Source organism: Chiloscyllium punctatum, chromosome 20, assembly GCF_047496795.1.
Source record: "Chiloscyllium punctatum isolate Juve2018m chromosome 20, sChiPun1.3, whole genome shotgun sequence".
Taxonomy (NCBI): domain Eukaryota; kingdom Metazoa; phylum Chordata; class Chondrichthyes; order Orectolobiformes; family Hemiscylliidae; genus Chiloscyllium; species Chiloscyllium punctatum.
The window spans coordinates 26,938,643-26,995,645 of NC_092758.1; the positions used below are offsets into that span (position 1 = coordinate 26,938,643).

Consider the following 57,003-nt stretch of genomic DNA (forward strand, 5'->3'; position numbering starts at 1 on the left):
GGCCTCCTACTGTATGAAAGAATCTGATTCCATTTCTTTAAACCAGCTTGCAATAGATTTACAAATTACAAGTGTTAAATGTTTCTGGGACAGTTATACCAGGGCTGCTACAATCAAACCAGGATATCTGATAACTGACTAGCTAATAATGGGAGAGAATTTATACAAAGGAAGGAGTGTTGCAATTTAAGTAGATGTTATGTCTGTTTTCACTGTATATAATTCTGAATTCTGTAATATGAGTAGATCCTCCACAGGATCTAGCTTGAATCTGGTTTGGGAGTGGCAGGGATCAGTTCAATTTTATTATCTAATTGTTCAGACCAATAATTGTCAAATATTCTACAAATTTATGACTTTTATACATGTAGTTCAGGTGTATTTTGTAAATTATGCTTCAGTTCTACTGCATCAATGAGGCCCATCAAATTTGAACTAAGGGCAGTTACATGCCGATGATTTACTGCCCAATTTATGTTTGCACCGAGGCTTCCTTCAGCTCTTATCCATATAGGTTTGACAGAAAATAGAGAAGACCCTAAGTGTGGAACTGTTATATATCATAATTGTAATCAAAGAATAGTAGATATAAAGTTGAAAGAATCTCGATCCCTGTGAGATAATCTCTCTGTCTCTGTATCTCTCAATCTCACATTGTTAATGTGAAATCCAATCACCTTGATGTGCAGTGAAAATTTCCCTTTCCAGGCAACATGTTCGGGTTTTGTATACATAGATCTACATGGAGTGTCAAACTCTGCGGTTCACCTCTGCTTCTGACAATGTCCAGCTCAAGGTTCATGGTGTTGGAGGCCATAGAGTCATAAGGCTTGACTTTCAATCGGAGGTCAGATATTTCCAGGTTCCAATCCTGTGTAACATCTGCTTTGTTCAGACAACACTGTTGGAATGCAGATGGCAAATGAGGATCGTGGCAAGTTCAGCTTCCAATGAGTGGCACTAAACACCACCAGAAGACTAGAGTTTTTTACAGAGCCAAATCATAAAAAGCAGATGATGAAGAAAGATGTATTGAGCTTGTACAAAATGAGTTAGCCCAGTGTTAAGTTTTAAATCCTTTTTACTCTATACCTCCCACTAAGTTATTTCACAGCTTCCCATTTAACCATTAATATTTAGCTCAAGCTCCCATATTCCTCCTGCCTCTTAATCGGTTCTGACCTTAATTCCAATCTCCAAGCATATTCTCACCTGTGTTTTAGGACAGGTGGGATGATGTACTTTCCATAGTGCTCCTTGGAAGAGGTCTTCAGCAGACTGCAGCTCCAGGCTCTGATGATAGTCAGAATGCAAGTGTTTCCAGTTTCATGAGCTTGAGCTTGGTCTGGCCTAAATGACATCATCGGTGTCTCTTGATCCATGGTACAAATTGTTCCTTAAGAAGCGGGAGGGTGGCTTCACATACTTCAAATGGAGAACCCTCCTTTATGTAAGTCAGTGTGCTTGGGATGTCAGGAAAAAGTGGGTCTCTTGAACTTGTAAAGAATTCAAATATGGGTCTTCTAGGTTTTCTTCAACAGAAATGAGAGCCCTTGGAAGCTTTTCTGTAATACAGTACCTTGATCTCCAGACATGATGGAATTTTCGATGCCCTACTCTTGACCAGGTCTGTCACTTCCTCCATAGTCTTAATCACATCGATCTGCATGTTTACTGTGAGATGCTTGAGGCCTAACCTCTGCATCCTCCTTTACATTATTCTACTTTCTTCCTCAAAAGATCATTGTCACCTCTGTAGTTGATTTCTTTATTTTAGAAAAGCAAGTCCTCATTACAGAGTCTTTACAGTAATGTCATCATTTGTGAATTGGATTTACCTCAACTAATAATTTGCACTGATCTTCAAGTTCTGAATATTTCAGTAACACAGACTTTCTCCCATCAGGCTACTTCTTTGATGTAAGAATTTTGGTTTTCTCTGCACAGGATTTGTGCCAATTTTCTGGACGCTTTTTTCCTTTTTTACATGCAACACTCCTACTTTTCTCTGAGCACTTCCTTGTGGATTGCTAACAACCCTGCAAACCATGAAGCAACGGTGTTGGTTCACAATCTATAACGTCACTGTTGTTTTGAACTTCTGCTATTTGGTGGCTGATGTTCAAGTGGAAAGGTTGGAGATCTTCATTTTAGCAATGTATAAACTAGGAGCAGGAGTAGGCCATTCAGCCCTTCAAGCCTGCTCCACCACTCGATATAATCACGGCTGGTCCTTGATCTCAATTGCCACATTCCTGCTTTCTCTCCACAGCCCATATCACTGTTAATATCTAAACAATGATCAATCTCTTTGTCAAATATATTCACTGACCCAGTCTTCATAGCCTTCTGTGGTAGAGAATTCCATAATTGACCACCCTCTGAGTGAAGAAACATTACTTCATCTCAGCCCTAAATGGCCGACCTCATTTCCGAAGACTGTAGCCCCTAGTTCTAGATTCGCAACCAGGAGAAACCACCATTCCATTCCATTAGAATGTTCAATTTTTCCAATTGGATCCCCTCTTATTCTTAATTCTAGTGAATGTTTCCTCATAGTACAGTCCTACCAACCTTGTTTTTTTTAAGATTACAGTGTGGAAACAGGCCCTTCGGCCCTTCCACACCGACCCGCCGAAGCGCAACCCACCCATACCCTTACATTTACCCCTTACCTAACACTAGGGCCAATTTAGCATGGCCAATTCACCTGACCTACACCTGCACATCTTTGGACTGTGGGAGGAAACTGGAGCACCCGGAGGAAACCTACGCAGACACGGGGAGAACGTGCAAACTCCACACAGTCAGTCGCCTGAGGCGGGAATTGAACCCGGTTCTCTGGCACTGTGAGGCAGCAGTGCTAACCACTGTGCCACCATGCCACTGTATCTACAACTGAGAAGGTAGCAAATGTAACCTCACCATTTTTAAAAAAAGGGAGAGAATACAGAATTACAGACAAGTTAGCCTAAATCAGTAGTAGGGGAAATATACGAATATTTATAAACAACCTGATCACAGAATATTTGGAAAGCATTAATGGCAATACACAAAGTCAGCATGAGTTTAATGAAAGAGAATTCATAATTAGTTAATCTGCTAGAGCTTTATTGTTTGGACTTACTGAAGCTATACAGAGCGTTAGTGAGACCAACCTGCCAATCTTTTCCAGCACCATACTCTAGTTTCTAATCTCCAGCATTTGCAGTCCTCACTTTTGCCTAGTTGATTTTAATCTTGGTATAAGCCTAATGAACCTCCACTGCACAGTCTCAATGGAAAATCTATCCTTACTTAGGTAGATAAACCAAAACTGCACACAATACTCAGATATGGTCTCACTAAAGCTCTGTATAACTACAGTAGGTCCAAACAAAAAACTCCAACAGATTTGCTAATTATTGATTCTCTTTCATAAACTCACATCTATTGCCATTAATGCTTTCCAAATGTTCTGTGATCAGGTCTTTTATAAGTATTCTATCATTTCTCCTATTACTGATGTTAGGCTAACTTGTTTGTAATTCTGTTTTCTCTCTCTCATGTTTTCTAAAAAAAAACATAGTGGGGTTATATTTGCCACCTTCTCAGTTGTAGAAACTGCTCCAGACTCTCAAATTTTGGCAGATGACCTCCCAAAGCATCAGATATTTTTGTTGCATTGTAACCTTATCAAGTTGTTGCTGCAACCATTTTATTTCTCCAAGAAACTGTTCCCTTTCAGTCAGAGGGTTGAGAGTGCTATGCTACTGTTAATAGGTGCGCTCATAGCATAGCAGTCTTTTGAGGTAAGTAGACCTCTCCACCTCTTATGGAGAAGACCCACTTGATTCCTGACTTTAAACTTTTCCTATGATACTCCTCAGCTGCAGGAGCTCATAGTTTGGCATCTGCTACTTTACTGAAAAAACGATGTGAGCCTTCATGGCTTGCAATTAGGACCCACTTGTAAACTTCAGCTGACTTTTTAATGCAAATTAATAATCTTTGAGCAGTCAATTTGTCTTAATCCAATTTGGATCTCCGTGTTCTCTTTTCCAAGGATAGCTATTTACCAGCTGTTTGCAGTTGTTAAAGCCTCCGAGCCCACCAACATTACTTTAAGTTTTTCTTGCACCATATGAAGACTTGGAACTATATCATCACTTTTGCTAGCTCAAAGTCCTGGAGCTCCCTTCCGAGCAGCACAGTCTACACTCCAAGGGCTATGATGTTCAAGGCAGTAGCCCATCACCATTTTCTCCAGGGCAATTAGGGATCCACAATAAATGCTGGTCTCATCCTTGACACCCACATCCTATGGATGAATTTTTTAAAAAGCCAAAATAAATATATCTGAAATGCTGTTTCTCAAAATATTAAATTTTATTTTCTTGCTTTCAATGAGCTTCCTCACACTTCTACAAATTAAACAGAAGAGTTCCACAGGGACAGTTCTGGGTTCAGCATCAGACAGGTGGTCTTCCAGTATCTTGCTCAGTATTTATATAACATTGAAAATACATATGAATAGCAAATAGAATATAGAGTGTTAAGTATTGTACCTCTAATGGTACTAGTGCAGAATGTTTTTTCAAGAGTACAAAATTATTGTTCTGCTTAATAGCACCAATAAAAAAATCACAGTATTTATAGCATGCTAAGCTTATTTTTTTAAACAAATAACTTTTGCCCCACCACAGTTAAAAATCTATATTTTCCAATTAAATGCCAGCTAAATTTGAGATTTTGCTTCACAATTCAGACAGGTTTTAAGACCAAATTCTCAGAGTAACCTACACAAGGATTATCCTTCTAAAAAGAAATACTAAGTTGCAACGAACTTGACATAACATTGTCTGTGGTGGGAATTTTTATTAGCTGCCTTTAAAACAAGTAAGTTACTTCTCTTCCACACACCCTGAATATTGCACACACCCCTCCCCATCACTAATCAAGCAACCAAACACACACCATAACAGATTTTAAAAGTTTAGCTGTTTGGGTTACATCAGGCTCTCAGATGTTGGATGATACACTGGGCAAATTAATTTTGTTGCGGTCTGTAGGGAATGCTTTTTCTTTAACTATGCAGTAATACATTGTGAAAGATTTCCCAAGTTGAATACTATAACAGATTTACTTTACTCAGATTTACTTTAACTAAAGGCCTCATAAAGCATTTGCAGCAGTTTTAGTAGGCGTCTAATTTAGATTTTAGTAAAAATTAAATACAGGTTGTTCTCCTATAACGCACGTTTCATTAACACAAATTTGCTATAACATGATTGATAATTTGGGGACATTGTTTCTAATGTTTGAGCTTTTAAAATATGTGTTGGCTGTAATGCAATTACATCGCCAACACTTTAGAAACAGTGCTTAAAGTGCAATTTTTCATTATGCGGTGTTGCAAAGAACACAACCATTGCATTATAGAAGAACTACCTATAGTTGATCTCTCATGTTACTCTGTAACAAATTGGACCCAAGTTTAGACTTCAGGTGAGCAAATGGACCAGGGCACATTATTCAATTGCTATTTTGAAGCCATATTTTTCCACATCTATTTTTAATCTTGCTTTTTAGTTAGACCCAAATAGAAAAATACATAGCAATTTCAGAAATTGAGTTTCTATTGGAGCACGGTCTGAGGATCTTAAAGTTTGTGTTTACCCAGGCATTTATAGACATCCCATTATGGGTATGCATATAGGAATGCCTAATGAGAAAATGGAGGTGTACACCAATATAGGATTTTACTATTTTGTATAAATGTTGATTCCTTGCTATATATTTTTATATAATATATATATATATGATGTGACTACTCAACTGTTACAGGAAATTGTTACAGGAGTAGGAGTACATTTTATAAAATAAATATCATAAAAATGCAGATTCTCCCAGACTGGTCACTAAACAAAAGTAGTATTTTAGTTTTTTTTAATAATAGAATGTGGCTCATTTGGTAACTTGAGCTCTGCTTTTCAGAATTCCGGGATAATTTAAAATGTTGGAGAAAAATCAACCAACCAACTGCAATGGTACAAATTGCATAAATTTTCAGTCTTTTTAAAATATTTTAATAAAAATCCTGTGAATGGAGATCATAACCAAATGTAAGTTTCAGGAGGTTCTAGACTGTTGATGCAATTTGATTAAATAATGACCTGGGACTTCCTCTCCTACTCTCATTACCACCTTTAGCTATTTCCCACTACAACTGAAATAAAGTGTAACATTGTATACTTGATCCAAAAAAATTGAAAGTTCACAGTTGTGATATAAATTAGATTTACTTCATTTTTAAAAAATCATTCAGATCATTTTAACACAGAAGCTAGCAGATTTAGGTTTGAACTTTTCCAAATAACTACCAAGTATTTCTGGGAACTCCCATACAATACAGAAACATTGTTGACCTAGGAATTATTTGCTACATAGTGGATTACAATGTATCTTTACAAATATGATGCATATATCAGGGAGACAAATTAGAAAGTATCTTACATCAGATGAATGGAATTGTTTCTGGTGTTAATGCTGTTAAAATAGCTGGGAAGAAGGTAAGAGAAACTTAAGGTTTAAGCAGGTCAACAATATGCTAGACTTTACAGCCAGGACAATAGAATACAGGTTAGAGGAAGTAATTATCAAATTGTGCGGTGCTCTGGTCAGACCACACCTTGAGTAAAATGTCTAGTTTGGGCAACAAACAGAAAAGTAACTAGTTAAGAACAGGTAGCACACAATCAAACTCATGGCTGGTCTGAGTGTCAGAGGATTCAGCTGTGAGGAAATTTGGAGAAATAAGGGATTTTCAGCTTTTTTTTTAAGATTAGATTACCTCGTGTGGAAACAGGCCCTTCGACCCAACAAGTCCACACCAACCCTCCGAAGAGCAACCCACCCAGACCCATTCCACTACGTTTACCCCTTACCTAACACTCTGGAGCACCCAGAGGAAACCCACGCAGACATGGGGAGAATGTGCAAATTCCACACAGACAGTTGCCAGAGGACGGGAATTGAACCCGGGTCCCTGGTGCTGTGAGTCAGCAGTACGTGCCACCGTACCGCCCCTTTGGAAGTTGCTTTACAGTTACATTATTTTTCCAAAGTTAACAGAGTGATTAGAGCAAAAAGAAAGTTTTATGCCACAATTTTAGGCCATACATTAAAAGTTCATCAAAAAAAACCCTGTGATTGATGAATGGAATGAGGCTTCCAATAGAAGACTGGGGGGGGAAAAACTAATGCAGACATTTAAGAATCATTTGGATGTTACAATATGGTTTTTTATAGATATTTCTGTATAGAACAGATAGAATGGTCAGTGCCCATCTTATGATGCTGCCGCAGGGGAAGAAAAAACCTTGCTATAATGCATAAAAAGGGAAGCATTTTGTCTGCACAGTGGTCAGCAATTTCCACTAGGTGGTGGTGTTTTTATCCCTTGCAATTCACCCATAATTTTCCAAGTAGTATAAAAGATCAAAATGAATTCTGAATGGAAGTTACTTTAAGCGAAAGGAGCTTCCAAGATCTTTTGCACTATTTAAAAACCATTGAGCTGCAAGCCAGCTCCACCCACTAAACTTGCTAGTTGTGAAGGTCAAGTTAATTACAATTCAGCATTTCCACTAATTACAGCATTTACAGACCTTCAAAATTCTGAATAATTCTTTACTGGGGCAAAGATTTCTGAATCTTTTATCTTGCTACTGAATGAATTCAACTACACCAAGTTGCTATGTCAATGAGTATTTTATCATGCAAATGTCTTTAAAAGCATTAGGTTCTAAAAATGTTGACCAACTGTACTAGTTCACTGAAGAATTTAGGCTCATATTTAAGTGGTTTTGAGCAGAAACTGGAAATAAAACAAATTCATTGCTCAAAACTAGTGCAACTTATGCCTGAATCACTGCATCCAAAATTTATTTACTTATGGGACATGGGCATCACTAGCTGGACAGCATATATTGCTCAGCCCTAGTGGCTTGCTAGGCCATTTCAGAGGGCAGTTGAAAGTCAACCCTATTATGTCTCTGGAGGCACATGTGGACCAGACCAGATAAGGATGGCAGATTTCCAACCCTAAAGGATATTGTTGGAAAAGTCCATCAGCTCATCAATCAGCAACGGATTCATGATTATCAGTCTATCTTTAATTCTAGATTTTTAAAATTAAATTGATTTCAAATTCTCTCTGGGTCCCCAGAGCATTTGCTGAGTTTCTGGATCAAGAGCCTAGTGATAATAGCCCGAGGAATTTGGAAACTCTCAATCATTATATTAAAGTACACACATTGAGTAATTGTGAAATGCAGAAACAAAATGATCGATCATGGCATACAAATAACATGTTCATGGACTTTAAGTACTGAGGCTGCAATAAAACCCACATGTTTCTTCCACGCTGGAGTATATCAATTAATGTAAAGAACTTGTGAACAAGACAAACACTTTGGCAACTTCTTTTTAAATCACTTTTATCCCAATCAAGAACTTCTAAAAGGAATGGGAACAATATGGCAGGGGCAGGAGAGGCTTCCTCAAAGAAAATCAGATAGAAGCTGACACTGTGCAAGCCTTCCCTGCAGATATATAATGGCATAGGTGATCCAAACTGGTCTTGGCCCTCCTTGGGAATGTTAGTCTGAATGGCTCTCATTCAGAGGCCCAGTGGTTAACACTGCTGCCTCACAGCACCAGAGATCCGGGTTCGATCCCAGCCTCAGAGCGACTGTCTGTGTGGTGTGCACATTCTCCCCATGTCTGCATGGGTTTCCTTCCACAATCAAAAGGTGTGCAGGTCAGGTAAATTGGCCATGCTAAATTGCCCATAATGTTCAGGAAAGTGTTAGTTAGGGGTAAATGTAATAGAGTAGGGGAATAGGTTTGGGTGGGATACTCTTCAGATGGTCATTGTGGATTGTTGGGCCTGTTTCCACACTGTAGGGATTCTATGATCAACTCTCTCACTCCTAACTGCACCAGAGCTTGGTAACAGATTTGTAAAATCTACAAATGCAGAAAGTAGATTACAGCTGCTCCTAAGAAGGTGCATTACCAGGATTTTAAGAGGTTTGAGGAGGAACATATGAACAGCTGGGTTCTGGTAGATAGGGGGCAAGAAAGGAAATGAAGTGTGGCCCTGATGCACAGAGGGAATGCCCTCAATTGAGGTTGCCTATCCTTCTTTTCCACTTTAATCAAAGGTAGACCAAAACAGACTGCCCACTCTTAGCCAACTGCTCAGGCCAACCAGATTTCAATGTGGACGGGCACATTAATTCAGATCAGTAGGCTTGCTAACAAATTGTTCGTTGACAGCTGCTAATTTCAGCACACTTGAACTTTATATTACAAATGTGAGCTCAGGATGAGTCAGTAGGTGCGGGCTAGCTATTCAAACTATTTTACACTCTCCTCTGAAAACACTACTGGACGGGGCAAGTAAAAATCAGTCAAATAATTTGACACAAATCACCATGTAGGGTTTCATGGTGGGCATGTCTTTAAAAGAAGCATGTATTAATGGTTGGCTGTATCCCTGCAAAAAGCTTTTCAGCATCAGTCACTGCCTGCAAACGTGCTCAGGGTAGGAAATACAAACTTTGCTGAGTGATTTTGGGAAGATGACAATGCAATTCCAATATTTTCATACTACAGGAAGTTGGTACTTTTGTAGACCCAGAGGTAATGAGAAAGATTTATTTCCACATTTGAGATGTAATGCTCCTTACTTAAGGGCTTCTTGATCACAGTATTCAATTTACACTTGCATTTAAACCTGAAATTATTGATTCAGATTTAAATGGGATCTTAATTACAGGTCATTCTGCTATAACGCACATTTCGTTAAAGCAAATTCACTAACACAATTGATGAATTGGGTCACTGTTGTTTCTAAAGCGCAAACTTTTAAAACGTGTGTTGGCTGTAATGAGATTACATTGCCAACACTAAGTATGTGCAATTCTTGAGAAGACTTGTAGCTAAGGTTATAAAAGTTTGCTCACTGAGCTGGCAGGTTTGTTTTCAGATGTTTCATCGCCATGCTACATCAGTGAACCTCTGGTGAAGCGCTGGTGTTCTTGTGTGTGTCTTGGTCTCTTAAGCTGGGTGATATCATTTACAGTTCTTTTTCTGAGGTTAGTAAATGGGTTCCAAATAGACGTGTTTATTGATGGAGTTCCAATTTGAATGCCAGGCCTCTAGGAATTGCGAGGTCTTGCACTTTGGCAAAAAGAATAAAAGCACAGACTACTTTCTAAACGGTGAGAAAATTCGTAAAGCCAAAGTACAAAGGGATCTGGGAGTGCTAGTCGAGGATTCTCTAAAGGTCAACATGCAGGTTGTGTCTGTGATTAAGAAAGCGAATGCGATGTTGTCACTTATCTCAAGAGGGTTGGAATATAAAAACACCATTGTGCTACTGAGACTTTATAAAACTCTGGTTAGGTCCCATTTGGAGTACTGTGTCCAGTTTTGGTCCCCACACCTCAGGAAGGACATACTGGCACTGGAACGTGTCCAGCGGAGATTCACACAGATGATCCCTGGAATGGTAGGCCTAACATATGAGGAACGGCTGAGGATCTTGGGATTGTATTCATTGGAGTTTAGAAGATTAAGGGGAGACTTAATAGAGACGTACAAGATAATACATGGCTTGGAAAGGGTGGATGCTAGGAAATTGTTTCCGTTAGGTGAGGAGACTAGGACCAGTGGACACAGCCTTAGAATTAGAGGGGGTAAATTCAGAACAGAAATGCGGAGACATTTCTTCAGCCAGAGAGTGATGGGCCTGTGGAATTCATTGCCGCAGAGTGCAGTGGAGGCTGGGATGCTAAATGCCTTCAAGGCAGAGATTGATAGATTCTTGTTGTCTCGGGGAATTCAGGGCTATGGGGAGAATGCGGGTAAGTGGAGTTGAAGAGCCCAGCAGCCATGATTGAATGGCGGAGTGGACTCGATGGGCCAAATGGCCTTACTTCCACTCCTATGTCTTATGGTCTTATGGTCTTAATTCCCGTGCATGTCTCTGTTCTAAGATGAATGTGTTGTCCCAGTCAAAATGGTGTCCTTCTTCATCTGTATGTAAGGATACTGGTGATAGTCAGTCATGACTTTTGATGGCTAGTTGCTGTTAATGTATTCTGATGGCTAGTTTTTTGCCTGTCTGTCCGACGTAGTGTTTATTACAGTCCTTGCATAGTATCTTTGCAAATGACATTTGTTTTGCTGCTTTAGGAAAGGACCCTGTACCAACAACCAGCAAAACGAATGTCATTTACAAAGATACCATGCAAGGACTGTAACAAACACTACATCGGACAGACAGGCAGAAAACTAGCCACGAGGATACACAAACAGCAACTAGCCATCAAAAGACACGACCCTCTATCACTAGTATCCTTGCCTACAGATGAAGGAGGACACCACTCCCACTGGTACGACACACCCATCCTAGGACAGAGACATGTACGGGAATTCCTAGAGGCTTGACATTCAAACCGGAACTCCATCAATAAACATCAATTTGGACCCCATTTACCAACCTCAGAAAAAGAACTGTAAGTGATATCACCCACCTTAAGAGACCAAGACACATAAATAGAAAGCGGGACAGAATACCAGCACTTCACCAAAGGCTCACTGATATTACCTAGCATGGTGACAAAATGTCTGAAAACAAACTTGCCAGCTCAGCGCGCAAACTTATTACCTGAACTTTAAGCACTGTTTCCAAAGCACGATTTTTCTATAACATGAGCTTGTACAAGAATGCAACCATTGTGTTATAGAACGACATTTTAACTTGATCATTTGTACCCCCTAGTTCTAATGCAACCCTTGCTTTTTAAATTTAAAATATGATTTGTTTAACTCCTCCTACTTTGAATTCTTCCACATCCTCAACTGGTTGTAATGGGGGGCAAGGAGAAAGGTTTTCTGCTAGCTGACCCGAATCAATAGCTTTGGCACTGATTTCCACTGCAACTGGCTCACTTGTTTTCACTGGAGCAACTCTGTTGCTCATTGTGGCTGTCCGACGTGACCACAACTCTCCTCTGGTGGGTGACTGAGTATATGGGTCATGCATCCCAGAATGAATGTAAAACATTCTTTGGTGCCTCACAAGGTCTGAATTTGCAGGATCAAAGATGTAAACCACATTGGAGGCAGAGACCACCGTTTCAGGAAATACATGATTTGCCACAATATTTTTACAGTAGACAAAGTCCATGTTGCGAATCTGAAAGAAATACAAGAGTAAAGAAATTTAAACCAACTTTTATACTTAGAAAAGTGAGCTATGTCTTGTGTCATAATACTTTGCTCTATTTTAGCTGAAGATTACAAATTTGTCATTCATAGTTAAGAAAAATATATACATTGGTCGTGCAATCTCACTGCTCATTATTTCAGGTGGTTTGAAAGGTCATCAACATTTATTATATAAAAAAGTCTTCAAATGCCAAGAAAGTTTGTCAAACACTAATGCAAAATGGAGCTTTCAATATTACTGTCAATAGTGTAGCGCTAGAAAAGCACAGCAGGTTAAGCAGCATCCAAGGAGCAGGAGAATCAACGTTTCAGGCGTAAGCTCTTCATCAGGCTTATGCCCGAAACGTCGATTCTCCAGCTCCTTGGATGCTGCCTGACCTGTTGTGCCTTTCCAGCACTACACACTCTGAACTAATCTCCAGCATCTGCAGCCCTTACTTTCTCCTAGTCCTTTCAATATTATTGCCAAAAACCACTAGATCTCCAGCTCAGCACAGGGTTAGTCTTAGAAACAGAAGGCTTTTTGTAATGACATGTAGGCCTCAATTTGAGCTGCTACAAAGATCTGTGCGCTCTTGGAACTCACGTAGGGGTTGAACATTGGAAGTGATTCAAAGTTCAAAGGAAGTGTACTTTGAAATGCTCTGCTGGAGCAGAACGGAAAATAAATGGGAAAACATGCGCCTCAAATCTTTTAGATGTCAAATTCAGTCAGAAGGTTTTTAAATCAATGAAGATTTCTACAGGCAGCTTTTATTAACATTGTATTGGAGAAGAAGGGGTGTTTAAACTGTCAACATTAATACAATTTTACTAATCAGTGTGTACAGCATTATCAGCATCATTGATAAACAAACATTTTGCTTTCACAATCAGAATTACATTGAGCCAACAGCCTAATAGGGGGTGTTTTCTTTAATTGCTCATGTAAAGCAAGAGTTAAGCTTTGTGCACACTCGGCCCTCAGTAATTCAACCTGTTTAGCAGAAAAATATGGATGTTAGAGTCAAATGGACCTTGCATAGCTTTATGGAAAACCAATAAAAAGTTTAATCACTGATCAAATAGAAATGGCTCAAGGCTAATGCACATAATGTAGAAAGCTAGATTTGCCTGAATTACTCCTACAATAGTTGTTTTTTGGTAAATACACGGACCATTAATGTTGAGGCTTGCTCCTACCTGTGCTTTCTTTAGCAGATCAGTTGTCACAATGAACCAATCGGGAATTAATCTTTCTACTTCCAAGCTGATGATCGCTAAGGCAAGTGTGGAACCTCTGAACTGTAATAACTGGTGGCAAGCCATGCAGTGCTGTAACTGCCTGGTCAAGAATGCGGCGTGGAGAGAGGGATTCATCTGAGGCCATCGGTCGAGGAGATGGGGCCGGCTGGACATCACCATGGCGTGGAACTGGACAATGGAAATAATGTTTAGGTTAGCCACTGGATGGAAACCAACAGCCCGAACCATCACCTTCCCCCAGCAACTGCAACACTAATCTAACCAGCTTGCTCCCAGATTACTCTGCTATGTGTCTAAGGACTTGACCGCGGCCATGGTGTCAAAAAAAAACCCGTTGAAATCTGGGAATTAAAAGATATGCTGGAACCTCCAATATCCATCAAAGCAAAGGAGATACCCCAATGAATAATGGGAGGTGAAGGATAATTAAAGAGCCCTCAAATTCTGGTTGAATATGAATGGTAGAGCAATAATCTACATATGGGAGTGAATAAAAGTACATAAAGAAATGCAAAAAAAAACTGATGTAGTTTTGCTTGTGAAGAGTGGGAGAGGAAATTGCAAATGAAGCAGCATATCATGCAAGGTTTTGTTCTGCGAAGATTTTGGCAGATAAATATTGCAGATAATAGGGATGCGGATAATGGAGGTTCCACTCTCTATAATATGATTCTAATCATTAAAAATGACCTAATGCATTATCCAAAACATGCTACATTCAAAATGAATATAATTGGCTTCAGCTTGTGAATAAAGTGAAAGATATTTCAATTTTTCATTTTGTTCACAACCTGACTTGGTTTTGGGGTCTGTAATCACTATTTGACATCGCCCAGTGCATGTGCAGAAGCAGTAATGCCCTGCCTCCCTCTACAGTGCCTCTTCAGTGTTAAAAACAGCAGCATGAACTGCAGCATTAAAATCAATTAATGACTTTCTCTTGTTGACAGTGAATTGTAACCATTCTTCTTGCTAATGGCCTGTTAGAAAACAATATCCACGTAGACAATGCTTTGCAGGTGTATGTGTCGACAATGCAAAAAAAAAACATTTTTTCTAAAAAGCCACACTAGTGAGCTAATCTCAATATCTACCAGTTTAAACGTGCTACTTCACAATCTGGAACTTGACTGTTGAATGCTTACTATGTTCACAAAGTCCGCAGGTGTGGCAGTGTAAAGATCCCACTGCAGCTTATCCAGTATGATTTTCTCCATCCTCAGAATCTCACCAGAGGAACAGCCACTATCACTCTTTGCTGCAAGGTCCTTTACCAGAAGTGTGACCTGTGAAATAATTAATAAATTATTGTGCTATGTCTGCACAGAATATCATTTTTGTATGTTTTCTTAGGTTCAGTAAATCATTTCAAAAGTTCAGTGGTTGTGTGATTCTTCTTTTTAATCCAATATTCTCATTCAAAATGGAGGAGATAACATTGCTTTATGTTGGAGAAAGGCTCAGGGTGGCACTATGTTCTGTTAGTTTGGCATGTTGCCACTCCATCACTTGGTCAATGGCATATTAATATGAAACTATTTGGGAAAAATTAATGCTTTATCATTTTTTCATCTTAATCCACACTCCCCACTTCTCAACTGGATCACTGGACAGTCACATCAGAACTCCACCCTAATGGTTTCTAGTAGGAAATTCCTTCTAGATGCTAGTCAATTATTAGCAAATTACATTTACTCACCAATTCCTTGTTCACCGATTGTCATTTCAGATTCTGACATTCATTATTACATCCTATTGTCCACATTTGGACAAGAGTTAATCTGCACGTTGTGGTAAAGGTGACTGTCCTGGCTATTTATCCTATATTTGACTGAATGTGAGACTAAAGGATCCCAGTCCACCCAAAATCATGGATTATTGGGGTAACCGCTCCAGTACTTGGAGCCATCTCTAACATTCAAAGTTACGGCTGTTGGAAATCAACCAGCATATTGCTGTATCCGGACAGCAACCTCAAATCAAACTTCTTTCTGTTATTTTATCAATGATCTTCCCTTAGTCGTAAGGTAGTGTTCATTAATAATGTGGAGGTGCCTGTGTTGGACTGGGGTGGACAAAAGTTAAAACTCAACAATAGGTTATAGTCCACCACGTTTATTTGGAAGTTCTAGCTTTCAGAGCGCTATTCCTTCATCCAGTAACTACTGGGGCAGGATCATAAGACACAGAATTTGTAGCACAGGAGCAGTGTCATGCAAATAAAATGATATATTGAACAAAGACTTAACAGCAATCTAGGTTTGTTCAATATAACGTTTTAATTGCACAATACTAATGATCTCTTGCTATAAGTTCTGTGTCTTATGATCCTGCCCCACTAGTTACCTGATAAAGGAGCAGCGCTCTGAAAGATAGTACTTCCAAATAAACTTATTGGACTATAACCTGGTATTATGAGATTTTTAACTGTGTTCACATTTGGATAGATTTCACAGTATTCAGTTCCATTCACAAGTGCTCAAAAGTGAAGCAATCTATGCTGACATGCAGCAAAACCTGGGCAACATCCAAAGCTCAGACTGATACTTTACACGTAACACACTAATACCAGACAATCACAATAACCATCCCTCATCATTTCCAATTGATAACTAGCCAGCTCTCCTGATGTTTAGTTGCATAACCATTGTCAAATGTAACTATCAGCATATAGTTTACCACTGAGCAGAAAACCAATTAGATCAGCCCAGTGACTTACCTCCTGCCTCTGAAAATTCTTTCTACTATCTAAAAAGGCATAAATTGGGATTTTAAGGAATACTATCACCTTGCCTGGATATCTGCAGCTGTACAAATAGTCAAGAAGCTGAAGGAACTCCACATTGGTTTGTTTGGTCATTCCACTACATTACTGACATTCACTGCCTCCATCACTGGAGTATCAAGGGTGCTTAGCTACATGATGCACTGCAACAATTTGTCAAGGTTTCTTCCAAAACACCCCAGAACCACCGACAAGGAACAGCAGCAAGTGCATGGGAACATTTTCTGAACTCCCCCCTCCAACGTATGCAACCTCTGTGCTCAGACTGTCAGACTTTGAGGCTAGATTAGAGAAAGCTAGTGTTGAGATTTTAGTTTTGCACCTGAATTTAGAAACACCCACCCTATTGACCAGCAACACATCTTAGATACTACAGTACGGGCTACAAGTGATTCACTTTACATTTATGCCACTTGAAGGGTGTTGGATTAATCCAATGAAAGGGAAAGTAACAAATGTAAATCAACAGCAGCATGCTGATCTGGATTAATTTTATTGAATGTTACTGGTATGCCGAACTAAGATATAAAACAGCACTATCAATTACTGCTATAGTAATATTAACAGAATAATAATTGGACAGTGCAGTTGTTTTAGGAGACATATTTACTATCACTGTCTGATAACCATGCACGCATTAATAAGATCTCACAACATTAGATAATGGCAAAAAATTGATAAAAAGCTCTTGAACCTTTCAAGCAGGTATCATTATTTTAGCTGGAGGCAATAATTGAGTTATGTTATAGAATGCTATAATGTGCAAAGATGTTACACAGGTTGGAAAACAAAAATAAAACTGAGCATCATATGAGTAATCATAATGAGTATCATACAAAGTAACAGGACTGTAATAGATTATGAGCAGAAATGCTGTTCCTGCTAAAAACAGAACAATTCTATACTGTATTCAGGTATATTGTGCCCTGGAAGGGATCCAGTGGTTCTATTACTCTATAAACTCCCAGAATCATCTGATTAGAAGGCCAGTCAACCCATCTCACCTATGCCAATTCCAATTTGTTGGAATCTTTCATCTACTCTTGGAACATGCTCCTATTCAAGGAGATGCCCAGTTATTTTTGAAGGTCAGGAGATATTATGTTGGTTGATATTGAACCAGACAGACCAAAAGTTTGTTGGTCTTGGTAAGTGAGTTGGTTCACTAATTGGCCTCAATAGCCCTGGGACCAGGGGCAAATTTAGCCAGAGTTCCCATTCTTGATTTCAGTTTAATGAGTCTTGCCAAGACATATCATGTGAGCAAGGAGAGGGTGGAGTATGTTGAACAGCACATCAAACCTCATTACTTGGGCTCACATGTGGATGTGAACAAGTCACAAACCAGTGTATCCAGGTGCAATTTACAAGCTGTGCCAATTTAAATGGGTAAAGCGTAAATATTCATGCAACATTTCTCGATCCACAATGTTAGCCAAGGCATTAACCCATTCACAATAATCACATATTCAAATAATTGAAAATGGAATTTCCACATATAATTTAGATTAGATTACTTACAGTGTGGAAACAGGCCCTTCGGCCCAACAAGTCCACACTGCCCCGCCGAAGCGCAACCCACCCATACCCCTACATTTACCCCTTACCTAACTCTACGGGCAATTTAGCATGGCCAATTCACCTAACCTGCACATCTTTGGACTGTGGGAGGAAACCGGAGCACCCAGAGGAAACCCACGCAGACACAGGGAGAACGTGCAAACTCCACACAGTCAGTCGCCTGAGGCGGGAATTGAACCCGGGTCTCTGGCGCTGTGAGGCAGCAGTGCTAACCACTGTGCCACCGTGCCGCCCTAATCAATCAATCATTTTGGTTGCCTATGTTCCTTTCATAGCAATGGACGGAACGGAATGTAAACATATTTGAAAATTCATTCATGGCATGTTGGCATCGCTAGCTGCAGTGCTGGCACTTATTACCCTTCAGAAGGTGTTGGCTAGCTGACTTCCTAAACTGCTGCAGTCCCCCACAATGCTGCCAGGGCGGGAGTACCAAAACTTCTCACCCAGGGGCACAAAGAACAGGGATGCATTTCCTAGTCAGGATGATAAGTGGCTTGGAGGGCAACATGGTGATCCCATGTATCTGCTGCCCTTCCATATGGTAGTGATCACAAGTTTGGAAGGCACGAAGGAGTTCTGGTGAATTTCTGCAGTGCATTTTCTTGATGGAACACACGGTTGCTACTGAGTGTTGACAGTGGGGTTATTTATGAAAATAAAAGATTGTATGAATTATTGTATAATATAAACATTACAAAAGTTGTTTTGCTTATTAAATCTGCATAAATAAGAACACAGGAAAAACAAACCTCATCTTCCTCATTGATTTTGGCTGCAACAAACAAGCTGGAAATGGCAATGCAACGTAGATACTTTGGTTGTGCCTGAACAAAGTATTAAAGAAGAGTGAGGTAATATGCATAAATACAATTCCCTTTCAATTGTTTACTAATGAATGTAACACAAATGCAAGGACATTTTGATGAGCAGAATGCAATTGACAACAGATATTAATTATAAATTTCAATCTAGTTTGTTAACATTGAAGTGCATGCACCAGCAATTAATGTTCTAGTGTAGAGTTTGATATTAAAATTTCAAAGTTATTCATTTGCCAATTTTGTGTCGCGGATTTCAAACACGTTCTTTATTAGGCTGTACAACAACTAGAAATTTGTTCCTTTAGGAGACTTGGCAGATTGGGAACACGTCCTGTCCCCTCCAAAACTTCAGTTCATATTCAATCAAAACTAATTAGGCAAATATCTACACCCTTCACTGTTGTTGAAGATAAAACAAAAAAAAATGTTTTTTTTATTGTTCCTTGCAAAGCTTCTGTAAGCTCTAAAACACATTTAATTAATTACCGATGAGGTGCAAAGTGCAAATGAGGAAATTCCTCGACATTAAATTTAATAATTCACTGCGGAAGGTGGAAAGATAACTGGCTCAGGAGTTAAGAGCGTAAGAATTAAGGAAACTTTACTTTCTTTGTTACATCTGATCTGTTTTATATTTTTTGCAAATTTGAGTTTAAAGGATTGTGAACACCAGAATTGCTTTTATATTTAAATGAAGAGGTCAATGAAAAGGCAGTAGGACTGATTCCCTTTAACTAACACATTTCTTGGAAACCACAAAGTTCCAGATAATTGCTGAATCTGGTTGCTTAAATTCACTCTGACTGACTGACAGTTTACGTGTCTAGATTTTATGGCTGTTCTTTGAGCAGTGTTTCAAAACTCCAGATTCTCAGTTGGGAAAGCTTGCGGAAAGAAAAGCGATCAGCTCATGTCTCCTGTTTCTGAAGTACCTTTGTGATGAATTAGTGTGAAACCCAAATTGTCCTTTTGGAGAGCAACTGGAAGACTTTCCAGTACACTATTTTCTGAGCAAGCTATGTCTGTCAAGACCACAGAGACAGAGACATCGGCCTCTGTTTTGTGACATCCATCTACAAATGCCCGAACATCAAACTTTATTCTTCTTGTCTTCAGGAACTAAAACGTATTGATAAAAACAAAGTCTTCCCCCAAGGTAGATCTCTGCAGAGACTAAACTCTTCCCCACCATAACCTTTACCTAGTGTGTTTGTGTGCCATTTTTGTCTTGGAGTTATTTGAGGGAGAAACATTTTGTTTCCATGTTATAAATTAATTGTGTTAACAAGTCCTGCATCTCCATTAAGTACATTTTGTTGAATAAAATGTTCCAAAATTTTGCATTTAAAGAAACCTAGTTGATGGATCATTTTATTTTAAATCTAATGTCAAGACAATGTAAAATGACCATATCACCAAGAAGGTAAAAACAATGACTGCAGATGCTGAAAATCAAATACTGGATTAGTGGTGCTGGAAGAGCACAGCAGTTCAGGCAGCATCCAACGAGCAGCGAAATCAACGTTTCGGGCAAAAGCCCTTCATCAGGAATAAAGGCCATATCACCAAGAAGAACATCTCTACTGTGACCTGTGGAGTAGTGTAACTTGAGAAAGACAGTGCACTCCTCTCATCTGGGTCATAACACTGGTTAGATAATTTTTACAGCTACAAGACAACCAAGTGTATTAAGTAAAAAGGCAGCTTTAACTTCACACAGCCAGAGGGTCTAGGATCTTCTTGAATGATACAGCAAACTCAAGGGACCAAACATACTACTCCAGCTTTTATCCTTTTTGTGTTCAGTCTCCTGGAAGCAACTGATGCTAACATGTGATGCTCAAAGTGGAAAACAGTGAGATCCTTCACCTTACAAGCATGACAAATTTCAGCACCAATTTAATTTAAACGTTAACTCCTACCCAAATATCCCCATCAATGCTATTCTAAACCAAATCATTAATAAATGCATGAAATCATGAAGTAATAATCTATTCTCTTCAAAATGCTTACATTCATGCGTAATCTTTCCTTACTTGAGCTTATGACAATTGTACTGATTTTGGAAACTCACTGGAAACGCTTTTTATTTTAGTGTAAAATGGGTGATATCCATTCTACTGCCCACTAACTTTCAGACTGGGTACTTAATTGGCAAATTAACATCAACATAGACAAGTGTGAAGGAATACTTTCCGGTAAAGAGTAAAAAGGTCACAAACTCCTTTCTTTCCAAGTACCTTAAAGCTGTAGACGAGCAGAAAATGTGGGGTCACAGAGAAATAAATCAAAGCAATTCAGGTTAAACAAGGCCATGCAAACCAAAAAGATAAGAAACCCTGTGATTCATTTTGACATGGTTAGAATTGAAAAACAGAGAAAATTTGCTAAAATCTTTGTTTAAAATCTCGAACAAGATTAGAACACACTGAAAAAAATTCTGATCTCCAGATTATTAAAAGAATTTGGAGAAAACTAAGCTGTTACAATGATACTAGAACTGAATGGATGTACTCATTAGGAAAGATTGAACAGGATGGGACAGCCTTTTCTACAAAAAGAGAAGGACAAGGGTGACCTGATGGAAGACCTAATGTTTATCATAGAATCATAGAAGAGATTATCATAGAATCCCTACAGTATGGAAACAGGCCATTTAGCCCAACAAGTCCACACCAACTCCCCCAAAAGGTAACCCACCCAGACCCATTCCCCTATTACTCTTCGTTTACTGCTGACCAAGGCACCTAACTTACACATCCCTGAACACTATGGGCAATTTACATAGCCAATTCTCTGAACCTGCATATCTTTGGATTGTGGGAGGAAACCAGAGGAAACCCACGCAGACACGGGGAGAATAGCAACTGGCTGTGCGGAGTTTGCACAGAGGCTGGAATTGAACCCAAGTCCCTGGTGCTGTGAGGTAGCGGTGCGAACCACTGAGCCACATTATGAAAAATTGATTGCACAGATGTTGGGATGATGCTACCATTTGCAAGCATAGAGTCATAGAGATGTACAGCATGGGAACAGACCCTTCGGTCCAACCCATCCATGCCGACCAGATATCCCAACTCAATCTAGTCCCACCTGCCAGTGCCCGGCCCACATCCCTCCAAACGCTTCCTATTCATATACCCATCCAAATGCCGAAAAAAATGTTGCAATTGTACCAGCCTCCACCACTTCCTCTGGCAGCTTATTCCATACACGTACCACCTTCTGCATGAAAAAGCTCCCCCCTCATTATATCTTTCCCCTTTCACCCTAAACCTATGCCCTCTAGACTCCCCAACCCCAGGGAAAAGATTTTGCCTATTTACCCGATCCATGCCCCTCATAATTTTATAACTGTCTATAAGGTCACCCCTCAGCCCCTGACACTCCGGAGAAAACTGCCCCAGCCTGTTCAGCCTCTCCCTATAGCTTAAATCCTCCAATCCTGGCAACATCCTTATAAATCTTCTCTGAACCCTTTCAAGTTTCACAATATCTTTCCGATAGGAAGGAGACCAGAATTGCACACAATATTCCAACAGTGGCCTAACCAATGTCCTATCCAGCTGCAACTTGACCTGCCAACTCCCGGAATCAATACTCTGACCAATAAAGGAAAGCATACCAAACACCTTCTTCACTATCCTATCTAACTGCAACTCCACTTTCAAGGAGCTATGAACCTGCACTCCAAGGTCTCTTTGTTCAGCAACACTCCATAGGACCTTACCATTAAGTGTATAAGTCCTGCTAAGATTTGATTTTCCAAAATGCAGCACCTCGCATTTATCAGAATTAAACTCCATCTGCCACTTCTCAGCCCATTGGCCCATCTGGTCCAGATCATGTTGTAATCTGAGGTCACCCTCTTCACTGTCCACTACACCTCCAATTTTGGTGTATCTGCAAACTTACTAACTGTACCTCTTATGCTTGCATCCAAATCATTTATGTAAATGACAAAAAGTAGAGGACCCAGCACCGATCCTTATGGCATTCCACTGGTCACAGGCCTCCAGTCTGAAAAACAACCCTCCACCGCCACCCTGTGTCTTCTATCTTTGAGCCAGTTCTGTATCCAAATGGCTAATTCTCTCTGTATTCCATGAGATCTAACCTTGCTAACCAGTCTCCCATGGGGAACCATGCCTTACTGAAGTCCATATAGATCACATCTACTGCTCTGCCCTCATCAATCCTCTTTGTTACTTCTTCAAAAAACTCAATCAAGTTGGACCATAAATATAAAATAATCACTCGTAAATCTAAGAGATTATTCCAGTGAATCCTCACTACAGAGAAAATGGTTAAAATTGGATTTCGCAACCAAGGCAAACGGCACATTTGTATTTTAAGAGAAGTTGGACCAACACACAAGGGAGAAAGAATTAGAAAATCATACCCTCAAAAGGTAGATGAAGAGAGAGTTGGAGGAAAGTCATGTGGAGCATAAACACTGTCGTCATGGGCATGTTTAGCCAAAAAGCCTGTTTTTGTGCTGTAAATATCATGGGCAGAATTTAATACCCAGTCCAGCAATAGGTTTGGAGGCAGTCAAGGGGAATAGGCTTTTAGACAGGCAGAGTGCCTGGTGGGCCCCATCATCTTCCTACCTCGACCTGCTTCAGTCTAGGGTGCAAAAGGCTTTCCCACCACTAACTGAGGCTCTCAAGTGGGTAATTAATGTCCAGTCTAGGTTTCAGTCCACTGCTGCTGGTATTCAGCCCGCACTCGCCAGCAGCTCTGAGGAAAGGGATGTGATGGGAAGTGCAGAGTTTTCACCTCCAGGGTTCTTAATCCTAGGAGACAGCCCAATAGTGGAATCACCGGCCATCAAAATTAAATTCTGCCCTGTGCAACTTCAAGGGGCCTCACCCAATTTAAATTTCCATCCCATTAAATCTGTTCGGAACTTTGTTTCCCAGATTTCTGAGCTAAACATTCTGTCAATGACTAGTTGGTGTACCATTTTGATGACTGAAGCACGTGATCATTGAAACTTTTAGACAGTTCCAGATCAATAACTATCACTGGGAGAAATAAACACAAAAACAGAGATTGCTGGTGAAATTCAGCAAGTCTGGCAGCACATCTGGAGAGAAAACAGATGCTGCCAGACCTGTTGAATTTCTCCAGCCATTTCTGGTTTTGCGTGTTTCACATCTCCAGCATGTGCAGATCTTTCTTTTATTTTACTGAAAAAAGTCCTGGTAGAAATTTTGATGTGTTCTCATCTTGTAATATCTGTTTTTTCTTTTGTCACATATTATTCCTCAGTGAGAAAGTCATTTCCTACGCAGTATTTATAAATGCGATATTCAAATTTCTGAATATTAACAATGAAGAGGAGGACAGAGAATTGTTTTTTGACACAATTGTTTTTCCCTTTGTTTTTGTGACTTCATATCCATTGAAGTAAAGATTTTCAAAAAGCAAATGGACAGAAAGCTAATTAACCATTAGATAACATTTCTGCAAAAGTACTTCCCATTCTTATCCCTAGAATGTCTCCCACCAAGTTTTAGTTTTAGTTATCATCAGGTGTGTAGCCACCCTCACACCATGAAGGTTTGACTTAGAATCAAGAAAGAAAGCTAATTGCAAAACTAATTTAACAACTAGGCAAATAAATCTTACCTTGACAGATGCCAAGAGTCGATCAAGAATACTAATAGCAAGAAAAAATGTCTCAGGGTAATAACCAAACTTTGAGCACAAGTCCCTCAGCCACAGAACTACATTTTCACGTTGCAATAGTGTAATATTTGTGCCCTGTTGAAAGAAATGGATAATTATCAAATTGGAACTTCCCCCAAACAGCAAACAATGGGTTTAGAGTGTTTAAAGAGAGAGAAAATTATCTTTTGTCAGAGAAAGCATCAACTCGTCCTTTTTTTTAATATAGTTGTATGAATGACATAAAATATCTCAATAAAGGTCATTTATTGATGGGACTTGCTATTCTCTGTAGGCTTTGGTTAAAATTAGTTCTGTATTCACGGATAATGTGCACATCTAAAGCTGCCAAGCAGAAAAAACAAGAAATGAACAAGAGGACTTGGCTGAAAAAGTATCTCGAATCAGGATTTCATTCAATCTCATCTACATGGCAGCCTGCCAGCATACAAAACGGCCAAAATTGCTGGAGACTTATGTCAGACACAAAGTCTTCTCTCCAGAGTCGATTCTAGCTCGTGGGAACCAATCTGTTTTGGACTTGACCTCCTCTCGGCAGGCTTTTACATAGCTATCCTTCAGAAATTGGAATGATAAGAAAGTTACATCAAGTTAACTTCCCTGTCAGCTGTTGCTTTTCGCTTTTAAAAGATTTAAGGGTGGATTTCAGTTACTATCTAAATCATTTGTCTGTTATCAGTGAACAGCTGCTTGGAAACAACCAAGTAATTGACATTTTACTTGAGGTTGTATGACAACAAATGTGCATGACTTCAGTCCATTTCCAAATATTAGAATGCTTTACCAAACACTTATTCATGCAACAGACTAATTTGGAAACCTTTGTGGTGAAAGGTGGGCTTAGATTCATTTCACTAGTCATAAAATTATTCAACAAAAATAGACTTCACAATGTCCTTGGTAAGATACACTGGATGAACTGAAAGTTACATTTTTGCTTAAAAGCTGACAGAAATATTCACAAATCATTACTGATTTTGGCAGTTACCTATCCAGGGCTTCCAGTCTACTCATTTCATTGTTTATTTCAAGTGTACAGTTTTTTTAAAAAAGGCTTTGATTATATTACCTGCAGTATAGAAAAAGGCCCTTTGACCCAACGAGCCCATTGGCCCTGTGAAGAGTAATTCACGTAGGCCCATTCCCCTATCCTGCATTTACTCCTGACTAATGCACCTCACACTATGGGCAATTTAGCATGGCCAATTCACCTAACCATCTTTTTGGACTCAGAGAGGAAACCAGATACTGAGAGTAAACCCAAGCAGACACGGGGAAAGCGTCTGCATGGAGTTTGCACAGTCACTCAAGGTTGGGATCAAACTCTGGTCCCTTGCACTGTGAGGTAACAGTGCTAACCACTGAGCCACCATGCCACTATGCTCCTCAGTAATTTTTCACAAGGTGAACACATTGGCCCAGATCTTGCTATAGCACACAACATTTCAAAACTGGTATTTTAAAAATCTTTAACAACAAATACCGGTCAGAATTAGTTGCCACACAAAATAATTCAATGTGGGAAATTAGAAGTAATTAACATTGTTAGGGAATATTTACCTTTGTAATCGCACAATTCAACATTCTGCAGCAAATTCTTCTCTAAATTATCTGTCTAGTCCACAAATAAATTAACTTCACAACGCTGAATGCACATCAATAGTGAACCAGAACGAGATCCTGTTTTCACAAAGTTAATCCAGTCTGAAAAAATCTTCTGAATGTTTTCATATAACTGCAAATCTACCATCATCTGAATTACCTGTACCATTTGGGCATGGATATTAGTAAGTATCATTAGATTAATTTTCATTTTGACCACACAAAAAACAACTGAGCATACCTCTTGCCAATATTTCAAGCATTGCTATTACAAATTTACTGCTCAAGTAAGTAGTAACAGACGGAAGTGGTGGGGATGTCCCAAGGGAAAAAGGTGTACTGGAATACCAATTCATGTCAAAGCTCTGCCAAAAGAAAACCCAGAAATGCAGTCTACTGGGGCTTAGTTTTGAAAAGAAGAGTGATTGTTGAATCATGCATATCAAACTGCCACCATGGCAAACTGGTGTAAACAGCAGAAAAGGATAAGTTACACTATTTCTCTGGAAATTCGACTGGTAACCTCAGTGAAGTTACACTGCAAGATTGGAAGGTGCTTGAAGCATTGACAGGCAGCTTAATTCCTTTTTATTTACAATGTTGAATATCACTGGGACTAAAGAAGCATTGCCAGTTTAAAGATGGGAAAATTGAAGGATGTTGAGGAAATCGGACCACTTGACCCAAACAAGCTTCATCCAGTTATAATGAGCAGGATGTTGGTGGTCATTCATTGCTAATGCAAGCAACAATACAGTTCTTATATGCAATTGGTAAACACAGAATCTGGAAAAATACTTCACATGCAGACTATAGCTGTAATTCTCCAATTTAGTGGTGATTCACTCACCATCCCACTGCTGAGAAAGCTCACCAAATCAAGTTCTAACTAGCCAGCAAAATTCATGACCAATCACAGCCTTAACAGTTGAGTCCCACCTCACTAGAAGCTGCCATCCAATCAGTTCAGAAGATGAATGGTGAGTAGGTAAATCTTTCTTCTTTCACTTCTTGTGGGGTCACCAGGAGGGTGGAGATTGGGATTCTGGCAGTCAGAGGCAAGGACAGGAGGGGTGCCCATACAGCTTCTGTCCTGCCTATGACTGGGGCAAAAGAACCCCTCCATGACCCAGAATGTCATCTTGGGAACTAGCAACTTTTCTCACCTGCCAGTAGGGCAGGTCAAGGCCTTTAACAGACTGCTTTTGGACCACTTAAAGTCCTTAAAGTCCCCAAATAAACTTCACCCAGAATTTAATTGTCAAGGTGGAGATCATCTGCACACAGCCAGCTTGCCCAATTATTTGCCCTTCTCACTAGATTCCTACGTATGTAGGCAACTTTCACACAATTTGTACGGGATATGAAAGACACCGATTCTTTGGTTAGTGTGAACTCAGCCTGTCAGTTGGGAATAGGATGGTAATGAACCCAAATTTGGGGTGCTGGACATAGCAAGAAAAATGCAGCATATTTTCACAAGTCTTTTTTGTGTTGGTAAAAGATTGAACGAGAGATCCTTTTGTTGGATGATTGCCAGATCCAAGGATCTGATTTCGAAATCAACCTTTAATGTTTATGTCTCAACGAAACAGTCAAATTGTATAACATACCTTTCAACGCCTTAGGGTGATCAAAAGTAGTTTGCAATCAATTATGTACCTTAAATGTGGTCACGTTTCCTGAAAGGAATGATGTAGCCAATTTGTGACAGAATACGCAACAACAAACAAGTGTGTGACTGAGCAGATGCTGTGGTCAAAACCAGATAACTTGCCTCACAGCTGTCACCCTCCAGAGTTTTGTTTCATCCTTTGTTTCATCTGATATTTTAATGAAAACATTTTGTCTTCCTTTTCAGGTATCAGATCACAAGCTGCATGGATGCTGACACCTCTCCAGATCTCCCTCCACTTCTCTCAGAGTCTGCCTCATCCCTTGCCACATATTCATGATATCCTCTAATCTTCCTCTCTTTGACACTGAATGATCTCTCCCTAGCAAAGAACCCAGCTTTATCCTCAAATGAACCCACCTCAAATGAATTTCTGGATTCTACTTCTTTCACCTTTGCCTCCATGTCCATTTCATTGGCCAAGAAGCCTTCAGCCTCCCTTTACTCAGTAGACACCTTCACCCAACTCCAATGCTCTCCCTCCCCTTAGACTGCTCATTCTGACCTCTAATCCTCTATTGATCTTTTCATCAAGGAATGCTGGTGTAACATCAGCTAACTCAATTTCTCTGCTTTCCTTATTTACCCCGATCTGCCTTCTCAGAAACTTTATTGAACATGAACTTCATTTTGTTCCCTTAGGTTAATACTAGCATCGTCATCAAACCTAATGCCAAGAATGGTACAGTTATTTGGCATATCTCAGAGGCTGAACACCAACTCTCTGACAGTCTAGCCACCTTCCCTGAACTCTCACCCAAACATTAAGCCGTCACTGACCTCATCTCCTCTGGAGATCTTCAATCCCCAGATTCACATTTTATAGTTCCATAGTACTGAACATCTGTTATACCATCTTCCAAAGATCAAAAGCCAGAGAAAGCCTGATTATTTTAGCCTAATCACTCACTGAATTGATTTCTTCCTATTGTTACTATTGCTCATTCTTTGTCAAGCCTCTCCACATTTAGATCCATGGCTCTTCTGATGGCCCGCCATCGTTTTCAGCGTTTCCTGTATCTTAACCTTAATTGTCTCCTCTTTACCTTTAACATCCATTTCTCTACACCTCCATCCCGAATCAGGGCTCCCCACTTCGTTGAACAGGTATCCAAACAATTTCCATCCACCAGTATCCTACTCTGTCTGGCTGAACTAGCTTTTTTTTTTAAATTTGAAAACTTACTACTTAACTCATCCTAAAAAGGTAATATTAAAAAAAATTCAAAATGGTATGCTTTTATCTTTTTATCACAAATGGGTGGGAATTTGGAATTCAGAATACGATTACATTCTATGGAATGTCAGAGCAGGCTTGAAGGGCTGAATAGCCTACTTCCGTTCCCAATTTTTATGTAGCCACTCTATGGTGGAATATCCTTCTTCCAGTCCTACTCGGGCTCCTCCCTCAAACATTTGGCCAATACATTGATGACCATATCTCTACTTTTCCTGGAATTGGACTTCATCAACTCCGCTTCCAACTTTTGTCCTGCTCTCACCCTCACTCGGTAAATTTCCAACCTTCAACGTCTGTCTCCATCTCTGGGGACAGACTATTGTCAAACAGTCATTCCTCACATCCTGCACCTGTCAGAATTCCAGGCCATTCTCAAAGTTTCTTCTGCTCTGATGATCTAACTTTCCACATCACTGCAGCCCTCCTGATAACTACTAATGTCTGATTCTTGTTTCCTCAGCGTCTCCAGTTTTAGTGACTTCATCTTCAGTTGCCACTGCCCTACGCTTGGAAATTCTCTCCACCAATTTATCACTCTTTTAAGGTGCTTCTTAAAATCTACCAACTTTGTGCAGCCATCTTAAAAAATCTCCTTAAGTGGTTGGATATTAAATATTGTTTAACATTGCTCCTATGTCACACCATACGACTTCTTACTTTATTAAAAAATGACATACAAATACATGTTGCTGGTAAAATAGGGCAAACTACACCTTACCTGATTGTCGCAGGTCTTGAAAAGAGGCACTTTCCAAAGCCTGGCCTCCTTAGCAAGTGCTTCATTGAGGAGGAAGGCAAGCCTCTCACTATCTAAGGATCCAAGACATTTCATGGCACCTCCAAGGAAAGCCAGTTTGCCAGGCAGGCACAGCTACCTACAAACAAATAAGACATTTGTTTTCGTAAACTTTGCAAAAATTTTATACAATGAGTAGCACAACTATAAGAATGAGAGTGTCAATTTCCACAAAACTCCAGATTCTGAGCAACTAAGCAATCCCAACATCTTTCAGATGTGGAAAGATTGGCCAGAACAGGAAAGGATTACTGTGCAATTGTTCAAAATTATTGATTGTTTCTTTTCAGGCACAATTTTTTTTCATAATTCTGCCATGAGGGGCTTTGAAAACATGTTTAGATACAGTGCTGAATTGTCGCCAGAATTGCAATAAAAGGCAAATCTTAATTTACTTTTCACTTTCTTCATCAGAGGATGGCCACTATCATCAATGTATTGTCCTATCTGAAGGCCATTTACATGTCCTACTTTGACATGCAGAATAATTCCCACATTCCTCATTCATCCGTAAAACTCTATAATGTAATTTTGACCAAACTGCTTTAGAAATGCCCATTTGTAAATTTAGATTAAGGAAATAGAGGGCCTGAACACAGAGCTGTGTTCAACCTAGCAAAGTTACAAGTTCCACATGTGACAAGACAGTCCTGAGATAAGGTGTGCCAGTTCACTCATCAAGCTGCATTTCAATACGATAAATCCAATTTCTCAGGCATTACTACTTAACATCCTTTTCTGACATTGTAAATTATCTGGATCCAATTTGTGTTTCAAGCTCCCGTCAAGCTATTTCCTCTGATCTCAAATATAATTTGGAGATTGTGAATTCAATTAACACTTAGTACGGATATCACTGGCTTAGCTCCCAAATCTGGCATGCCTGAAATATGATACTCATCTCAATCCATTCTCACCCCTATGGCCACCAGGTACCACCAATAAGTAAAATGGCGTTCATGTAGTGAAAGTTCAACAATGTCAATTGAAAAGGAGTCCAGTATTTTTCAAAAAAATACAAATTCGGTTTAAAAAAACCCATGCGTCTGATTAGAATTTTTTTTTTAATTCTTTAGTTGAAACTCAGCTCTTCTGCTGGCAGGCTAAAGCATCAAATGTCATGGTATTCATTCTGTGTAATGGATGGTGGGGGGTGGAGGGGATACAGGGGACATATAATCAACAGGCTAACTTAAACTATTGGTCTATAGAAAGGCATTAATACAAATTATTTCCAAGTAAGTCATTCCATGTAAACAAATGTCCTGTTTATCGATGCCCCATGTAATTGGCTTGTATTGCTTCTTAAAAAGTCATTCTCCTCAGAGATATCTAAAACAATCAGTTAAGCCCGTTGCTACCTTACATGAATGATTGGGCCCAGGGGGACCCTCACTCACTTTGGCTGGACATGAAAGCATCTCAGGCAAGTTGCCCTCGTTAGCCTTCTTTTCATAGACAAAATGAGAACAGTTAAGGAATATTGCCATAGCCCAACAGTCTTCAATACTGTCAAAGCGTGGAGGGCAATATTGCCAAAACATCATTTTTGACACCCATAGTTGGTGTGCCAGGCTTTCAGCCAGGGATGAAGAACTCTGGGTTTACACAATCGGCAGCTAGGGGCGTGTCTTGCCTGGGTGATTTATTCAAAGGTGTCAGTGGTGGAGCACTTTGGGACCAGCGACCATAATTCTATTAGTTTTAAAACAGTGATGGAAAAGGATAGACCAAATCTAAAAGTTGAAGTTCTAAATTGGAGAAAGGCCAATTTTGACGGTATTAGGCAAGAACTTTCAAAAGCTGATTGAAGGCAGATGTTCTCAGGTAAAGGGACGGCTGGAAAATGGGAAGCCTTCAGAAATGAGATAATGAGAATCCAGAAAACGTATACTCCTGTCAGGGTGAAAAGGAAAGGCTAGTAGGTATAGGGAATACTGGATGACTGAAGAAATTGAGGGTTTGGTTAAGAAAAAGAAGGAAGCATATGTCAGGTATAGACAGGATAGATCGAGTGAATCCAGAGAAGAGTATAAAGGAAGTAGGAGTATACTTAAGAGGAAAATCAGGACGGCAAAAAGGGGACAAGAGATAGCTTTGGCAAACAGAATTAAGGAGAATCCAAAGGGTTTTTACAAATGCATTAAGGACAAAAGGGTAACTAGGGAGAGAATAGGGCCTCTCAAAGATCAGCAAGGCAGCCTTTGTGTGGAGCCATAGAAAATGGGGGAGATACTAAATGAGTATTTTGCATCAGTATTTAATGTGGGAAAGGATATGGAAGATATAGACTGAAGGGTAATAGATGGTGACATCTTGCAAAATGTCCAGATTACAGAGGAGGAAGTGCTGGATGTCTTGAAATGGGTAAAGGTGGATAAATCCCCAGGACCTGATCAGGTGAACCCGAGAACTCTGTGGGAAGCTACAGAAGTGATTGCTGGGCCTCTTGCTGAGATATTTGTATCATCGATATTCACAGGTGAGGTGCCGGAAGACTGGAGGTTGGCAAACGTGGTGCCACTGTTTAAGAAGGGCGGTAAAGACAAGCCAGGGAACTATAGACCAGTGAGCCTGACCTCGGTGGTGGGCAAGTTGTTGGAGGGAATCCTGAGGGACAGGATGTATATGTATTTGGAAAGGCAAGGACTGATTATGGATAGTCAACATGACTTTGTGCATGCGAAATCATGTCTCACAAACTTGATTGAGTTTTTTGAGGAAGTAACCAAGAGGATTGATTAGGGCAGAGCAGTAGATGTGATCTATATGGACTTCAGTAAGGCATTTGACAAGGTTCCCCATGGGAGACTGATTAGCAAGGTTAGATCTCATGGAATAAAAGGGAGAATTAGCCCTTTGGATACAGAACTGGCTCAAAGGTAGAAAACAGAGGATGGTGGTGGAGGGTTGTTTTTCAAGACTGGAGGCCTGTGACCAGTGGAGTGCCACAAGGATCGGTGCTTGGCCCTCTACTTTTTGTCATTTACATAAATGATTTGGATGTGAACATAAACGGTACAGCTAGTAAGTTTGCAGATGACACCAAAATTGGAGGTGTTGTGGATAGCAAAGAGGGTTACCTCAGATTACAACAGGATCTGGACCAGATGGGCCAATGGGCTGAGAAGTGAAAGATGAAGTTTAATTTAGATAATTGCGAAGTGATGCATTTTGGGAAAGCAAATCTTAGTAGGACTTATACACTTAATGGTAAGGTCCTAGGGAATGTTGCTGAACAAAGAGACCTTGGAGTGCAGGTTCATAGCTCCTTGAAAGTGGAGTCACAGGTAGATAGGATAGTGAAGGTGTTTGGTATGCTTTCCTTTATTGGTCAGAATATTGAGTACAGGAGTTGGGAGGTCATGTTGCGGCTGTACAGGACATTGGTTAGGCCACTGTTGGAATATTGCGTGCAATTCTGGTCTCCTTCCTATCAGAAAGATATTGTGAAACTTGAAAGGGTTCAGAAAAGGGTTACAAGGATGTTGCCAGGGTTGGAGGATTTGAGCTATAGGGAGAGGCTGAACAGACTGGGGCTGTTTTCCCTGGAGCGTCGGAGGATGAGGGGTGACCTTCTAGTGGTTTACAAAATTATGAGGGGCACGGATAGGGTAAATAGGCAAAGTCTTTTCCCTGGGGTGGGGGAGTCCAGAACTAGAGGGCATAGGTTTAGGGTGAGAGGGGAAAGATATAAAAGAGACCTAAGGGGCAACCTTTTCATGCAGAGGGTGGTACGTGTATGGAATGAGCTGCCAGAGGAAGTGGTGGAGGCTGGTACATTTGCAAAATTTAAAAGGCATTTAGATGAGGCATTTTAGGGGTAGGTTCTTTACTCAGCGAGTCGTGAGTTCATGGAATGCCCTGCCAGTAGCAGTGGTGGACTCTCCCTCTTTATGGGCATTTAAGCGGGCATTGGATAGGCATATGGAGGATAGTGGTCTGGTGTAGGTTAGGTGGGCTTGGATCGGCGCAACATCGAGGGCCAAAGGGCCTGTACTGTGCTGTATTCTTCTATGTTCTATGTTCTATGAATAGGAAAGGTTTGGAGGGATATGGGGTGGGTGCTGGCAGGTGGGACTAGATTGGGTTGGGATATCTGGTCGGCATGGACGGGCTGGACTGAAGGGTCTGTTCCCATGCTGTACATCTCTATGACTCTGTAAATTGCCCAGTGGGGACCTCTTTCATTTCTTTCAAATTAGGAACTTCATACAAAAAGAGACCACACTTCTAATGATCCTTATAGGTCCAATATGGAGAAGAGGATGTTGAGTGCTGAGGGTACATTATCTGTTAGCAATGGTTATCTATTGGGAGAGGTCCCTCAGACGAGACTGAATGGCTCTGCAAGGAATGGGAGAGTGTGTTGGACGTGAAGATCTCTTCTGAAATAATGGGAGGATATTTGGGAAAATGCAAGAAGGATCTCAATTTGCAACAGGACCCACACCTTGCAGTTGAAAATTCTCCACGGGGTCCATCTGGCCCCAGACTGCTTCGCTAAGTTTAAAGCGGTAGCATCTCCCAACGTGTCCTAAATGTAAAGTGGGCATGGCATGCTTACTTATTGTCTTTGGTCCTGCCACAGACTGGGCATACTGGAACGCTGTGGTAGGCGAAATAGAGAAGGCCTTGGAGACGGAGGTGGAGATGGACCGGTATCTCTTCTTCTTGGCTTTGTTAATCCACTTCCATGAGATGTACACAAAAAAAGGCTTTTCATAATCCTCACTTCTTGTACCAGAAAGAACATTCTATTCGGGTGAGTGTCGGAAAATCTCCACGGGGCTGGCGGGCTGGTGCAAGCTAGTCATGGAGCACAGCCCTTTGGACTTTCTTATGAGTATGGTGTATCATAAAATTGAGAATTTTTATAAGACATAGGTGACCCTTTTTGGACTGCCTGGGTACAGATTAGTCTGCCATACTAATAAGAACTTTTATATAGCCATGGCAATACTATGTAATGAATCTGGTATCCAGAGGACAGGAACTACAAACATATAAATATCTATAAACTTATGCAATCAATGATCAAGGGCTATTGCTTTGTTTTGCTGAGCTGTGTTATGGTTATAATCATTATTATTGTTGTTAAGATTGTTCTTTTATAGTTTAGTTATTAGTTGTTATTTATTTATGTAATTAGCACGTTTGGTTTTTAATGTTAGCTTGAATTGTTTGGTTTTGTATTTGTTGTAATTTTCAAGAGAAAAAAATTCCTTTTTTCAAAATAAAAATATATTTTAAAAAGTCTTTCTGCATCAAAACTACATTAAATAAAATCTAACTGATTGACCAATCTCACAAGCGGCAGCTTGATTCTTACCACGTTACTTATTATTTCACAAAAAATTGCAATATTATTCATTTTATTATTTCTTTCATCAGCCAATGCCCTTAACACAATCATCTTATGATTGTCTCACTAGTTTCACAACTTGTGAAAAACATTGCATCACATAAGCCATTATCAGTTATGGAGAGAAACATGCACAGCTATTTCATCATTCACTTTAACCATGGGTAAAGCCACATCAAATGATGATTTATCATGGCTTAAAGGATAAGACAACTGGAAAGAAAGCATATTGTTAATTTGTTTCCACACTTAACATTCATCCATGTCGCGCATCATCTTTTGTTATGGGAATAATATGTAGAGTTTCCCCAAAATCATAATCTTTAGATCAATTTTCAGATTCTTTGGGACATTTTAGCCCACTTGAGTCTTTGGATCTTCCTGACTCAGATTCCTTAGACGTATATAAACATGCCCAGAGAATTTTCACAAAAGAATAAAATACAGAAATAAACTAAAATCCCATTGTTTAATGGCTAAGCCATTGTTTTCACAAAAACCACAGAATAAGAGACAAAAGAAATTCCAAAATGCCGTCCAACAAAATAGAAACTGATCAATCATGACAAAGTAGCAGTTCTGATTAAACTACTGTTTACTTTCAAACAAAAGATAATTACAACAATTCTGGTAATAAAGTGAATGTACAGTGCATCCAAAAGCTTCTGGTAGTATATTCTCTTGTTCCTAGTAAATTAGTGCTGATCTAAGACTTGCAATTTTTAAACACAATACAAGTAAATTTCTTACCTATTCAACCAATGCACCTGTAACCACAAACCTTTCAATCTTCTAAACAGTCTATTGAGTGGTAAGAACACAACATTGCACTCATCAACACTTCTCATTAGTAGAGGCATTCCAACTGGGAGGACCACTTTCCTGTCTCAAGCATCCACAAAAACTAATAAGAATATTTGCAGAGAAGTTTGAAACAAGCTAAAAATCACTTTTGCAATCAGTCCACAAACTTAAAATGGACTCTCTTAGAAATACAGCTGTGTTGCTCATCTTGTCATTTATATGATGTCATTGCTCTTAGAAGTGAGGACTGCAGATGCTGGAGATCAGAGTCGAGAGTGAGGTGCTGGAAAAGCACAGCAGGTCAGGCAGCATCCAAGGAGCAGGAGAATTGATGTTTCAGACATAAGCCTTTCATCAGGAACACTGATTCTGGATGAAGGGCTTATGCCTGAAACATCGATGCTCCTGCTCCTCTGATGCTGCCTGACCTGCTGTGCTTTTCCATCACAACACTCAGTGTTCTTAGCTGCCTACACTGGACCAGAAGGTTGGTTGAAACTTAGAGGCGGAGATCTGGTCGTTTTGCCTCTATTTACATGGTATGTATTTTAGTTTGTGCTTAAGTCATTTTTTAAAACTCACTTGTGGGACACAGGCATTGATGGCTGGCCAACATTTATTGTTTGTTCTATTTGGCTTTGAGAAAGTGGTGGTGAGCTGTTCTCTTGAACCATGCCGTAGGTTAACCCATTATGACCGGAGGGAGGGATTTTCAGGATGTAGATTCAGAACGAACGGCGATGAGGAGTGGTTTGGAGGGGAACTTGCAGGTGGTCATATTCCCATGTACCTGCCACATTTGTCCTTCTAGATGGAAGCGGTCACAAATTTGGATGGAACTGTCTAAGCATCTTCGGTATAGTTCAGCGGTGCATCTTATATATTGAACACACTGCTTCTATTCAGATGCAGTGGAGGGAATGGATGTTTATAGATGTGGTGCAAATCAAGTGGGCTGCTTCATGCTGGATGGTGTCAGCCTCAAGTGTTGTTGGAACTACAATCATCCAGGCAAGTGGGGATTATTCCATTACACTCCTGACTTGTGTTTTGTAGATGGTGGACAGGCTTTGGGGGGATAGGAGGTGAATTACTTGAATTATTCCCAGTCGCTGACCTGCTCTTGTAGCCACTGTGTTTACATAATTAGCCAGGATGAGTTCGTAGTCAAAGAATAACTCCCCAGGATGTTCATAGTGGGGATTCAGTGACAGCAACAGCAGTGAATGTCATGGGGAAGTGGTCAGATTGATCCTTATCAGAGATGGCTGTTGCATGGTATTTGGGTAGCACAATTGTTACTTACCACTTGCCAGTCCAAGACAGGATGTTGTCCAAATCTTGTTGCATTTGAACATGGACTGCTTCAATATCTGAGGAACCATGAACAGTGCTGAACAATGGTGCTCAACAGCAAAATTTTCTGATCTTATGATGGAGGAAAGGTAATTTATAAAGTTACTGAAGATGGTTGGGCATAGGACACTACACAGAGGAACTCCTGTAGAGCTGAGATGACTGATCTCCAACCATCTTCCTATGTGCCAGGTATGATCCCAACCAGCAGAGAGTTTGTCCGCTATCTGTTTTACTAGGGGTCCTTGATGCTCCATTCAGTCGAATGCAGACTTGATGTCAAGGGCTTTTATTCTCACCTCATCTTTTGAATTCAGCTCTTTTGTCCATGTCTGAACCAAGGAGAAAGTAAGGACTGCAGATGCTGGAGATCAGAGTCGAATGCTGCCTGACCTGTGCTTTTCCAGTGCCATACTTTTCAACTCATGTCTGAATCAAGGCTGTAATGAGGTCAGGAGCTGAATGGCCCTGGCGAAATCCAAACTTGGCACCACTGAGCAGGTACTGCTTGACAGCACTATTGATGATACCTTTCATCAAGTTACTGATAATCAAAGTTGACTGATGTGATGGTAACTGACTGGGTTAGATTTGTCCTACTTTATGTGTTCATAGCATACCTGGGCAATGTTCAACATTTTTGGGTAGATGCCAGTATTGCATGTGTAATGGAACAGCTTGGCTAGGAGCGTGGCAAGCTCTGGAACACAAGCCTTCATTATTATTGCCAGAATATTGTTAGGGCACATTGCCTTTGCAGTATTAAGTTCTTCCAAACATTTTTTGATATTATGTGGAACAAATCCAATTTGCTGAAGACTGACATCTGGGATGCTGAGCACCACTGGAGGAGGCCTAGACGGATTATTCACTTGGGACTTCTGGCCAAACATTGCTGCAAATGTTTCAGCTTTCTCTTTTAAAATGATGTACCAATACTATTACCGAACATTGATACACCTGTCCAGCGTATCTCTGGAGTGTGGGTGTCTGCACAAACACTGTCTGTAAGGAGCAAGCAGCCCTATCTCCAAAAAATAATGCACTCTTCAATTCCTTTGTACTGTTAACACAACTTTATTTATACCTTCATATTGTAGGTTATCAAATACAGCTCTCTAGTGTAGTGCGTGAGACATGCTTATTCCAGACTGGTGTCTTTTCTATACTACTATAGCGAGAGAGGTGATATTGCAACATGCTAAACTGTCAGAGGGTAGTAACAACTCTACTTTTTTTCCCAAAGGCTGCAGTACGTTTCTTTCTAATTTTACCATGATGTAGCACATTCAGATGGCAAATGGTTACCTGTGTCCCTTCAGTTGTTTTAAAAAACATTGCTTTCGAAAACCTTTGATGCAGAGAAGATTCCAAATGGCACACAGCTGAAACATCACTCTCCAAGTGATACACTAAATACAGTCAGCAAACTCAATTCTTGTTCTGGATTAGTGGCGCTGGAAGAGCACAGCAGTTCAGGCAGCATCCAAGGAGCTTCAAAAATCGACGTTTCGGGCAAAAGCCCTTCATCAGGAATAAAGGCAGTGAGCCTGAAGCATGGAGAGATAAGCTAAAGGTGGGTGGGGGTGGGGAGAAAGTAGCATAGAGTACAATGGGTGAGTGGGGGAGGGGATGAAGGGTGGAGTGGATAGGTGGAAAAGGAGATAGGCAGGTAGGACAAGTCCGGACAAGTCATGGGGACAGTGCTGAGCTGGAAGTTTGGAACTAGGGTGAGGTGGGGGAAGGGGAAATGAGGAAACTGTTGAAGTTCACATTGATGCCCTGGGGTTGAAGTGTTCCAAGGTGGAAGATGAGGCATTCTTCCTCCAGGCGTCTGGTGGTAAGGGAGCGGCGGTGAAGGAGGCCCAGGACCTCCATGTCCTCGGCAGAGTGGGAGGGGGAGTTGAAATGTTGGGCCACGGGGCGGTGTGGTTGATTGGTGCGGGTGTCCCGGAGATGTTCCCTAAAGCGCTCTGCTAGGAGGCGCCCAGTCTCCCCAATGTAGAGGAGACCACATCGGGAGCAACGGATACAATAAATGATATTAGTGGATGTGCAAGTAAAACTTTGATGGATGTGGAAGGCTCCTTTAGGGCCTTGGACAGGGGGGAGGGAGGAGGTGTGGGCGCAGGTTTTACAGTTCCTGCGGTGGCAGGGGAAAGTGCCAGGATGAGAGGGTGGGTTGTAGGGGGGCGTGAACCTGACCAGGTAGTCACAGAGGGAACGGTCTTTGCGGAAGGCGGAAAGGGGTGGGGAGGGAAATATATTCTTGGTGGTGGGGTCTGTTTGGAGGTGGCGGAAATGTCGGCGGATGATTTGGTTTATGCGAAGGTTGGTAGGGTGGAAGGTGAGCATCAGGGGCGTTCTGTCCTTGTTACGGTTGGAGGGGTGGGGTCTGAGGGCGGAGGTGCGGGATGTGGACAAGATGCATTGGAGGGCATCTTTAACCACATGGGAAGGGAAATTGCTGTCTCTAAAGAAGGAGGCCATCTGGTGTGTCCTATGGTGGAACTGGTCCTCCTGGGAGCAGATACGGCGGAGGCGGAGGAATTGGGAATACGGGATGGCATTTTTGCAAGAGGTAGGGTGGGAAGAGATGTAATCCAGGTAGCTGTGGGAGTCGGTGGGTTTGTAAAAAATGTCAGTGTCAAGTTGGTCATCATTAATGGAGATGGAGAGGTCCAGGAAAGGGAGGGAGATGTCAGAGATGGTCCAGGTAAATTTAAGGTCAGGGTGGAATGTGAAGGGACCTGCCAGAATTCAGTTTTGTGAAAAAGTTTCTTGTTTCCACTTTTGCCACAATATCATCAACAAATGAAATGGGATGGATTTCCCTCCCAACTTTTGGTTAACTCAATAAAGATTCTTAATTCTCCGCTTATCTTAGGAGCAGCCTTGCCCTTCTTATGCTCATTCTAGATTGGTATCTTCACTTTTATACATCTTTGTGTCATGTCATCTGTTACATTATGATTTACATGCACCTCAATACTAATATTTTAGGTGGTGGTTTATTCAGCTTTTCTCTCCTGGATAATCTTAATGCAGTAGACCCGATTCTGCTTCTTCAGCAACCAACACCATACAAAAAAAGGCAGTGTGACAATATTATTGCTTTAAGAGATGTATTTTGTCTTGTTTTTTTTTAAAATGAGAAAGGTTGAGACAGAGGAACTGAGCAGTCTGCTCCAAAGCCAATAAAGTAAGCAGCTGGTGAGGTCTCAGGGTTTTTTTTCTCTAAAGTTGGAACAATAAAAAAAGTCTGAATGGGTAAGGTCAAGCTCCCACAGAACCAAGACTTGTTTTTTTAAGTTTTGGACTTCAGTAGCAGTTGCTGGGGTCTTGAAGCTGACTGTGGAAGCTCTTATTCCCTTCTCTGTTATAGCTAAATGCTGGGGTTCTCTTTCTGCTGCTAGAATTGCATGTGTAACCATCCATTTTACTGAACTTGCCTTTGCCAACGATGTGTTTATGGGATGTTCCTATATTGGAACAGTTAATTAGTAGTAATCAATATATTATTTTGTTAAGCATTTCAATAGAATTACATTTAAGCCAATTCTTTTATTTTGTCTATATTTTAACTATTGTATATAAATAATGGGTTTTTTGTTTCAAGCCTGGTAACTGCATATGGAACAAAATACCGTACACTTACCTTTAAAATAAGAAGGTGTTTGGGTCTAGACTATCTTCTTAATACATTTTGAGGGGGTTTGGTCTGATCCTTAACAGCAGTTCAAAGGAAGGAACTTCAGTTTACCATAACTCCTTTCTGATTTTGTTTCAGTCTGAGTAGTTCTGTTCATTACACTTCCCTTTTAGGTTAAACCCCTGTCTTTAGGGTATATTCATAACACTGCTGTAGGCAAGTAGGAATGCCCAGTTTGAGACAAGTAATTAAAGGTCAGAGACCAGGAATTTCAAACTCGTGAGATTAGCTTTCCAAATCTCACCCAACACACTGACTAAACTTACCACTATTTAATGGCCATGTACTTCCATAAGTTTATTTCTGAAAGTTACATTTAATTGAAAACAATTTTAAGTTTCTCTGAACTTCCTGAATACAATACTTGGTTTTCCCCTTCACTGGGGATTTCCAAACATCTCAATACCCACTTCAACAATGTATTTATTATACCCTGTAGGGAAAATACCTGCAGTTTCTCAGAGTCCGGGTTGTACCATTATTTAGGCAGTCACAGTGACCTTGTCTTTGGTTGCAATAGATAACAGTGAAAGAAAATTAATAGGAAGGGTAAATGCTAAACATATTCAACAGGTCTGGCAGCATCAGGAGGGGGCGGTGAGGAAAAAAATAAATATTCTGAGTCAAATATAATGTTTTCAGAATTGAAAGAAGCCAGAAATGTGATCAGTTTTACATCATGGTGGTGGGGGGGGGGCACAAACAGGAAGAAGAATAATGGTCTGGAATAAAGGTCAGAAGCAATGGTGTTGTGTACAAAAGACAAGTTATAGCTCAATCAAAAACAAAGCAATTACTCAAGAGTGAGAGTGTGAATGGCAGAATAATAAGCAACTCTGTCTGATGGCAAAAACACAAAAAAGACAAGATTCAGACTAACCATGGCAGTACACAGAATCAAAATGGAGGACAAAGTTCATGCAATTGTTGATCTCAATGTTGAATCCAGAAGACTGCAAAGTGCCTAACTGGAAGAGGAGGAGCTTGCATTAAGCTTCACTGGAACACTGCAACAAACCAAAGACTGAGACAGGACTGAGAGCAAGGTGGTGAATCAAAATGTCCTGAGCAGAGGTATTCCATAAAGCAGTCCCAAAATCTGTATTTGGTCTCTTCAATGTAAATAAGACCACTTTTGAGAATGAAGATAATAAATTGATACAAGTACAGGTCAATCATTGTTTCAGCTCGAAGCTGCATCTGGGATCTTGGACAGTGAGGTGAGCGTAAGTGTTCTACTTCCTCCAAACCACATGGGAAGATACGATATGTGGGACTGAGGGTGGGATCAGTGTATCGAGAAGGGAATGGTCCCTTTGGAAAGCTGGTAGGACAGGGTGGGAAGATGTGTTCAGCAGTAGCATCATGTTGGAGGTGACAGAAGTGCTAGAAGATGATGCGGTGGAAGAGGAGAATGAGCTGAAACCAATCATGGTTCTGGAGAGACGTAAAGCAACTGAAGCAGAGTACAGGCATATATCAGACAAACTATCAGTCATGGATGGATCATGGATCCCTGTCAACCAAATGTGGGGGAATCCTCAATTGAGTATAAAGGTAGATATCTCAGAAAGCTATGGAAGGGTGCAATGGAGATAAGAAACTGGCATAAAGGAATGGAGTTGTTATAGGAGGCATGGAGTGAGAAAATATAGTCATGACAATGTGCTTTCAGACTGGACTGCCCATTATCCAGCCATTCACACTCTCACACTCAGGGGCTGTTAAAGCCACAATCAAATCAGACATGATCTTACCGAGTGGTGCAGCAGATGTATACTCTATGACTTTATGGTCCACTGCAGTTAATACTTACATTTACACATTTACTCCAACCATCGCCAATCCCTTTACCTTCTGGTCCATGCATCTTTAGGATTTAAGCTCTGCTGGCCTCTAACCTATCCAATACTTTCCTTCTGTTCAGCCACTTCCGCCCCCGCCTCCCTTTAAAAACAACCTGTCATATTTCTACATAATAAAAGCAAATTACTGCGGATGCTGGAATCTGAAACCAAAAGAGAAAATGCTGGAAAATCTCAGCAGGTCTGGCAGCATCTGTAAGGAGAGAAAAGAGCTGACGTTTCGAGCCTAACTGACCCTTTGTCAAAACTTTTGGATATTTCTACCTTTCTTCAGTTCTGAAGAATAAGACTTGACTTGAAACATCAATTTTTGTTCCTCTCTCTACTAATGCTGTCAGCCCCACTGAATATATAAAATACTTTGATGTTCAGATCTCGAGCAGAGTATTTTGCTTTTATTTGACAACAAGACTGTGGCCCTTGTTAGAAAAACAACCGCGCCTTAGTTAACTTGGTCAAAATGAGATCCGTTTGGAAAAGTTTGGGTTGTGTCTCTGAGAGCGAGAATGATACTCCTCTGAAGAGATTAAGTTTGACCCGAATAAGATGGGACGGGGAAAAAAACATTGCGATTGAACGTGCCCAAAGTCTTGGGTTGCGATCGCGACATTGCTTTTTGAATAGTCTTTTGTTACAAATTGGTAATAAAATCAAAATGCTCGATCAACATTGCAAGTCTGTCGGTATCTATGGAGAAACAGAATGAACCTCTGGAGGCCACAGAGTTTCTCTCTCCACCGATGCTGTTTGAGTTGGCCGAGTTTCTCCAGCACTTTCAGTTTTCATTTCAGCTCGCCAACTTTTTATCAACAGTGAATAAAAATGATATTCTAGAGCAAAGGCATTAAACTGCAAATTCTGGCCCCACCCCTCTTCAAGGGGAAGCAGGAACTTCAATTTAAATTCTGGAAACCAGCAAAAGGACAACGTTGAAAGTGATCACTACAGACCCAGTCGAACGGAAGATTTTGATCAATTACGGAGGAGGTACTAAGTCTACCGAATCCCCTCCTCCCTGCGCTCAACAAAAGATTTGAAATCAACTTTCCACCCAAAACAATGATACCTTTTAACGTTCTTAGAGAGAACGTCACGTAAACTAGAACAAAACGTCCCAGATATCTGACACTTATGTAAATTAGTTTTCTTTTAGCAGTGTGAAGCTTTAAGTGAAAATTAAACAGCGCTTGTTCTGATATAAAATACACGCTGCTTTACACACAATAAATGCATCGAAGTCAATAACTTGAGTTGTAATTTGTATGCAGCTCCGGAAAAAGCCTTCCACTTCTGCGGGCCTTAGTGACTATCTTTACTGAGTGAAGTCTTTGCACAGGACTCTACCCAGGCAGCAGAGCCAACACCTTCAATTACAGAAAGCTGCAGCAATTTACCTCTTCCCCAAAGCAAAGTGGAATGTGTGTTCTCTTTCTCCGCCTCGATCAAAGCCATCAGTTCGGCATCTCCACTCTTCCGAGGAAACAAAAGGAACCAGCCTTCGTGCCCAGAAACTTCAAATGTGGGTCATAACAAACGGGTACTGTGTCCCCGAACAAGGCGATCATCGTCCGGGTGTGCTTAAAACTAACATTCAGGAAGCACACTTTAAAAAGACAAGAAGTAGAACTAGAGAATTGAATACAGTTGATCGAGGAGTAGGGAGGGGGAAATAAAGTCCACTTCCACACTCGGCAGTCCCCGCACTCGGACTGGAACTGGAGTCATTTCGAAACACTCGGCTCCTCCTCGTTTCATCACGTAAGCGGTTACGTGCTGACTATCACGGCCAGAGCACAACTGCTCCACAATACAATCCATCTTGTGAGCTCAGAGATTACTGGTGTGGGACAACTGCACACAGTTATATTTCAATTCTTCCATTATTAGACTCCTGGATAGAGTCATACAGCACAGAAACAGACCTTTTGGTCCAAGCCGACCATAATCCCAAACAAAACTAGTCCCTGCCTGCTCCTGGGCCATATCCCTCCAAACATTTTCTATTCATGTATCTCTTTATATGACATTTAGTTGTAATTGTACCGGCATCCACCACTTCCTCAGGAAGTTCTTTCCACATACAAACCACTCTCTGTGTAGGAAATTTGCCTCATGTGTTTTTGAAATCTCTCTCCTCTCACCTTAAAAATGTGCCCCCAGTCTCAAAATCCCCCATCTCAGGGAAAGGACAACTACTTATCTATATCTCTCATTATTTTATAAACTTCTATCAGGTCACCTCTCAACTTCCTATGCTCCAGTGAAAAAAGACCCAAGCTATCCAACCTTTCTTTGTAACTCAAATCTTCCAAACATGGCAACATCCTGATAAATCTCCCCGAACCCTGTCCAGCTTGATAATATCCTTCTGACAACTAGGTGACAAGAACTGGACACAGTGTTCCAGAAGAGGCCTTGCCAATGTCCTGTACAATCTCAACATGACTTCCCAACTCCTATATTCAAAGGACTAAGCAATGAAGGCAAGTGCGCCAAGAACATTTTTAACAATACTGTCCATATGTGATGCAAATTTCTAAGAATTATGTACCTGACCCCCTAGGTCTCTCTGTCTACAATACTACTCAAGGCCCTACCATTTATTGTATCAACCCTATCCTCGTTTGTTGTACCAACATGCAATTTATCCAGATTGAACTCCAAATACAATTTTTTCAGCCCATTGACCCATTTCATCAAGATTCCTTTGTAATCTTAGAAAACTTTCTTCACTGTCTATTAAGATACCTATTTTGTTGTTGTCTGAAAACTTACTAACCATTCCTTCCATATTTTCATACAAATCATTTACACAATAAAAGAGGACCTAAAGCTGATCCCTGTAGAACACTGCTTGTTACAGGCCTCCAGTCTGAAAAGTAACCTTCCACTATCGCTCTCTATCTCCTGCCGTTAAGTTGATTATAGCAATTGGCAATCTCACCCGGATCCCATGTGACCTAACTTTCCTAATTAGTCTACCATGCGGAACCTTGTCAAAGGTTTTACTAAAATCCAAATAAGTAACATCTACTGCTCTGCCAACATCAGTCTTTTTGTTTCTCTCTTGGTATTTCTTTTATTCTTTTCTCTTTCCTTCGGTCTCTCAGCCTGGTAAGGTGTGTCTTGGCCCAGTATCTTGGCACAATCTCACAGCAGCCTGCAGCGGTCTCTCGGCCTGGCACAGTGGTGTCTCAGTCTGGTCTCTCGATGTGTGAGTGGATCCTGCTCGGGCATGTTGCAGAGGCAGCAGGAGGAGACTGGGGAGGTAGCAGCCTCAGCAACCGTAGCAGCATTGGCAACATTGCCCAACATGGGGAAGAGCTAGTGGTGAGTGAGCTCCCCTGGTGAATGTAGCTGCACTGGGAACTAGCAGCTGATATCTTCCGGAGAGCAAGTTAAGCGGAGGACTCATCAAAGACTGTTGAACTTTTAATTTTCTTCCTTTATTTTTCAAGTTTATATTAAGAAGGACTTTAATGTTAATATTATCTTATTTCATTATTTTTCTACTTATTTTATGAAAGTAATTCTTAACATTTTTAACTTTGTTTCTTTTACTCCTTTGTAGCTAAGGGTTTTGTATCTAGTTACTTTTGTACCTAACATGGCACCATGTGAGGTAACATTATATACTTTTTACTATTATCTCTGTACTTGTGTAGACATAACAATAAATATAAATCCCAAAATCTAAATCTAGAGTCAGCATTTTCTCTGCTACATTGCAGGACTAGCTGCCTCTACCTTTTACTCTCTTCCTCCCAGATGACTAAGGAACACATGAAACAAAGCTGCCAACTGCCTGTTATATTTATGGATTTGTAAGGAAGTCTATAAGCTAATCTCACAAATGGCTTCTTGTACCTTTTTCTCATGGACACACATTAGCTGTGTATCTAGGCAGAAATGCTAATTAGTTATTTTTGATCCTAACTCCTTTCATCTCAGAAGCAAATGTGTTTTTCACAGCACAACTGTTCACAACCCAAAGCCCATTTGGGAGCCTTGTGTTCTATTCATATACACTAAGACTCCAAGCACAAATATATTACACCTTTTTCTCAATAAAACAATCTGAGATCTATTTGATCTCGAACAAGTAAATCAGCCAGGCATACTGGAGATTAGGATCACCTTCAATTATGTTAAATTTAAAAATCCAATTCAAATATATAATAATCCTAACAAAAAGATACAGTTCCAAAATGCATGATAAATTTCAAAATTGCAACAATTTAAATTGCATATTTAAATTGCTATGAACATACATGAACAGCTTTCACATTCACAGTCTCAGAAGTATCTTGACTGAACAAGGTCACCAACTCTTAGCACATTAATTCCATTAACATACGCTCATTGCTAAACCAATGATGCTTGTGCTGGTTAAACCACATACATTGTATGGATGACAGCGGTATATCATATTCAAAGCCTTTTTGGATGGTGAATTGGCCACTGTGACATAAAATGCTGTGTGTCCAAACTACAAGGACACCAACTGAAATATGAAGATTGTGGATAGTTGCTCTGGCAACTGGGCAATAGTCGCTAACATCCATAGCCCCTGGAAGCTGACTGTTCAGAAGGCCATTGGAAGAGCAAATATGAAAAGGTCAGCTGGCCAAGAATAGGGCCACGAGAAAGCAGAGGCTCTTGAATCATGCACCTTCTCAGTCCACTCTCTTTCTCTTGCTATGCCAAGTGAGGCTTCTGAGCCATAACAGATTATGCTTAGCCCAGCAATAGTGAAAAGCATCATCTTATATTTGTTAATTCAAGGGATTGTGGGCAAGGTCTGCACTTGTTGCAGATCTCTAATTGTCCTTGAAAAGTTTGGGATGAGTAATCTGCTTGACCTGCACACAGTCTATGCAGTGAAGGTGCTGCTGGATAAATAGTTGTAGGATTTTGAACGGGTATCCAGAATGTGATTTTTTTATCTGGATCAAAATGGTGTACTATTTGACGGGAATCTTTGGTAGTGTTTCCATATTCTAATTTTCTTATCAACCCAAACATTTTCTTTTTGAACAGGTTATAATTTGGGTCACTGGAACAAATCAATCTAGTCACTTTGATTGCTTTCCATATTTATCATGTTGCAATCAACTCAAGCTGTTGAAGTTAAGTATGTGTTGCAATATCTCATTGTAATAAATGATGTGGATATATTTCAATGTTATTTCTTTTTATAAATGTACCCACAACTCTATTCTTGTTTTGCATTAAATAGATCAACATTAATGATTCTGTTCATGATTTTAAAAACCTGAGTTACTTCCCCATAGGCTTTTGTTTCTCAAAGATTAAATTTTGTTTCCTCTGCTTTCCTTAACAGTTTAGCAAATCAATTCCAAGTTATCGGATTACTTATGTCTGCCTCCATTTCTTTACTTCATTTCAGTGGAATAGACAGCTGAGTGGCTTGATGATCGGTTTTCTGGAAGTTAGAATTGCAATTCCCATGTCACCAAAAGCCTGACAGAATAGGCCATCTAATATAATGGCAGAGACAGTTAGGAAGTTAATTAGCTTGAATAGAAGACAATGATGGGCTTGTGCCCCAGGCCTAGACTATCCCAGTATCCAATAAGGAAGCATCTTTTGGCTGTTCTGCAATAACAGCTCTTTTAAGTTTTGAACTGTATAAAAGTCTAGCTGTAAAAACTATTTAGTGCAGAGACCATGAGAGAAACACCTTGAAGCTGTGACTGCTGCCCAGCAAGACAGAGGAATGTATCAAGGAATGCTGTGCTGAACCATGCCACCTGCAGTTCTGTAAAAGCAAAACACAACGACATAAGAACTAGGAGCGGGAATAGGCAATCAGCCCTTCGAGCCTGCTCTGCCATACAATACAAACATGGCTGATCATGGATAATCTCATCTCAGCCTCAACTCCACTTTCCTGCCTGCTCTCCATAACCCTTCAACCCATTCCTAATTAAAAATCTGTCTATCTCCTCCTTAAATTTACTCAATGTCCCAGCATCCACCATACACTGGGGTAGTGAATTCCACAGATTCACCACCCCTTTGAGAGGAACAATTTCTCCTCATCTTTGCTTTAAATCTGCTACCCTTTTCCAAAAACTACAACTTTTCATTCTATGCCTCACATAAGGAAATTTCCTTATGTCTCAATCCCTTTTAGCATCTTATATACCTCAATTAGATGTCAACTCAAACAAAGGAAATTCACTCCCAGACCTGTTTTGGTCAGACCATGGCTGGGAGTAACCTTGAAGTATTCAACAATGACATCATCACAGTTTTGAACCAATCACTTTAGAAAGAGAATCATCAAGCAAAGCAGATCTGTAGAGTTTGATTTCATTTTATTACATTAGTTTTATTGGCACTTACATTAAATCTTTGTATCTATATGTTAGCTAATAATTGTCACTTTTTCCTTTAGTAAATTTCAGCAATGGCTGTGTAATAAATAAACATTTTATCTTTTTAAAGCAAGGAGCTGTGCTGCTGGTCATTTGTAAATTGAAATGCTGGAAACTTTAAAGAGTCTACAAATATGCAATCATAGAATTCCTACAGTGTGGAAGCAGGCAATTTGGCCCATTGAATCCATACCAACCCTTCAAAGACCATCCCACCCAGACCTACCCCTCTACCCTATTCCTGTAACCCTGCATTTCCCATGGTTATGCCATCTAACCTGCACATCTCTGGACACTATAAGCAATTTAGAACATAGAACATAGAACATAGAACATAAAACATAGAAAAGTGCAACACAGAACAGGTCCCTCGGCCTACGATGTTACGCCAAGGATTAATTCTAATGTAAAATAAACTAACCTTACCTACGCGCCCCACAATTCGCTGCTGTGGATGTCCATGTGCATGTCCAGCAGGTGCTTAAATGTCCCAAATGACTCTGCTTCCACCACCACCACTGGCAACGCATTCCATGCATTCACAACTCTCTGCGTAAAGAACCTACCTCTGACATCTCCTCTACACCTTCCTCTTAATATCTTAAAACTATGACCCTTCATCCCAGTCAATCCTGCCCTGGGGAAAAATCTCTGGCTATTGACTCTATCCATGCCTCTCATGGCCATTTAGCATGGCCAATCCACCTAACCTGCATATTCTTGGACTGAGGGAGGAAATGGGAGCAGACATAGGGAGAATGTACAAAGTTCACACTGCATGTGTACTTCAAACTTCAAACAGGTGTACATAAATTTGTACTTCATGGTTCATTGCAAGGACTTGTCTAGTTTGTGATTGTGATAAATGCGATCTCATGTCTGGATTGCAAAATAAGCCAATCCAAATATGTACTAAAGAATATAAAAACAACCAAATATGGAACTGCAAAGAAATTGGAAGTTGAAGAGAAGTAGTGGCTAAAATATTTGAAACCACAGGAGCTTTGATTGTAAATGTCCTAATAATAACTTAAGATGTCAATTTAAACCACAGTTTATCAATCAGGAGGGTTTAAATTGATAGGTGCCAGCATGCTCAGACATGGAACTTTTACAACTATTGCTAAACAATTAGGACTTAAATGGCCATTAAGACAAAGAGACAAATTCTTTAGAACACTTGATGAGCATTTTCAGTTTGCTCCCAAGTTAGGACAGGTAACAGAAGCTGAATTGAAGTCTGACTAAGTTACTTTAGCTCAAAACTTCTGAGAAAACTGTAAGTTCAGCTGGATCTTAAAGTCTGTGAGTAGGGACTAGAAAGACAGGCTTACTGGAAAGAAAAATAAAAGCCACAGTAAAAGAAGGAGCTAAGCTCCAGACACAAAAGGAGGAATGAGAGGCATGGCTTTCATTGCGAAAGGATGAAAACAGTTCTGAAAATGGGTCACTGGCCCCAAACTAGGAGAAAGTGAGGGCTACAGATGCTGGACATCAGAGTCCTGATGAAGGGCTTATGCCCAAAATGTCGATTCTCCTGCTCCTTGGATGCTACCTGACCTGCTGTGGTTTTCCAGCACCACAATCTCGTCACTTGATCCAAAACATAATTCTTTCTCCCCACAAGATCTGCCTGATCTGATGAGTTTCACTAGCAATTTCTGTTTTTGTCTAAAATACTATTTAGACTAAGTACAATGGAAGAGAATAACATTGATAAATCTGAGAATTCCACCAATTTCAGGTTTGAGGATGAATGACATAGTAAAATATTTTAAACAGAGGAATGATTCCTTATAAAATAGCCAGAATCAATCATTTCATTAGTATGGATGTAATATCTACTGAAATACCATTGTTAGACTATAAAGTTTTATGAAAGACAAAATATGCTTAACACATCTACTAGCGTCTTTTGAGGATGTAACAGGTAGAGTAGATAAGGTCATATCAGTGGGTCTGCTGAGGTGATGCATTTGGGCAAGTCTAATTCTAGAGCGAATTATACAATGAAGGGAAGAGCCTTGAGAAAAGTTGATGGACAGAGAGATCTGGGAGTGCAGGTCCATTGTACCCTGAAGGTTGATGCACAGGTGGATAGAATGGTCAAGAAGGCATGTAGTATGCTTATCTTCATTGGACGGGGTATTGAGTATAAGAACTGGCAAGTCATGTTAAAATTGTACAAGACATTGGTTCGGCCGCATTTAGAATACTATGTAGAGTTCTGGTCGCCACATTACCAAAAGGATGTGGACACTTTGGAGAGGGTGCAGAGAAGGTTTACGAGGATGTTGCCTGGTGTGGAAGGTGCTAGCTATGAAGAAAGATTGAGTAGGTTAGGTTTATTTTCACTAGAAAAAAGGAGATTGAGAGGGGACCTGATTGAGATTTACAAAATCATGAAGGGTATAGACAGGGTGGATAGAGACAAGCTTTTTCCCAGGGTGAAGGATTCAATAACGAGAGGTCATGCTTTCAAGGTGAGAGGTGGAAAGTTTAAGGGGGATACACGCAGCAAGTACTTCACACAGAGGGTGGTGGGCATTTGGTGCGCGTTACCAGCCGAGGTGGTAGAGGCAGGCACGGTGGATTTATTTAAGATGCGTCTGAACAATGCATGAGTAGGTGGGGAGTAGAGAGATACAGATGCTTAGGAATTGACCGACAGGTTTAAACAGTACAGTTGGATCGGCTCAGGCTTGGAGGGCCAAAGGGCCTGGTCCTGGGCTGTAAATTTTATTTGTTCTCTTTGAGTTTGAATTTTCAGAGGGTTTTTAATAAGGCTCTAATAAGAGGCTGGTGGTCAAAACTAAAGCACATAAGATAGGGGATAATATACTGTGTATGAATCGAGACTTGGTTAATGGACAATAATCAAGGATTGGGAATAAACGGATCCTTTTCCAGGTGGCAAGCAGTGACCAGTGAGGTACCACAGAGAGAAATATTTGGGTGTCAGCTATGTTTGACCAGTTATCAGATTGGTATTTTTGAGGAGTTAACATGTGCTTTGGTTAAAGGGGAACTTCTGGATGTACTATACTTTGGTTTCCAGAAGATATTTAATAAACTACCACATTCAAATGTTGCTGTGGAAAATAAAATCTCATGTGGTTCTGCATAGCATTTTGGCATGGAGAGAAGATTGTATGACTAACAGGAAGCAAGGAGTAGGCATCAATGGGTCTTTTTCAGATTGACAAGCTGTAACGAGTGGAGTTCCAAGGGGATAGGTTCTGGAACCTCAACTACAATTTATATCAATGGCTCAGATGAAAGGACAAAATGTATGTTTAGTAGATTTGTTCATAGCATAAAGACAGGTAGGAAAGTGAGTTGCATGGGGACCATAAAGAAAGCAATGATAAAATGGATCAGTTACATGAGTGGGAAAAATGTGTCAAGTGGAGAGCAATGTGGGAAAATATTACCTAAATCATGAAAATTTGCAGCATTCTGAAATACAGAGAGATCTGAGTGCCTTGTACATTTATCACGAATGGTTAATCTGCAAGTGCAATAAGTAATTAGGAAAGCTAATGGAATGTTGTCATTATTGACAAGGGAATGGAATACAGAAAGTAGTGAGGTTATACTTCAATTATACCAGTGTACTCGCTGGACTGCATCTAGAGTATTGTGTAGTGTATTGGTGTAAGATGTAAACGTCCTGGAGGCTGGATTAGTGGTGCTGGAAGAGCACAGCAGTTCAGGCAGCATCCAACGAGCAGCGAAATCAACTGGTCAGACAAGGTGTAACAAACACCTAGAATGGGAGAATTATTTTATGAGGCATGTTTGCATAGTTTATTCTAGTATTTGCTGTAGCTTAGAAGCGTAAGACCTGGCCTGATTGAAATATACAAGATTCCAAGGGTTCTTGACAGGATTGATCTGGACAGGATGCTTCATTTTATGTGAGAGCTGAGAATGAACAGAAGAGCGTAAGAGCCAGGAGCAGGAGTAGGCCATCTGGTCCCTTGAGCCTGCTCTACCATTCAATAAGATCATGGCTGATCTTTCCATGGACTCAGATCCAATTACCTGCACTTTTCCCATATCCCTTAATTCCTTTATAGTTCACAAAAAACCTATCAATGCTCAGTGGTTAGCTCTGCTGTCTCACAGCACCAGGGACCAGGTTTGATTCCCACCTCGGGCAACTGTCTGTGTGGAGTTTGCACATTCTCCCTGTGACTGTGTGGGTTTCCTCCGGGTGCTCTGGTTTCCACCCACAGTCCAAAGATGTGCAGGTCAGGTGAATTGACCATACTAAATTGCCCGTAGTATTAGGTGCATTAGTCAGGGGTAAATATAGGGGGGGGGGGAATGGGTCTGGGTGGGTTACTCTTCGGAGGGTCGGTGTGGACTTGTTGAGCCAAAGGGCCTGTTTTCATACTGTAGAGAATCTAATCTAAAAATGTTTACTGAAGTAGCACCAACTACTTCACTGTGTAGGGAATTCCATAGATTCACAACCCTCTGGGTGAAGAAGTTCCTTCTCAATTCAGTCCTAAAGCTGCTCTCACTAATCTTGAGGCTATGCCCTCTTATCCCAGTTTTACCTGCCAGTGGAAACTTCCTCTCGACTTCTATCTTCCCTACTCCCTTCATAGTTTTATGTTTCACTAAGATCCCCCCTCATTCTTCTGAATTCCAATGAATATAATCCCAGTCTACTCAGTCTGTCCTCATAAGATAAGCCTCTCAACTCCAGAATCAATCTAGTGAACCTCCTCTGCACCTCCTATAGTGCCAGTACATCCTTTCTTAAGTAAGGAGACCAAAATTGCACACAGTACTCCAGGTGTGACCTCACCAGCACCCTGTATAGCTGCATCATAACCTCCCTGCTTTTAAACTCAATCCCTTTAGCAATGAAGAATAAAATTCCATTTGCCTTCCTAATTACTTGTTGTACCTACAGACCAGTCTTTTGTGACTCATGCACAAGGACACCCAGGTCCCCCTACATAGCAGCATGCTGCAACTTTTTACCTTTCAAGTAATAATCCTTCTTACTGTTACTTCTACCAAAAATGAATGACCTCATGTTTATTAACATTGTATTCCATCTGCCAGATCTTTGCCCACTCAGTCTAAGTATCTATGTTCCTCTGCAAAGTTTCACAGTCCTCTAAACACTTTGCTCTGCCACTCATCTTTGTGTCATCTGCAAACTTTGACACACTTTACGTGGTCCCCAACTCCAAATTATCTACATAAATTGGGAATAATTGCAGTCCCAACACTGATCCCTGAGGCACACTACTATTCACTGATTGCCAGCCAGAATAGCAATCATTTATCCCCACTCTTTGCTTCCTGTTATTCATGCAATCCTCTATCCATGTTAATACTTTACCCGTAATGCCATGCATCCTTACCTTATGTGGAGACTCTTGTGCGGCACCTTGTCAAAGGCCTTTTGGAAATCTAGGTACACCACATCCACTGGGTCCCTGTTGTCCACTTGCTCGTAATGTCTTCATAGAATTCCAAAAGATTTGTTAAGTATGACCTGCCCTTCATAAATCCATGCTATGTCTGCCCAATGGGACAACTTCTATCGAGATGCTTTGCTATTTCTTCCTTGATAATAGACTGAAGCACCTTTCCCACTCCAGAAGTTAAGCTAACCGGTCTATAATTTGTCTGTCACCCTTTTTAAACAGTGATGTCACATTTGCTGGTTTCCAATCTGCTGGAACTACTTCAGAGTCCAGTAAATTTTGGAAAGTTATTAGCTGTGCACTTGCTATTTCTCACACCAAATCTTTTAGTACTCTGAGATGCATTCCATCAGGGTCAGGAGACTTGGACACAGAACTGGCTCAAAGGTAGAAGACAGAGGGTGGTGGTGGAGAGTTGTTTTTCAGACTGGAGGCCTGTGACCAGTGGAGTGCCACAAGGATTGGTGTTGGGTCCTCTACTTTTTGTCATTTACATAAATGATTTGGATGCGAGCATAAGAGGTACAGTTAGGAAGTTTGCAGATGACACCAAAATTGGAGGTGTAGTGGACAGTGAAGAGGGTTACCACAGATTACAACATCATCTGGACCAGATGGGCCAATGGGCTGAGAAGTGGCAGATGGAATTTAATTCAGATAAATGCGAGGTGCTGCATTTTGGAAAAGCAAATCTTAGCAGGACTTATACACTTAATGGTAAGGTCCTATGGAGTGTTGCTGAATAAAGAGACCTTGGAGTGCAGGTTCATAGCTCCTTGAAAGTGGAGTCACAGGTAGATAGGATAGTGAAAAGGCATTTGGTATGCTTTCCTTTATTGGTCAGAGTATTGAGTACAGGAGTTGGGAGGTCATGTTGCGGCTGCACAGGACATTGGTTAGGCCACTGTTGGAATATTGCGTACAATTCTGGTCTCCTTCTTATCGGAAAGATGTTGTGAAACTTGAAAGGGTTCAGAAAAGATTTACAAGGATGTTGCCAGGGTTGGAGGATTTGAGCTACAGGGAGAGGCTGAACAGGCTGGGGCTGTTTTCCCTGGAGCATCGGAGGCTGAGGGGTGACCTTATAGAGGTTTACAAAATTATGAGGGGCATGGATAGGATAAATAGGCAAAGTCTTTTCCCTGGGGTCGAGGAGTCCAGAACTAGAGGGCATAGATTTAGGGTGAGAGGGGAAAGATATAAAGGAAACCTAAGGGGCAACTTTTTCACGCAGAGGAATTGGGGGAGGCTGGTACAATTGCAACATTTAAGAGGCATTTGGATGGGTATATGAATAGGAAAGGTTTGTAGGGATATGGATCGGGTGCTGGCAGGTGGGATTAGATTGGTTGGGATATCTGGTCGGCATGGACGGGTTGGACTGAAGGGTCTGTTTCCATGTTGTATATCTCTATGACTCTATGACTCTAGCTCCATTAGTTTGCCCAACACTACCCCTTACATGATAATGATTGTTTCCAAGTCCTCACCTACCTTCATCTCTTTGTCAATTACTGGCATGTTAATCATGTCCTCCACTGTGAAGACCAATTCAATGCCTCAGCCATTTCATCATATCCCAAAACTAAGTGCCCCTTTTCATCCTCTAAAGAACCAACATTTACTTTAGCCACTCTTTTACATTTTATATATTTATAGAAACTTTTGCTATATGTCTTTATATTCTGTGTTTTTTTTCTCATGTTCTATCTTAATTTTCTTTATCGCTCTTTTTGTGGCTTTCGGTTGTCCTTTAAAGTTTTCCTAATCTTCTAGTTTCATGCTGTTTTGGCCACTTTGAATGCCCTCTCTTTCAATTTGATAGCCTCCCTTATTTCCTTGACACCCATGGCCGATTATGCCTTTTCCTACAGTTCTTCCTTTTTGCTGAGCACCTTGAGAAATTGTTTTTCAAGTCCTCCACTGCTCGCCAACTGTCCCACCATCAAATCGTTTTTGCCAGTCTACTTTAGCTAAATCCTCCCTCATTCTATTGTAATCTCCCTTGTTTAACCACAGGACCCTGGTGTTGGATTTTCTCATCACACCCTCCAACTGTATTCTAAATTCAACCATACTGTGATCGCTCCTTCCAAGAGGATCTCTAACTATGAGGTCGTTAATTATTCCTGACTCATTACACAGGACCAGGCCCACGATAGCTTTTTCTCTCGTCGGTTCCATAACATATTGTTCAAGAAAACTACCATGGATACACTCAACGAACTCCTCCTCAAGGCTACCCTGACCAAGCTGATTTGACCAATCGACATATAGATTAAAATCCACCATGATAATTGCTGTTCCATTT

General features: G+C 40.5%; 1 protein-coding gene across 1 annotated transcript; it reads right to left on the minus strand.

Annotated features, from left to right (window-relative positions):
• Window positions 1–11,237: 11,237 nt before the first annotated feature.
• Window positions 11,238–44,566, minus strand: LOC140491981 (cyclin-I-like). The gene is made up of 7 exons (XM_072590543.1): window positions 44,227–44,566; window positions 29,653–29,809; window positions 24,358–24,492; window positions 18,649–18,723; window positions 14,676–14,816; window positions 13,468–13,698; window positions 11,238–12,253 (listed from the first exon to the last, which is right to left on the minus strand). Exons 2-7 carry the CDS (start codon window positions 29,764–29,766, stop codon window positions 11,864–11,866), a joined length of 1,086 nt encoding a protein of 361 aa, XP_072446644.1. The 5' UTR covers window positions 29,767–29,809; window positions 44,227–44,566; the 3' UTR covers window positions 11,238–11,863.
• Window positions 44,567–57,003: the final 12,437 nt, after the last annotated feature.

Excerpts from the sequence above, each read along its gene's own strand:
- LOC140491981 (XM_072590543.1), bottom strand. The coding sequence starts at position 29,766 with ATGAAATGTCTTGGATCCTTAGATAGTGAGAGGCTTGCCTTCCTCCTC. Across the intron at positions 14,817-18,648 it reads AAATCAATGAGGAAGATGAG|GTCACACTTCTGGTAAAGGA; the intron begins GTTTGTTTTTCC and ends ATTATTTCACAG. Across the intron at positions 12,254-13,467 it reads ATCTGCTAAAGAAAGCACAG|ATTCGCAACATGGACTTTGT; the intron begins GTAGGAGCAAGC and ends TATTTCTTTCAG.